This window comes from Lepeophtheirus salmonis, chromosome 5, assembly GCF_016086655.4.
Source record: "Lepeophtheirus salmonis chromosome 5, UVic_Lsal_1.4, whole genome shotgun sequence".
Lineage (NCBI taxonomy): Eukaryota > Metazoa > Arthropoda > Copepoda > Siphonostomatoida > Caligidae > Lepeophtheirus > Lepeophtheirus salmonis.
The window spans coordinates 24,123,866-24,182,850 of record NC_052135.2 but is presented as its reverse complement, the minus strand read 5'-3'; the positions used below and the strand labels follow the sequence as shown (position 1 = coordinate 24,182,850).

At 32.5% G+C, this 58,985-nt stretch overlaps 9 protein-coding genes across 15 annotated transcripts; 4 read left to right on the top strand and 5 right to left on the bottom strand.

The window, feature by feature from the left end:
* Nucleotides 1-8,365: 8,365 nt before the first annotated feature.
* Nucleotides 8,366-13,016, bottom strand: LOC121118727 (protein fantom). The gene is made up of 6 exons (XM_040713315.2): nucleotides 12,372-13,016; nucleotides 11,195-11,552; nucleotides 10,765-11,128; nucleotides 10,396-10,699; nucleotides 9,674-10,317; nucleotides 8,366-9,598 (listed from the first exon to the last, which is right to left on the bottom strand). Exons 1-6 carry the CDS (start codon nucleotides 12,971-12,973, stop codon nucleotides 8,562-8,564), a joined length of 3,309 nt encoding a protein of 1,102 aa, XP_040569249.1. The 5' UTR covers nucleotides 12,974-13,016; the 3' UTR covers nucleotides 8,366-8,561.
* Nucleotides 13,017-27,636: 14,620 nt separating this feature from the next.
* On the bottom strand, nucleotides 27,637-29,207 carry LOC121119132 (methyltransferase-like protein 25B). Of its 2 annotated transcripts, none has more exons than XM_040713767.2 (4): nucleotides 28,873-29,207; nucleotides 28,613-28,799; nucleotides 28,227-28,549; nucleotides 27,637-28,170 (listed from the first exon to the last, which is right to left on the bottom strand). In XM_040713767.2, exons 1-4 carry the CDS (start codon nucleotides 29,104-29,106, stop codon nucleotides 27,682-27,684), a joined length of 1,233 nt encoding a protein of 410 aa, XP_040569701.1. In that variant the 5' UTR covers nucleotides 29,107-29,207; the 3' UTR covers nucleotides 27,637-27,681. The 2 variants fall into 2 exon arrangements, with proteins under 2 accessions (XP_040569701.1, XP_040569702.1); XM_040713768.2 differs by having other exon boundaries at nucleotides 28,868-29,111.
* A 550-nt stretch (nucleotides 29,208-29,757) lies between these two features.
* On the top strand, nucleotides 29,758-30,951 carry LOC121119133 (transcriptional adapter 1). The gene has a single exon (XM_040713769.2). It carries the CDS (start codon nucleotides 29,758-29,760, stop codon nucleotides 30,754-30,756), a length of 999 nt encoding a protein of 332 aa, XP_040569703.1. The 3' UTR covers nucleotides 30,757-30,951.
* LOC121119129 (E3 SUMO-protein ligase ZBED1) lies at nucleotides 30,881-35,725 on the bottom strand. 2 transcript variants are annotated; one of them, XM_040713765.2, is made up of 3 exons: nucleotides 34,854-35,725; nucleotides 31,735-33,947; nucleotides 30,881-31,675 (listed from the first exon to the last, which is right to left on the bottom strand). In XM_040713765.2, the coding sequence occupies exons 2-3, from the start codon at nucleotides 33,544-33,546 to the stop codon at nucleotides 30,941-30,943; spliced, it is 2,547 nt and encodes an 848-aa protein (XP_040569699.1). In that variant the 5' UTR covers nucleotides 33,547-33,947; nucleotides 34,854-35,725; the 3' UTR covers nucleotides 30,881-30,940. The 2 variants fall into 2 exon arrangements, with proteins under 2 accessions (XP_040569699.1, XP_040569700.1); XM_040713766.2 differs by having other exon boundaries at nucleotides 31,735-33,937; nucleotides 34,854-35,685.
* A 4,162-nt stretch (nucleotides 35,726-39,887) lies between these two features.
* LOC121117933 (proton-coupled amino acid transporter 1) lies at nucleotides 39,888-42,785 on the top strand. Of its 2 annotated transcripts, none has more exons than XM_040712464.2 (7): nucleotides 39,888-40,061; nucleotides 40,317-40,522; nucleotides 40,572-40,932; nucleotides 41,010-41,227; nucleotides 41,298-41,534; nucleotides 41,600-41,769; nucleotides 41,825-42,785. In XM_040712464.2, exons 1-7 carry the CDS (start codon nucleotides 40,035-40,037, stop codon nucleotides 42,073-42,075), a joined length of 1,470 nt encoding a protein of 489 aa, XP_040568398.1. In that variant the 5' UTR covers nucleotides 39,888-40,034; the 3' UTR covers nucleotides 42,076-42,785. The 2 variants fall into 2 exon arrangements, with proteins under 2 accessions (XP_040568398.1, XP_040568397.1); XM_040712463.2 differs by having other exon boundaries at nucleotides 39,918-40,178.
* On the bottom strand, nucleotides 42,622-48,479 carry Patsas (palmitoyltransferase Patsas). 2 transcript variants are annotated; one of them, XM_040712460.2, is made up of 7 exons: nucleotides 47,936-48,479; nucleotides 47,321-47,561; nucleotides 46,956-47,255; nucleotides 46,703-46,848; nucleotides 46,219-46,647; nucleotides 45,921-46,165; nucleotides 42,622-43,891 (listed from the first exon to the last, which is right to left on the bottom strand). In XM_040712460.2, the coding sequence occupies exons 1-7, from the start codon at nucleotides 48,070-48,072 to the stop codon at nucleotides 43,821-43,823; spliced, it is 1,569 nt and encodes a 522-aa protein (XP_040568394.1). In that variant the 5' UTR covers nucleotides 48,073-48,479; the 3' UTR covers nucleotides 42,622-43,820. The 2 variants fall into 2 exon arrangements, with proteins under 2 accessions (XP_040568394.1, XP_071744543.1); XM_071888442.1 differs by lacking the exon at nucleotides 42,622-43,891 and having other exon boundaries at nucleotides 45,669-46,165; nucleotides 47,936-48,195.
* On the top strand, nucleotides 46,252-49,857 carry LOC121117934 (cyclin-dependent kinase 20). Its single transcript, XM_040712465.2, has 3 exons — nucleotides 46,252-46,388; nucleotides 48,544-49,281; nucleotides 49,360-49,857. The coding sequence occupies exons 2-3, from the start codon at nucleotides 48,558-48,560 to the stop codon at nucleotides 49,683-49,685; spliced, it is 1,050 nt and encodes a 349-aa protein (XP_040568399.1). The 5' UTR covers nucleotides 46,252-46,388; nucleotides 48,544-48,557; the 3' UTR covers nucleotides 49,686-49,857.
* Nucleotides 49,697-53,835, bottom strand: LOC121117930 (uncharacterized). 3 transcript variants are annotated; one of them, XM_040712457.2, is made up of 6 exons: nucleotides 53,729-53,835; nucleotides 53,567-53,615; nucleotides 52,625-52,863; nucleotides 50,782-52,558; nucleotides 50,583-50,721; nucleotides 49,697-50,511 (listed from the first exon to the last, which is right to left on the bottom strand). In XM_040712457.2, exons 4-6 carry the CDS (start codon nucleotides 52,441-52,443, stop codon nucleotides 49,889-49,891), a joined length of 2,424 nt encoding a protein of 807 aa, XP_040568391.1. In that variant the 5' UTR covers nucleotides 52,444-52,558; nucleotides 52,625-52,863; nucleotides 53,567-53,615; nucleotides 53,729-53,835; the 3' UTR covers nucleotides 49,697-49,888. The 3 variants fall into 3 exon arrangements, with proteins under 3 accessions (XP_040568391.1, XP_040568392.1, XP_071744542.1); XM_040712458.2 differs by lacking the exons at nucleotides 53,567-53,615; nucleotides 53,729-53,835 and having other exon boundaries at nucleotides 50,782-52,575; nucleotides 52,625-52,749; XM_071888441.1 differs by lacking the exons at nucleotides 53,567-53,615; nucleotides 53,729-53,835 and having other exon boundaries at nucleotides 50,782-52,753.
* Nucleotides 53,825-57,041, top strand: LOC121117931 (uncharacterized). The gene is made up of 8 exons (XM_040712459.2): nucleotides 53,825-54,169; nucleotides 54,243-54,667; nucleotides 54,794-55,036; nucleotides 55,098-55,609; nucleotides 55,670-55,764; nucleotides 55,826-56,013; nucleotides 56,077-56,314; nucleotides 56,383-57,041. Exons 1-8 carry the CDS (start codon nucleotides 54,119-54,121, stop codon nucleotides 56,416-56,418), a joined length of 1,788 nt encoding a protein of 595 aa, XP_040568393.1. The 5' UTR covers nucleotides 53,825-54,118; the 3' UTR covers nucleotides 56,419-57,041.
* The last annotated feature ends 1,944 nt before the right edge of the window (nucleotides 57,042-58,985 follow it).

Here is a 58,985-nt window from a genome sequence, read left to right as displayed (position 1 = left end):
TTTGGCTGAACAGATAATTGAAACGTCGTCAGCGTATTACAGAGCCTTAAGATTCTTGCCCAATCATTTTTAATGTCTCTTAACATTTTAATTTTTCTGGATCTGATCCTGTGGGGCGTTTATTTTTTCAAGATTAACAAGTTTGGTAAAATTATGTCACCTTGTTGACAACCTTTGGACAAATTCAATTATTCTTGTACACCCAGGTACGTTGAATTTTGTCTTTTAATTTCCTAATGTAACTGCTAATTTTTTTTAATAAGATCCCTATGAGTTTTGTGTCGTTAGAGTATACTTATAAGGAACTCGTGAAGAACGTAGTGAAATAATTTTTCCAATAAACGAATATCATAGCTACATGCTCTCCCTTTTGTTTAATGGTATCCATGGTGTCTTGGATAGAACGAGGAATGTCTTCCATTTCCAAAAAGATACTAACTTTCTTTGTCTTTTTGTGAAGTGTTTTTTTTTTTTTGGCGGGAGGTTGAGTACCCCAAAAGTTTCTGAACCCCCCAAAAAAAAAAAAAACACGTATATAATGATATATTTTAAGAAGACCTATTTTTATTACGGTGTTGATACTTTTATGAGTTTTGAAATGATCAAATATCATTTTATTTTTATTTTGAGTTGAATCAAGTTATTTCTAATGTTAGAATGCAGCAGACATTGAGACTTTAATAGAGTCTGAGTTTGCTCTAATCCTGCTGAAGTACGAGGCACAAGCTGAACATAGTACGCGATAGAACCGGATCTGTCAAGTTGAACATTCCTCTTTAAAACCTGGAGGCGTATCTCAGACCTTTTATAAGTTTGTACGAGGATCTGATTGGAACTGAGACAAAGACATCAGATCTCTCGTCAAACACAGATACAAATCTACTTTTTAACAAGATATAAAAGTTAATAAAAACTAAAAGAATACAGTATTAGTGGCAAACCACTATAAAAATAAATTAAAGTTGCCAATTGTCTCTGATGTCGATACATGTGAGTATCTTACCATGTCAAAGGAAAGACAAAATACGATGGAGAGTTAATATTAATCTTAAACCTCTAAATCGTTTTGTTGTCTACTCAAAGTTCAAAATTGAAGCACCTCAAAAATTAAAACTTTGAATAACGAGGGACTATTTTCTATATTCCGTTGACTTAACAGAAGCTTACCATTATTTCCTGATTCATAGCGATAATAGAAGGTTTCTTATTTTTAAATGGTGAGATAGATTTTTGAAATTTAACGTAATTTGTTTCGGCCTAAGTAGTAATCCCAGAATTTTCACTAAACTAATGAATAACGTAATTCAATACTTAATATCAAATTTAAATATATCGTGTATTTATTTAGATGACATTATCATACAAGACTTGTCTAGAGATAGATTCAGTAATCTAAGACACTTGTCGTACAATTGTACTTCTCACTTCACTTGGCTTTAATATTATTGTACAGAAAAGTAACTTAATCCCAACTAAAACTTTTGAACACTTAGGAACTGTTTGGGATACCGAAAACTATGAAGTCCGAGTAACAAAGGGAGAAGTAACAAAGACAAAATCTTGGTGCTCGTCTCTCAGAAAACTAGATAAATGGTTTCTGAAAGACGTCCAGAAAGTTATAAACCTTTTAGAAATCACTTAAGTAGCCGTTGGATTTGCCGCAGTATTGCTTCACTCTCAGGATATGGGGTATTTGCCTCCGATGGGAGATGCATCCAGGGAAATTGGGAATCAGTAGAACATTTATTAATATTCTGGAAATGAGAGCTGTTATTCAAAGCTTAGATATAATATCGCAAAATACTTCCATTGCTTTCTTTGTGGAGAATGCTACAGCTTTATATTATTTCAAGATAATGGGATAATGGCTGGAACCATCCCATACAGACCAAGTTGTTTTTTCAATCTTCAACAATATGTCAAGGACGTTCAGAACGTCAGAGGAAGTTGAAACAGAGGTTGGGTGGTACATAGAAATAGAAATTAAGAACCAAAAAGCGGGAATAGGAGTACCAAACACCTTTGTTGTTTGTTTGACCTTTCTCTATTGGGGGGGATATAAATGTATACCTACGTTTATTTATGAAATATTACTTAACTAATTAAAGTAGATAGATTATTATATTCCCTTCAAACCTTGGAGAGGAAAATACTTGAACTTCCCTGATGTTATCATTTAATGTGATACAAGATGCTAGTTGGATCAAGAACTTCTCATTACCGGACTGCTATATTTACTACACAGCTTTTAATAAAAATCTCTTAAATCCTAAAAGCCGGTTATTTTCAAGCATTTCATACAAATGCACTCGAGCTATACAAAATAATAGACACTAGGATATCAGACTACCGAGGTCTAATTGTATATCTGAAATCCAATTCAAAAGGACCATCATATAAATCATCTTGAAAACTCATCCCTACCTTAATTGACCATCCTGAGGGTAATAATAGGATTATTTCAATAATTGAAACTGCCAGATCTGAAGTAACAAATGGTGATGACTTTTTTTGATAGCGTAAAGAAGATGCTTAAGTTAGTCAAAGTGTTTGTCGTAAAGCTGGAGCAAAAAAAAAAAGGTGACATTTGACAAAAATGTCTTAATCAAATTCAAAATATCAATGAGGATGAAATATCTCCTCAAGAAAAATATTATAAACTAAATTTTACTAGGGAAGAATAGAATCTCACGCCAAACTTTTTTTTTTTTTTAATGTTCCTTCTAATTGGTTAGATGAAGTTGCACTGATTAAGTATAAGTAAACATTATAGAATTACAATTACTCCATCTAATATAGGAATAGTTTGGTGAAATCCATATATATGAAGTATATTTCTTTCTCTAGAAATCACCGGGGCGCGAACATATCAAGTTCAAGAGAATAACTCTCGAGCGTGCTGTCCATGAGTTATGGCGATTCCATAAGCCAATCTATTGTTTTATTTATCCGGATACATAGCCTCTTCCATCATTCAGTTTTTTTTTTTTCAAAATTAAAGATTTTGACCCTTTTTGATCTCATCGAAACTTATCGGGATAGTATTAATAGGGCTTCAGATTTATTTTTATATTTAAATACATTACATGCTAGTCAGCTTTACAATTTGATATTCTCAGCGAACAAACTCGATAAATTTTATTAACGTCGACAAATCCAAGACGATGCTTTACAAAACTATTTGTCAATTTATTAGAAATGGGAGATTCCTATCATTCTATTGGGGCGAAGTGTAAAACAACAAAATCATTTTGCTAATTATATTGCTCATGTTGGAGTTAAATATTTCAATATATCTAGCAAAAATCTTATAAATGAGGCTGATAGTAGCGCACACTCTGGTAAAAAAAAGAAGGAATAATCATGGTGCAAGTTCGATAAAAATGATCTTCTAAATTTTGAGCATTCATTTTGTTTCGTTAAATAAAGGATTTACTCTAAAAATTTTTTTGTTCAGATCTTAAAATAATAATACATTTTCATAATATAGGTATAAATCAAAGAAAAGCAGGATAAAATATAAATAGTTAGCTTTTAATTTTGAACGGCTGTATTAATGATTATTATATTATCTGTATTAATGTCACTAATTAGTATTTTTTAAATAAATAATAAGTAAATATAAGAACTGTTACGGTAAATATTGATTAATAATTTTTATTAGTGTGGAGATCCTAAATCTTCATGGGGGTAATAATCCAATATCCAATATATATAAGGAATTAAGTTTTTTTTGAAGATGATTAAGAATAACTAAGTTTCAAAATTGCAAGTCTACAGAAGTTAAGAGGTCACTTATAATTTTCTATCACATAATCACTTAGGACTCAACAATTCACAAAATCTATTTATACAGATAGTAGCAAAATACTATATGTATTGCAGACAGAAGTATCGAGAAAAAAGGGTGCATATTCATTGAGAGTCTTAGATTGACTTCAACTTTTTCCAAGGGATATCTGCATTATATACATCAAGGAAACAGAAGGATTCTTAACAATGAAATATTTTTCTCAGAATAAGAGACGAAAAAAAAAGTCGACTTTGTAAGGAACAGGATTCAAGAGTTTCAACGAAGGAACTGTGGATCAGAAATGAAACTCTTTGTTCCTCACTGGGTAATTCATTCGGGAACTATTTCTTATTGTGGAACTCTCCAGTTCTAAATAGCTATTTCTATGTAATATCAGATTACAATATGCTTTGTTGACCAAAATGTCGAGAAAAGAGAAGCACATTATATTTACGAGTCTAGAATTATATTGCACTTGTTTTCCAATGACAAAAGAGACTCAGTAGTAATAAAAAAGTATACGATGATTCCGTAAAGGATCTGGAGGAATTTATGTAACGAGAACCGAAGTCATTATCACAGACCTTGAAATGAAGAGGCACTTGCACAATCAACGATCCTTCCATTAAAGGATACAAAATCCACCAACCGAGTGAAGCCCTTGTTCAAGGGATCTCGACTCTTAAGGGTCGAGATCCCTTGAATAGAGTATCAGAAGACGTGTGAATAAATATTCATAGGAACGGTAAGGATAGATGGATGCAGATCCATATATCCGATTGCTCTGGAGGAGAGATCCATCCAAATGACCATGAATGAAATGTCTTTCCACGCAAATCCAACTCCCCACTTCTCTCCCCTCCCTCCTTCTGCTTTAAGTCCCCTTTATATAGTTTGATGGCAAACATGTTACATAAATTCATCTAGCATGCTAATATGAAAATGAGTTCGAACTAGTTGTTCTATTTAAATAATCTGCTGTCTCCATATAGTCTGAAAACAGACTATATGGAGACAGAAAAAAATATAGATACAAAACTGTCTCGATAAAGTCCGGGAACCCATTTGGCATAATCATCATGGTTCTATATTTTTATCCCTACGGATGCTCAAATAAGAATAATAAACCTGGTCTTCGTTTTCATAAATTTCTTAGAGATCCAGGTCCATCAAACTTCAGATTTAACATTAAATTAAATTTAATGTCTATGATTTCCTTCAAAAATAGATATGTGCCAGAAATGGATACGTGTTGTTCGACGAAAAGATTTGCCACCTTCTCCTATTTCCTTCCTATGTTCAGAACACTTTTTATCCAAGGAGTTCTTGGATGAACAGGAATATAGAATTCTAAAAAAGTTACAGTTTAATGTTGTACCTACGAAATTTGAAGTTATACCTTTGAATTTTCCATCGAAGGGGAGAAAACGTCGACTTTCTGAATCCCATCAAGAAGAAACTTGGATAATATTCAAATTATTGCTGTTGAAAATAAGATTGATCCTATTGAATCCATGAACATGGATCTTTCATTTGCTTTTCTATCTGATATTGTACTGGCAAAAGCCAAGTATGATCGTCTTCAATCTCTGATAGAAAAAGTACATTTTAAAGAGAAAAACAAGGACGGAAGCTCCATAATGTATGTCCTAAGAATTATAATTGAATAAAGTCATAAAAAATATTAAAGTAAAAGAGCTTTTACTACCCCAGAATATTTCAATTCTTGAAGGACGTTTCAATAATGTTCAATTTGAAAGCGTTAAAGGATTGCTGGAAAAGAAAACTAAAACAACTGGGGTTTCACCAGAAATGAGAGATTTTTCTAAAACTCTTTTAATTACAGTCCAAAGGCTTTTGACTTCGTTTCTCAACTTCTGACTTTACTAAACCAGTGCAGAATCCAAAGATATATAGGTAGCATTGGTTGCTATCCTGGATTTCTAATACAAGCATTTCAGGAGCTGGAACGCCGAAGCAATTATTGTTATTTTAAAGTGGATATCCTCTGTATAGATGGCATGCCAATTAAACAGATGTTTGAATATGATAATAAGCTAGGAACGTGTTTTGGTTATGTTGACTTTGATGGTCAATGCAACAGTGGCGAAGATATACCAGCAAATGAATGCCTTGTTGTGATGCTCGTTGGCCTGATAGCTTTTGGATTAATTGACTATCGCTTATTTCTTAATCAAGGGAATTCTAGCATGTGTTCCTGCAGGAATCATTCGTCAAGTTACGGTATTCGAATTTGAAGCCAGTATTATAGCTAGATCCAGTTGTATGGATGGAGCTAGCTACAACATCTCGGCATTAAATATTCTCGCCTGCAATCTTCAAACTAAGGTAAATAACTTCCATGAGTATGAAATTACTATTATATGTATGATTCTTTTCTTTAAATTCAGAATATTGAAGACATATGTACAACATTCCCTCATCCATTCAAAAATACAACCGTAGTTGCAATCTGCGATCCTACTCATATCCTAAAAAACGTCAGGAATCTGTTTGCGGATTAGAAAACCATTATATGGCCCAATAAAGGTGTAATCAGAGAAGAACTCCATCAAATTCAGTTCAAACATGATTTTAGCCTTGGTAATAAGCTAACGGGACGCCATATTTCATTTAAAAATTGCAAAATGAGAGTTAAATTAGCTGTTCTGTCAATGTCATACTCGGTCGCCGGATCATTGAAATGGGCCCATAAAAACAAAATTTCTGGGCTTGAAAGTGAAGATGTTCTTGTTACTGAAGAATTTTTGAAATTATGAATATTTGGTCCAAGTATAGCTATAAAAAAAGCAGCATTATTTCCAACTAAAATAGCTCAAGCGGAGGAAATATTCAAAAAAATCATTCATATGTATCAAGTTTTAATAAGAAGTGACGGGATTAAAATACATAATTGCTTCTGGGCGACGCACTGGGTCATTAGACTTAAGTACCTGCATATATTCTCTAAGGCATCTTGTGGAAATAATTAAGTCTGGTGAAATAAATATGCAAAATATTTGTTCTCATAAACTTTAGGAAGACCATTTGGAACATCTCTTTGCTGCAATCCGACAAAGGAATGGATGGTGTTTCAATCCAAGTCCGAAAAAATTTAAATTTGCCTTTAGGTAATGTTTGAAGTGTATAGTGCTTTAGTTTTGGTTGATTGTTATATTTTTAAGGTTAAATATTTAATTTCTATTATATATATATATATATATAATAGAAAAATTATCTGCGTTGCTGGTAGAGGAGTCATTCAAAATGTCAACGGTACCTTTATTCCACAAGATGAAATCAAGGCTTCAAGCACACCCAGGACTCGTGTTTAAAAGAAACTTTCTAATAACAGTTAGTACTTCAGAATCCATCATTAAACCAATAAATATTTTAAATAATCAAAAACCATCTATTTTAATAAAATGAAGCAAATTGCTTATTTGAGAACTTAATAAGTAAAAGTTTAACGTTTTTTATTATAGAGTTCTTTAAAGTAGTGATAATTATTCCGAATGACAAATTGACTTCTGATGAAAAAATTGAAAAATAAAAGAGAAAAAATTGAAAAATTATTCAGAAAATGACAAATATTTCAGTTAAACATCAATTTTTATTTGGCAAATTTATATGCAAATAAATTTCCAGACAGATTTCTACAAACTTGATTCCATTTACTAATCCCATATTTTATCGTAAGGTCATTTTTTTTGTACACATAATAAACTAAATTTTAATTTTCCCCAATTTCTTTTTTGATTTTGAATAAATCTAGAAAACTTAGTAATTCGTATAGTTTTTTTCGAAACGCCAATCACTTATTGATAAATAACTCATCCCCTTATTTAGTTTCCTTGAGCTGCAAAAGACGGTTTTTGGGTTTTGAGCATACCATAAGCGCCCCTTATATTACCTCCACAAAAATCGACACCCCCATCGTAGCCTGTCCCAGCTCAAAAGAGGGACCCATGCAAAATATCAGCCTCCTAGGTTCAATGTTGTGGGAATACATAAAGGACATCTACGCACAATCTCTGTTTTATATATATACAGAAGAAGATTCTTCCATTTTTCAATTCTCACCCCCCTTCATTTTACAACATAAAAATTGAAAGGTTGTGTTAAATGTACAAAACAATTGGTCAAGGAAAAATCATACATAACAAAAAGAGAAGAAGTTAAACTAGATTGTTGGATATATTAGTGGCTTAATAGAAATACTAGGTTATACCAGAACGCCTTTCCTACTTATGTTTGACTTCCACCACGTTTTTTAATAGTGATGTCAAAGAGTTTTTGCTATTACTACTAATCATATAATTTATAGTATTATATGGTGTTAATATACCGTTGCTATTCTCTATGACGTCAAAATCTGTCTATCTTGCCCAGCAGTCGGTACGGTACATCATATTAAATATCCTAGTAAGCCCGATTAGATGATGGTCTAATTATTTCTATTAACCTCGGGGTGAACTATGGAGAAAGTTCTCTCTTTGGTGAACAATTTATGAGTACATTCCGGATGACCTTTCACTTATCAGTATTAAATAAGCATGTGTACACATATAATTATATTTATGTGCTTTTTATTCTAATAAATTTGATTATATTTATATTAATCAAAAAATATAATTGTTTTTTTTTAAACTAAAAATCTTATCTTTAAATTACTCATTATGGATTGAAAGAAAATAATATATCATCGATGAACAACTATTTATCTTGTCTGCCTTTAATATACTCTTCAGAATCACTCTGGGAGTCTTCATCCTCCTCTTCTAGAGAATCTTCTTCCAGTTTCTTTATTTTCTTTTTTAGAATCATCTTCCTTTTTCTTTGTATCACTGTTGTTATCCTTTGAATTCTCATTTTTGGACTTTTTCCTTCCAAATAAGGTTGCAAAAATACCTTTCTTTTTCTTTTTATGCCCATCCCCATCTTCTACAACTTCAACTTCGGTGGCCTTCTCCTCCTTCTTTTGATCTTCCTTCCCTGCACTCTTGTCTGAATCATTGATGATTGTCTCTTGAGAAGATATAGTTACTTCTTTTTGAAGGATTTCTTTATTTGTTTCGTCATTAGATATTAATGATGAATCAATGGACTCGCTGTATTCACTCTCATAGGATGTACTTTCGTCTTCTATATCGTCATTTGACTCGTTCTCTTCTTCCTCCATCTCCTTAGACTCTTTTTGCTCGTGTAAGTCCACCATTTCGTCGTCTACCGAAAAAACATCTTTAGATTCCAACTCTGTATTCTCACTTATAAGCTGTATGGGCTCTTTTGGAGGTTCGTCTATGTTGGAACTCTGCTTCAGTTCAAATGAAGTGTCAGTTTCACTCTCGCCACTTGAGGAATCAGTAGAGGGGCTGGATTTAGGATTGGGTGGAGGACTTGAGGGGATGTTGTCAAGAAAGTTTGTTTCATCTTTCTTTGGAATCTCCTTTTGAGCTATTTTTGAACAATGCCTCGGTATGGGGCTAGGATTGGGTGTCTTTGGGGATTTAGGAATATTGTTTCTTCTTTTTCTTGGAGAAGGCTGATGAATTTGTTGATTCTCAGGAGCTTTTTGTATTGTTTTAGAGACTCGAGGAGCAGGCTTAGGTTCATCTGGAAGGGACATGGGTGGTCGTGCTCGAACATATATAGAACTATCTCCTATATCTGCGGATTCCCCACTATATAAATCTACTTCTTTCAATATATTTTCATTAGATTTTCTCATATTGGACTCCGAAATTCTCATGTTCCTTTCTATTTCGTTTTTGCATTCTAACCATTGCACAATTCGATTAGTTGCTTTTCAAATAATAAAATTATAAATTTAATATAATAATTAATTATTTTCTTTATTAATGTAATTAATTTCATTACCTGCAGTATGAAGTTTAAACCAAAAGTCCAAAGTCCCTAATATATTACTTGTCTCTCGTACCCCAGATGTTGAATATACCATTACGGAGCCATGGAGTTTGTTGGATGGATACTCTAACACTTGACTCAAATTAATTCTTGCAGAGGCAATAGTTCGACAAGAGTTTTCTTTATCACTTTCGTCATCAGTTGCTAAATGGATTTCAACCACCATGTAACCCTCTTTTAGGTACTCCAAAAATTCATCCTTTAACTTCACTTTGTAATAGGATGAACAGTCAAGCGAGGCTTCCGGACCTTGTATCACAGGACTATATTGCATTTCATTGTCGTAAAAGCACCAAGTTGCAAAAATATTTAAATGCTCATCATTTATGGCAGTAACCGCATTTGGAATCAAAGAAACCTTGCTGATATGGATTTCAAATAGAGATTGACCGCTAGGTGTATGAAGAGAGACCTCATTTGAAGACATAAATGAGCTACATTGCGCTCCTGACTTTTGACGATGGTTACTTCTTACTGACACGTAGGCATTTTCTCGAATTTGATTCTCGAGTTTCAAAATTCGATTTGCTCTCATATCCAACAGCTTTTTGAACTCTGAGATTTGACTCAAATATTCACTTTTAACGCCAGTTATTCTGTTTCGATTATACATAAGCACGTATTTATTATTTAAATTCTGAATTAATGACTCAATTAACGTCCTACTAAATTACCTTTTGTGCAAGGATTCAATTTCCTTTTTTTGCTCAGTATTAATATTGTTTTGTATTCTTAGGAGTTCACGAGTCTTATCTAATTCGTTTACAGTATCCACATACTGAACCTGAATTTCAGAGATTTCTTTCTTCAATTCAGCTATGTTGAAATCCTTCTTATTGTCTATTTCTGTCATAAATGACGGGTAACCCATTAATGTTTGGTCTTTTTTCTGTCTTAAGTAAAAGAGAGCCTCTTCTATTTCGCGAGGATCAAATGGACTTCCCTGGAAACTTGATTCTTTTGAACCTTCATCATTATCTGAACAGTAAAAAAACATTTTATTGAATTTCTGAAGTACTACTACAAAAACATATAAAAATTACCTTCATTGAGCTGTTTTAATTTGTAGAATTTACTTCTCACGTCTTCAAACTCTATTTCCAGCTTGGAATAAGCTTCTCTTTGTTTTTCAAGTGCATCACTCAAACCTTTTTTATCAGTCAAATCATTCTTCATTGTTGACTCTAATTGTGCAATTTTGAGTTTGAGAGAATTTTCTGTTGCCTGATATTGTCTTTCTCTCTCAAGATCGAATGCTGAATTAAGGAGTCTTTCATTATGTTCTCGGAGGATCAAGTTTTCCTTTTTCAAATCATTAATTTTTTCCTCTGACTCTTTGATAGTTTGTTTGAGTATAACTGAATTTGATTTTTCATTGTTAGAAGACAGAGCTTTCTTTTGTTCTTCCTAATGAAATATGTGTGTTTTATTTATTTTTTTTGAGTGCTAAAGTGCTTCAAAAATGACACCTACTTGTAATTGGGCAGACAAGTCCACTGCTTCACGACGGTTTTTTTCAGAAGAGGCTTTCATCTTATCTAATTCAACTTCCAGAGCTTGGATTTGTGTTTCATATCCTTTGATTTGTGTATTTCGTGTTTTTATTTCCCTTTGTATTTTCATTATCCCGACATTTTCGTTTACCTTGTCACGATGCCCCTCTGACATCTCCGACTTCAAATGATCAATTTCTTCCTCTAGATTTGATTCTTTGATTTTTGATTGCTCCTTAACTAAATCCACTTCCTGCTCAAATATTGAAATCCTTTCCTTTAGAGTCATAATGGTTTCTTCTAGCATTCGATTCTCATTTCGGGCTTCTTCCAATAATCTGAAAAATACATAATTAACATGGACTCAAAGTTATAGATTGGAAAAATTGATTCGATGCAAAGAAACGAGGTGTGCATAAAGTTGTTAAATAAGGTAGGGTGCGGTCAAATAGTTGTATTTTTGTATTTGGAGGCTTGTTTCTAGAAACTGAGTAAACTTTTTAAATGTTTTATGTTTGCTTATTATCATGACAGGTGGTCTTAGTCGTCAATTCCACCTAGGGAAAATTAATTTGGAAATAAATAAAATTCTGAAAAATTCTATTTAAGGAAAAAAGTGTGATACAACCATTTGAACCCAGGGTGGGGATAAATGTGCCCCTACACTATTTAATGTATTACCAAAAAAATTGATTTTTTTTTTTAAATTGATCTTGCTCATCTTAATTTGTTTTTTGTTTTTTTTAAATTAAGGAATTGCATTAAAGTTGAGTCACATCACTTTTATTTTTGATATGGGCAAAAAATAATTTCATTTTACTTATATTACACCGTTTGACCCCACGTTAGAAAAAAGGATTTCTTGGGTAACCTTATTTTAATAGGAAAAAATTCCTTATGGTTCCTGAAACTATATTATTTATTCTATAGAATGAACCTATATAATAAGCTCTACCTAATTTTGGTATTTTAGTTTCAAGAACTTTGATTTAGTTATGGAGCGGCGTAGCTCAGTGGACAACGCTCTCAAAGAAAATTATTATCTTGAACTCAATGTGTGTAGTTTCAAAAGTGAATAATTATGAGCCGAAAATTAAAATATCCCAATTTGACCATATTATGTCTTTGGTGTTATATTTATGTAAAAAGATAATCACCTATGAGCTTGTTGATTCAAATTATTGTTTCCATTGGCTGGTTGAGGATTTAACATATGTATTGGAGAAGTTGAGGGTAGATTATACATCATATAACTATTTGGCTTTTGAGAATGAAATCTTTTTGCTCGGTAGTTAGGGATGGAAGTGGGCGAGTAATTTGGTTGCAGTGAGAGTAATTGTGTCTTAGCAACATGAAATTTATCCCGTAAATGTGAATTCTCTTTCTCTAATTCCCGTATTCTTTGATTTTGATCCTCGATAAAGTTTTCTGTTTCAGGATCCTTGAGTCTTCCTGAGGAAGGAGATGTAACTAGACCCGTTCGACTACCCATTTCAATTCTTTTCTTATCAGACAAAACTCGAATTAACTTAGTGGCGAGTTTCTTGATCTTATCCTCTTGTTCCTTAGTGTTCTTTTTCAATTTGAAATTGTCTTCAAAAATAACTAAGTATCGATCTTCCAAATCCTCTCTACTCATTTTACCTATTATGAGACGGTCATGGTGAAAATTAGGGACATAGTCTCCCGGTATATAGTAGCCATCATCTTTCACTGGCACAAGGTCAGCATCGTTTTCCAGACTTTCATCCTCGTTCATGATTCCAAACCAACCGTGAGTAAATAGGGTAAACAAAAGTAATGTTTTCACTAAGAAGGTATAGCATACAGGTATAAAGCATCATTTGGCTTTCTAATCCGACATAAATGTTTATACAATGTGAAAGACCTGGGAAGGTAGGAATGGAATAAATGTTCAGAAGATTATTATCGATTATTTTTAAGGTCGATTTACTGACGATCAGTGTTGGATAGTAGGGCGTTAGTGATTGATGTATTACAGTAATAATCCCTCATAATATGACGATATTAATTTGCTAAAGAAGTAATATTACAAAATTACTTTTAAGTTATTCATATGGAATAACTTATTACATGTTACATCATTGAATCTGTCATTTTACTAATAATATGTCATAATCCAATCAGAAGACGAGTAACTCATCCGTTGATTGATTAAAAAATTATTCATGAAGGAAAAGTTATAACTTAACCGGTAGATGTGTTAAACTTATTTCATTCCCATTTCCAAAACATTGTTGGCACAAAAAGAGGCCATTTTCCGAAAAGAAATGTAATTTCCACTGTTCAAGGGAATTATATCTTCTCCAAAGATATTATATCTAACTTTATAGGGAAGTATTATAAAGACGATAAAGCCTGTGGTCCAGATGGAGTCTCGGATAAAGTCTATTAGAATTTTAGCGATGAAGTTGTTCTGTATCTTTTAAAAATTGGACGTTCTATGGAAAAGTTTGGACGACTACCCAAATCACAAACAAAAGGAAGAATTGCATTAATTCCGAAAAAGGAGATGGGACAAACTATAGCCATTAGAGAACAATTACGGTTCTCAATTAATCATATAGGACTCTCTCTGGAGTATCGGCTAAACAGATGCAACTAATTCTTAACAAAAAAATTAGGATTGAAAAAAAAGTATTTTTAAAGAATAGGAAAATTTCCAATGTTTCACGCAATATTCAAGCTCCAATTGATAGAGTGGAATGTAGGAAGAAGTTTGGAGCAATAATAGCAATAGCTTTCGACTCTATTTAACATAGGCAAATTGTTAGATAAGTAAAAAAGTTAATTCCGAAATGTTTTTTAAATAGCATCGATTTTAGGTGCCATTTGTCTTCTTCTAAAATAGCTTTTTCAGCTAGTTGCGGACTTGATGTAACATTATACAAAGTTAAAGGTATTACCAAATTGTTTCAACTCCTTTTTTTGAAAGTTGAATCTTTTCCAAAAAGAAATTCTTTTGTTGACGGAGGTCCGAATTTCGTTTCAGTTATCTTCATGAATACCACTGCTATTCCATTTGATACCCAAAATTTCCACCATTCTTTCTAACTTTGTAACTTCCGACTTTAAGATCCTCCTTAGGCTTCTAGGAGCCCAAAGGTAAAATAGAGGTCTTATTTTTATTCACAGCCAATCCTTTTTTTTTCTTGAAACTTCCTAAAATAATTAAGTAAGACTTTTATTCTGAGAATTAGATGAGACTCAGAATTCGCCTCTACGGTTAAAGTTACATCATCTGCATACAAATCAATAATATGCTGAGATCCCTCAAAGCTAATCCAAAACCCTCTGTACCTCTTTGTAACACCTAAAATCGATATTATTTAAAAAACATTTCGGAAGTAACTTTTTTACTTATCTAACAATTTGCCTATGTTAAATCGAGTCAAAAGCATTGCAGAAGTCTATTGCTATTATTGCTCCAAACTTCTTCCTACATTCCACTCTATCAATTGGAGCTTGAATATTGCGTGAAACATTGGAAATTTTCCTATTCTTTAAAAATACTTTTTTTTTTCAATCCTAATTTTTTTGTTGAGAATTAGTTGCATCTGTTTAGCCGATACTCCAGAGAGAGTCCTATATGATTAATTGAGAACCGTAATTGTTCTCTAATGACTATAGTTTGACCCATCTCCTTTTTCGGAATTAATACAATTCTTCCTTTTGTTTGTGATTTGGGTAGTCGTCTAAACTTTTCCATAGAACGTCCAATTTTTAAAAGATACGGAACGACTTCATCGCTAAAATTCTAATAGACTTTACCCGAAATATAATTCCGCAAAATGTAAATAAAAAGTTCTTTTTTATAAATTTAAAGGACCCCTCAATTTTAGGAGAACGCGCAATCACATGAGATATTTTAACGGTTCATAATTTAAATTCGGAAGAATTGCTCAACGATGGTAGAATAAGATTTTCACTTGTTAATTCTTTAAAATATTATTCAATGACGTGCCGTGGCAAGTTAAGATGGTCCCCCTAAACTTTGATGCAGCTGTGAATGGACTCTAAAGAGCTACATAGGAACCGTTTGGGCCTCCCTATGGTTTGGAAAAGAAAAATAATGTCCTTTCTGAGGGGAATAAATGATGATAAAAAGTTTACCGTGCAGTTACAATCTCCACAGATTGTATTAAATATACTAGACCCTACAAGGACTGTGGAGAACTATATAATAACACACTTCATGCGTTTGTGGACTGCCCTGTCATCTTTATCCTAAAATATTTTGTATCTATAAATCTAAAAGGGCTGACGAATGGGGAAGAAAAATATGTTAAAGGTCTTGTTCTTTTTGGAATCTCAAAGGAGAAGGGTGGAACTTCTGAGGAAACAAGGGCTCTGGACTTTGCAATTCTTAATTGTAAAGCCCTCATCGCCAGCCGACTAACTAACTATCAGCCTATTCGGGAGGATGAGTTGAGAGGTATCATCTTGGCAGCTTCAGTCCGCTATGTCTCTCTCACAATGAAAATTCCTAAATCAGGATGTGAGTCATGGAATTTTGCAGGGGAAGAAGTCTAGTACCTTCCATCAACTTTACGGAATCATCAAAGTATTTTAAAAAGAGTTTTAAGAAATTTTAACAAATAATTCTCATAATTGTTAATTTGCATGTTACAATTTTTTTTTTTTTTTAAAGATTGATATTTAGAATATTAGTTGAAATTCTACCCCGGAGCATTAAGTATAAACTATGATGTTTATTTATGTACTTTTTACGCAATTGCTCCGGTTTATTTATATATGTATGTTCTATATAATATTTAAACCAAATAAAAAATGTTGAAAAAAAAAAATCCCCCGATTAATTAAATTATAACTTTTTAAATACTATTTATTAATTTACATATTATACCAATATTATATCATAACATACAAAATAGCTGCTAGGAAATGTATTATTAGCTACTGACTCCTCTAAAGTATTTTTTTTCTTAGATCGTTTACTTTAAATGTCCTTGGATTCAATTAATATCACATAGTTTTAGATATTATGAATGACTCATTCTCATGTTTGTGTTTTATTTATAATCCTTTGTACCTCAATTAATAAAAGCTGCCAACCGTTAGCTACACAATCTACAATATGAATATATTTGTAATATATTCATGCATGTATGTATCTACATACTTACTTATTTATCTAGAAATATTTGCATAATGTAGCTTTAGACCTTTGCATTTTTTCAAATTAGGGTTAGAAAAATTATTCTGGAATAAGAAATTGAGGCAAGTGTAAAATCTTTCGAAAATATTAATATATTTTGCGCAAAAAATAGCTAAATATAAGAGAAAACAACATTGAGAGGCGGGAGGTTACAATTTTAGTTAAAATATTATAAAAAGGTAATAAAATATATAAAAAATATTATTCAAAATTGATTATATTTTAGTTTCATGTCTTTTTCTGGCATTCAATGGCGTGTTTTATCTATACTTTTTGTTCAAAAACTACGCAAAATTATCAAAAAAGGAATTTCGGAAAAACTTTAAGGTCGATGAGGCAGGGTATAGGATCTCTGAAAAATAATTTTCGAGCTTTTCACATCTTAAAGCATGAGAAAAAATGCAGAAACATATCAAAATTCAAAAAAGTATATTTTTGAATAGGTTTAATGTAGCCTGTCAACTCAAAAGTAAGCTAGAATGATTATTCTCAAAATTGAGTGTGGATTACATTTGTATTATTCTACAAATTATACTCAATTTCTATCGACGGATTATGCTTATTAACTCTTTGGATACTGGTGATACTCTTTGACATCACTTGATATAATTGAAGTTTTTAAAGTAATAAAAACCTTGGGAAAGTTCAATTTTTGGTACTGGCATGTTCTTAGATCCTGATGAACCACTCAACTATAACCCTCACCTAAGAACTATCGATCAATTTCATAATGAGCATATCCTAACATCAATAAGGAAAGCTGAAAAGTTTCACAGGAAACATTGCTGATTCAATTCTTCATGCAGGGGTACTTTATTGACTCGTGTTGGTAATTTTTTAAAACAAGGTACGCTAATCCCCTTCTTTATAGGTAAAGTTGATAATCCTGTATAGAAAAACGCGTGCAAGGAGAGGGGGGAGACAGACTTATGGTATCATTGTTTAAAATACTGATGTGATTATCAGCTGCCTGCTTTATTATGATATTTGAGGGTATCACGTAAGTATTTATTAGCAAAAGTTTTAATGAAGATATACTATGAATAATTGACTTAGTCGTTTTTTATCCGTTAAAGTAGATTTTAAAACGTCACACTCCATGAAATTGTAATTCATTATGAACCATATTCTCAGAACAATAACTAATGAAACTACAAAGTAGAGTATTCCGAAATATATTTGAAGTTCCAAGTTTAAAAAAGAAGGCTTATATTAAATATAATCTACATACTAAAAAATAAACCATCATACATTTATGTTAAATATACAAAATTAAACAATTAGAATCATATAACTAATAATAACAATAAATTATATATACAGAATATTGAAATAATAGATTGATCCAAATAATATTTCCTTGGTCTGACATCGGAATTCAGTTAGATATGTCATAAATTTAGGTTGCAAAACACAAGCCAGACGTGGAGTTTAATCAAAAAGATAATCAACCCATTTTCTTCATGTGGAAGTTGCTATATACAATTGTGCACATGATAGATATATCTCTACCGATGAGATCTAAATAATTATTAATAATAAAGTAAATGTCAAAATCATAAAATTAGACAAGAAATATACTAATAAAAAATTTTTTAGAATTAAATCCATCTTAAAAATTTAGAGCAAAAGCTAATTATGTAGTTATGTAGTTAAATAGGTGGTCAATTATATAAGGATAGGTACCACAGTTTAATAGATGAAAACTTTGAAGAAGAAAAAACCCTTTCTACAATCAATCAAATCAGTTTATAGATTTTTTTAATTTTATATATAATTTTAGATCTTTAAGATTTATTTACTCTTGTACCTTATTTCTCTTCATTTTTTTGGAATAAATAATACTCGTATACGAGTAATAAATTTCTGTAAATTAATTGCAATAATAAACTGTTGTCACATTCAAATACTCCTTCCTATCCGAGCGAAAAATAGCGCCACTCATTTTTAATTGAGCGGGAGCGCGCACATTCCTTTAAAAATAGAGCAATATTGGGAAAACGCTCATAAAATTAGTAACTGAGCGGAAGCACGCTCAGGAATTCTTGAGCGGACATATGGTCGGCAGTTATATCATTAATGAGGAAAATCCAGTGTATCTTTTAGCTGGCCCATTTTTTTGGAATGGGTGATCTGAAGAATAAATTTTATTTTCCTTACCAGTAGTCATTATTATTTCATACCTGAGTAGTGAACCTCCTTTGCAAAATAGATTCAATGATATTCAAAACCTAATTGAACATAAGTTTGTGCTCATAAAAGACGAACCGTAATCCTGAGGATTTTTTGTAGAATTATAATTGTAAGTTCTTGTTGGAATCGACATCTGAGTAATTCTAGCAAAGGTCCTTGTTTATATCCTTTTTTCCTTCCTCTCTTGTTGCAGCTGATTGTATCTTCAAATTGTTAGGGCTACCATGTTGATTTTTGGTTTCTTTTTTTAACATGCTCATTCTATACTAGATTTTCATCACTGTGTATCATATACAGTAGATATAAATGAGATGTAATTTTAATCATCTCTAATGTGTGACTTCATGGCCAACATCTTTCACCAAGGAGTTCTTTGTGCAACTTAAGGCTGGATGTAGTTGAAAAATCATACCAGTTTTCCATGGCTTCCAATAGCCTTTTCCCTACATGATATTGACGGACGACTTCGATACCCTTTTTTTAAGTCTGATTTTCAGTCATTGTTAGAATTTACATATAAAAGAACATAGAAAACTTTCAAAAGATGGCTGTGACTGGCTTAAAATATCTACTACGATAAGGACGACCATAAGCGTTATAAGCATATGGGGACAGTCTATAAGCCGGTTGGTAGTAAGGAGGTTTCACAACTGAGGGATAACGATGACTGACGTATGATGTAGGATCAGAATAATGAGGAGTGGATCTCTTGGTTCTTGATTCTGTATCTTTCCTCATTCTGTCTACGAAGTCCATGAAATCTCCAAATTCTATACCTTCTATTTTTTTATCAGAACTCAACAGCGAAATATCCTTCAAGTCAGAATAATTTAACTTTCTATGATGTAGCTTCGTGGTCGATTAAAAGAATTGGGAAATGCGAATATGGTCGTTGAAAATGATAGACACAAAACCAAACATTTAATATATTTCAATTCCATATTGCTAATTGAGTGAACGAACAGAATCAACTGATGTTCAATGCCTAACTATTCCGACCTTTTAAAGAATTTACAATGCGATAAAATAGCTCCAGCTATTTAAAAAAAAAAAAAAAAACTGTGTGACATTTGGGGAAATTATATTTGAGCTACTAACCAGATGAAAGAAGAATTATAGGAAAGTTCCGTAGGCAGAAACATTCTGACATTATGTCTGTCTGCGATACTAAAATGAAATTTTTTAAAATAGAAGACATTCTCACACTTACAAATATGTTATGCCCAGGGATCAATAGGAAGTATAACTGTCCTTGGATGAGATAACTTCTGGTTAAAACCTGTGCTTGAGTTAGTGAATGAGGATGTAATCATTTTTGCCATAACAGTTAATATATGGATTGGAAGAAGAGTTAGGATTTTGAGTGTATATGGCTAAAATAAGAAATATATATATCGGATATAATCTTTTAAGGGATGATAACTTGGATCAAACTAGCAATGTTCTCAAAAAGAGACCGAATATACATGTATAATGTAGAATCAAACGTGGAGAAAGAGTGGTTAGAAGTTCGAGGCTAGAATACTTTTTTATACCAACCCATTGGTAAAGGATTCTGTGAGACCCTGTCAGGAATCAATTCAGACCACAATCAAATCATCATATCAATCTTTAAAAAACGACCAAGAAAGCCCTGGAAACTTAATATTAAAAAATCAAAAGATAGATTGAAAAGTACAAGAAAAATAACGAATCATCAAGTCTAAACGGATTTCCTGAGGAAATTTATTAGAAATACCGTACTTTGCTATGTTCATTAATGAAAAAATATTTTTTGCGAAGCAACGTCAAAAGACACACTCCCGATTGCAGACTTTTATTAATTCCGAAAGTGGCCAAAGACCTCAGGCATATTGAAAATGATCGACCTCTAACGTTGCTAAAATTTATAGTAGCGTATAAGCTAAATGAATGCAGGAGGTTTCAACTTCCATATTTCATCTAACGCATGGGACTATAGTAAAGGAAACCCCATGGCGAAAAAAAAATGTTTTAGTGTTTTAAAGATGCGCCATCAATAGCAAAGGAAAGTATTTTGGAAGTTACTGTAATGAAAGTTGATTTTAAGCAAATATTTGACTATGTACCACACGAGTGGATATTAAGATGTTTAAAGTCTCATAGTTCTGTTGATTATTTTTTTTTATTTCGATGGTGCAGTATTTTTATATTCCATTTACACCCACTATTAACTTGAAATAGATAATTTTAAAATTCATTAAGTTATTCCTACAAGCCCTATCTCTCCATATTTATTTATCTTAGCATTGAATGCCTTGATCAAAGTAATAGACTCGGATGAAAATATTAAAGGCTTAAAAAGGAAAATGAAGTCTATGTTTACGAGATCGACATGACAACAATAAACTCTGAAACTGTGAAGGAAATTTAAAAAAAAAAAAAAAAAATAATCTTTGCGAAAAACTAAAGATGAAGATAATTTTAGCAGAATAAATTTATAATAAAAGAGACCTAGAAGCAATTACTTTTGTTTTATCAGTAGAATACAAAGTAGATGTTTCAAACGAGTTTTATTGAAAAAGTCTAGTAAGACGGTCTCCTGGGCCAGGTAGGTAAAACAATTGCGAGGGAAAACATGAAAATAATCTCTGCGCAATTATTAATAAGTCAGGGAGAGTAGTTTGATGGATTGATCTCTATACAGATTCTGATACAGGGTTATTATCATCTCTCTTTCTCTTCGAAGTACACTGTAAAACTTATGAAGAGAGAATTTGTTTTTTCTAGAAAAGGGAACTAAAGACAGTAAAATATCTTTTGTAAAGGTGCAGCGAAAAAGGCAAAATATGTGATCATTTTACCGAAGTAGTACATATGAAACTTAGTCGGTATGATACATCAAATTGAAAATTCTAGCATGCCTGATTACATGATGGTTTAATTCTGTATTTCTATTTACCTTGCTACATAGTATTAAAATAATTTATGTGTGTGCGAAGGACGTCCTGCTTTGAAAAACAATGATAATAACGCATTTATTTCAAAAACGGAGACAAATACAGACTTTAGACATAATATAAAAGTTGTTTAGAATTTTGAATTACGTACTTATGTGTGGCATATTCCATTTCTAATTGTAGAGTGCATTTTGATCTAAGTTTATAAGCTTTCGAAAAGACTATAGCACTTGATTTTGATGCGTTAAAGGTAAGACCATTTTCTTTTCCCCATTCAATAACAGTATTGATTGCCCTTTGCATGCATTGACAAGGGTGTGGGATGTTTTCCACTAATTAAAAGGAGGATGGGTACTTAGTAGATTTTTGTACAGGATCAGATACACTCTAGAATACCGAGTTTTTCCATTGCTGCCTCAGCTGAATGAAATTATATATAATCAAATGCCCCTGTGCAAATAAGACTGACAACAAGTGTGCATTGTTGTTGATAGATGAATTTTTCTATGGTATCGGTCACTTGTGAAAGGGCCGTCTCAGTTGATAAGCCCCTTATATAAGGATGTTGTGAGTGGATTGTTGGAATGACTTCTTCAACTTCCCAGTGTAACATCTGCTCAAGTCTGTTAAGCATATAGTTGGAAAGAGTTATTGAAGGAATTTTGCCAGGATGTAATATTTTTTACCTGGTTTTGGCAGAAAACTTACTTTCATTTCTCTCCAGCATCTTGGTGCATAACCAGGGATGAATTTTCAACAATTATTAAATATTAATGTCATAGTTGGGTAACTACTGCTAATTTTGGGGTTTTTTTCCTGTTTATTTTTGGAGAAAAGGTTACGTTACACAATGAAGGTAACAATATTCTAAAAAGTGACTGCCATCTTACACAAAATGATCATAAGTTCTGGAAAAAAACAATAGTACCAATCGTTTTTCATGTACCTTTGACTACATTTTATAGATGTATTTATTTTAGTCCTACATGAAATATCTCCTTTTGGTATGCTAAAAAAGAAACCAAAAATTAACGTGTTCAGCCTGACAATTTGAAGAATGTTTGGGAGGAGAACAGCTTAGCTGTCAGGGCATTTTATTAGATCAGTTACAAGAAATAAACATAAATCCTGATCAAGAACGGACAAAGGCAGGAATTACCTCGATGTCAATCATCAACTCTATTTTAAGTCGAACAAAGACTGGCAATTATAACTCCCGATGACCAACCCCTCATTGTTACTCTCCGGACTTAGTGAGCACACGTACTTGTGATTTTTTTATACATAGATGTTCTCCCTTCAATAATTATAGAATAATGAAAATAGCTTTGGAAATTAAAAACCCTGTTCAAATTGCTAACGAGAAAAAGCCGCTTACTCAATTCTGCTTCTAGTCTAGGGCATATTGACTCAGATATCCTATTTTAGAAAGAAGAGTAGTTTGTATGTGTACATTATAACATCCTACAAAAATGTATAAGTCGAACTAAGTTGTATAGCAACTAAGTCGGATAAAGACTTATACATATTTCCCATATTATTTCTATTATATTTTATATTAGTTAATTTAGTTTTTCTGTGAATAAGGAACAAACGAATTGAATGAAACAAATGAGGGATGAATACTTTATAGACAGTAAGGGTTAAGCTATTTTATTTGTTGGTCCCATTTTGACATCCAATAGTTCACTATTTTCCTTAATATTAATGAAAACTTAATAAACTTCATTGTTTAGGCTCCCAAAATGGCCTATATTAACAATGCTGACGTAATGTGAAAACGCTCTATAACAAATCATCAATCATTCAATCTCAATCTAACGTATTTTAAATCGTTTCAACCAGATATTATTTTCACGTAATCAACGTTAATATCTTTTAGTCACATTTTTTAATTGTTGTTGATTAATTTATTTGTTTTATGTTGTAATATGTTAAGAAATATATTTTTAAGAGGAAATATTTCAGTCTTAGTCATCAACATTGAAAATTCCCCGTTGAGCACTATTAATCCTAAATTCTTTTTAATTTCTAATTTATATTGATTTTTTTTTTGTCCATTTTTCTTTGAAGGTGGGGAGTGGAGCAGAAGGTGAAGCTCACCTAGGACGCCGTAACTGCTACTGCTGTCCCCCAAAACATAAACAGCTTCTATGCTGGATATAAGAATTTTAATTTATTACTACTATATGTTTAGTAAACTTGAAGCTTTAAAAGCCTAGTTCGGTCGTACCAGTATGACTCGTAGTTATTAGGCGTCGATGTACAGATAAACTTTATTAATATAGAAAATAACTCCCCCAAAAAATACTCAGCATTTCACTCCATTTTTCATGACTACACGTAGTTACAAAATACTGAGATTTTTTATTCTCAATGCTAGATCTTTGAGATAAATTAAAGTTTTTTAATTGAATTATAGCGTAATTAATATCAGAGGTGGGACTTGGACTCGAGATCTACAACTAGACTTTCACTTGAGTTCACATTTTGAAGACTTGCTCAATAAATCCTGAGTGCCCTCTTGCACAATTAAAAATGAGCGGCACTCATTTTTTCAACTATTAAATATTTGATTCATTGAAAAAAGTTTTGTTTTTTTAACTTATAATCTTTTAAAATCGGTATCTATCATTCAAAAATTGACCACCTTTAGAAAATACACTCTGACCGGTAGCTGAGAACATTAGTGTATAAATCAGTATAAATTTGGGCTTGATCTAAAGGCAATTCTACCAAATATTCAATTATCTTTGAATAAAAGTTATTAAGTTCATATAATTCACATTAGCACATGCAAAAAAGATAATATTAAGTGCTAATGGATAGTGGTTCCTAAACAATATGTCTAGAGGCAAGTTCAAGTGTGCCGTACGATTTGTGATAACTATATATTATATTTGCAATATTTGGACGCTCTTGCTCATTAATCAAAACAATGAGCCCACTCCGGCTCTCGCTCAAGAATTTTGAGCGTCGCTCACTAATGCCCTGAAGACTAGCGATTCGACTTGATTTCATAATACAATTTATTGTTAGATATCTAAGAATGGCATGATCCCGCGTCTCGAAAGTTATTTAATTTTTTCACTGAGTATAAGATACGCTTTGAATTATCCTTTATTTTTCTGAGGACTTGAACTAGACTCGATCAAAATATTCAAGTGTTTATACTTGTTAGTAAAGAATTGAGACCAGACTAGGGCTTGAACTTTAACATGACTTTTTAACCTATGATTAATATCGGTACAGTAACTATTTGCTTGAATATGTATACTATAAAATATACCTACATTTTCGACGTATATTAAAGAATATAATATTATGTGCAAAATAGTTGAAATGATTAATAAAAGCAATTAATTTATTAGTTCATTAGTGCAAAGACTTATGTGATTTCCATTTTATATTTTAAACTTTTACAGTTGTGGCAGTTACTCTTGACTGGAGCTGCGCGTGACAAGAAATTATATGTTTGAGTTCAGTAAATAAATACTAATTAATTAATTATTATAAGTTGAAGTATTTGTTGTCTGTATCACAGCATTGGTAACACCGTTGTCTCTAAGAAATGAAGGAAAGAGTTGAAGATAAATAAATATCTATATATATTTATTTTTGAGTGTTTTTTTTACTCGTCGTAAGTTGATCTTTCTTTACATCCTAATTATAATTAACGAGGGGTAGATGTATAAACTTGAAATCAATGCATTTAAATTAGAAAATAACTTATTAACATTCAAAAAAGATTTACAAAGCCCATATCCATGGAGAATCTTCTTTTCTGACTCCAGAGCCATAACCAGTGGCGAAATAGCAGGGGTTACGGGGTCTATAGATAAAGATAAAATGTGATAAAGAGGCTTTAGAGGGCGTCAAAAGTTAGAAGAGGTTTAAAAAAAAAACACCAAGAATCGAAATTTCTTTCCTACAAAAAAAATTTGCAAATTGTTTGTCAAAAAAAAAATCAGTCGCCATGGATCACCAAAAAATATAATGAAGATGTGCCTAATCGAAAGACGATCTGAAACTCTTTTAACAAAGTGCTAATTTAAAAAAACACTTATGCAATTCTCTATTGAAGGGGTGCTACTAGTGGTCAGTCGCAACAAATGTTGCAATTAACCTCGTATCCTTTATTCTTCTTTGATAATTTATATATTTACGATATACAGTAAGCATGTTTGTTAGCAAGGGTGTAAATTGTAAGCATCTTCGTGATGTAAAATATAAAAAATGGTAGCTTAGATATTGAAGAATTTTGATTTAAAAATCGGTGTTAATTACATGAGGATTTTTGAAAATATTTTAGTTCAATAGGAAATTGATTTGCTCTCGCTCATTAGCTGAAATTGACTTGGATACATATTGTCAGGGGCGTCCGCTAGATTATATTTTGGGAAAAAATTATTTTTTGTGTTTTCTGCTCCTAATTTTTGGTTTTTATATCCATAATTTTTCAAAATTCTTTGACTTGAGGGGAAGCTATAGCCTTTCCGCCATGCGGATGCCTCTGGGAGAATGTTTTGCATTCCCTTCAAGCACAAAAAAACACTTTTTAATTCTTCATTTCTGTGTCCCGTGCTATAAACATGAATTGAAATTTAATTATTCAACAACTTGAAGTTTTTAATTATTTATTTCTTTAAAAAATATTTTTTTAATCGTAATTTCTAACTCAAACTCTATTTTTATCCGTTCTTGGCTACGGTGGTATTTGCATTATTTGAGAGATCGTACTCAATTCCAATTAGTCGGAAAACTACTGACTGGTATAATCGTTAGATAAATTCAAATAATAGCAAACATATGTTGTGTTAAATTTTGCCGTGTCTTAGTATAGGGATTTTTTTTTTTTTTGCAACTGTCCCTAGTAATATATTCTTATATTATATTTGGTATCTCATCATATAATGAATTATTGATCCCACCACATTCTCTACCAATAGTTATGGAAATGTCAGCATAAAAATAAATAGTCGTCCTATCTGAATAGACAGCATAATATTTTTGGTAATAGATCATACATTAAGTCTTTGAGTTATGAGGCATTTTTATTGGTTATTTGTGTAAAATTAAGTAGTTATATGATAAAAAGTAGCTTTATTCGAAGAAAATGTAAGATAAAATTTGTTAAAAAGTTATTATTAGTCATGTTATTACTCTGTACCAAAAAATATGTGCTTTTAATTGTCAGAATATCCCATAGGGAATATGAAACTTACATTTAAAAAAAGAAATATTTAAAAACATTCAGTGTCCTGAGATAGTAATTTGAATTTTTTTTTAATATAAAGATTATTGATACTATTCAGGTAATATAATAGACATTACATCACAAATAATTAATATAACTCAATAGTTATTTATTACGTATATAATAATATATCTTAAATATTCCGTACGTATACCAAATTGAAATGACGGAATAAATAGACATTCAAGAATTTTCAATATTTTCTTCCACGTCCGTATCTACATCATAATCATCTTCCATATCCTTATAGGACTCTCCATGAATCTTTTTGAGAATTTTTTTATTTTCATCTTGCTTGGAATGTAATGTGGACAATAAGCACCCTTGGAGTGACTCCTCGTACTCTTCCATTCCGTTAGTCATCTGGGTATTAAGAGATTTACATAAAATAACCTCTTTTTCCCTCATTTGAACCAATTTAGAGAGACTAGAGGACTCTTTTTGAAGATGATTGAGGGAATCAATTCCTTGAGAAAAGAATTTATTTTGTTCAGATAGGATATCTCGTTTATTCAGAGGAATCTTGGCTATGAGTAATTTAACCTTTCTATTCCCCAGCACTTTTTTCCAAATAAAGGTAGAATCCTTCAAACTATATACAAAACTTTCCCCCTGGTCACATTTTGATTTAAATACAACATCAATATATTCACGAATCACATCACTATCTTTTTTTAAATTTTTGCCCATGACTGCGCGGAGTTCTGAAGTTATGGAACCCTCATAGCAAGTTACAGTTTCACCTTCTTTGAGAATAATTAAATTAATGTCATAGTCTTCAATATCACGATAAGATGCCTTAACAAAAAGACGAATTCCATCTTCTCCATTTAATTCCACAAAGTTATACATGCCTAAAAATGAATCAAGTTTTTGTTAAGAATTTTGTTTAAAATATCTCATGCAGGGCAAAAGATAAGTTTATTTCTAGGAGATATTTTTTCATTAAAGATTTCATATACAATGACTTTATCATAATCATTTTCTTGGAGATATATGACACGATCAAGGAGTACAGAATATTCTATCAGTTTTTGAACATAGTCCTGAAGTATGATGACATATTTTAAAAGTGAGAAATTAGGTTCATGTTCTTTAAAAATTTCTCTTAGTCTATTAGATATATATCCTTGCTCAAATTTTGGATCGAAGTCAAATCTATCAAACACGTTTTGGATGTAGTCTTCAAAAGTCTTAATCCCATTCTTACGAACGGCCTTTCTCTTGGACTTATTGATGCTCATTTCACCAGAAAGAACTTCAAGAACGGAGCGATAAGTAAAAAAACGATGGCGTTCATCTAAAAGTTGGGATTTGTCATCTGATGCTACTTCTTGTGAAGCAAGTCTCAGTCCATATGGAGTGAATATTGAGGAAAAATCAATTTCCTGTAAAACAAAATGTCGACATTAGCTCAAATAGAAAAACAAAGATAAATAGTTACTTCTCTGAAGAATTTTGACATTGGAGTAAATGGCATTGACATTTTATGATAGCAGCATGAGACTACAGCAAGTGATGTAAATCGATCCCCATAAACAAACGCCTTTAACATGGTAGGGGTTAAGTCACCACAAGCATGAAGCCCAATCATACATGCTGAGCCATCCAAACGATCATCAATTAATTTATTCAAAAAGCCCTCTTCGTTATCTTTTAAATCAATAGCAACTACAGAGCGATTAGTGGGACTTTTACCAAAGCGGGATTTTTCAATTCCTAAAGTTTTATACCCATAAACAGTCTCCAAAATGTGATCTACATAACCTGCATAGAATAAGATGGGTTTATATCATTGTTTATATAGTTTTGTTTCTTGTATAAATGTACCTAATCCTGACCCAATATCCAATATCGACTTTCCACATTTTAATTTAGACAATATATCTGCGAATCTTACACATTCGTGAATTTTTTTAGGACTCATTCCTTTAAAGAGATCTTTTTCAGTAGACGGAGTATTATCGGAAAAATCATAGGAATGAATGACCTTGGTTTTTATAAGATGAAGGAGTTTCTAGATTTTGGAAAATGAGAAAAATATGAATTAAGGGTTAGAGTTGATGATGTTAAATCATGTTTTACATTACATTGCGCTTCTCATGGAATTTTATAAGAGCTTCTTGTGAAAAGTGATGGATAAAGGGATGATCATCCTTGTCTAATAATATTCTAATATTGGAAAAGTTGTAAATCCAGGAATAATCTTGGAGGAAAGTGACTAGTTCCTTGGCAATCTCCCTCATCGTTACTCGGATGATTTTGATCCTCCTCCAATATTCAAGAATGAAGAATACCTGTGTTGTCGGTATTGACAGCCACATATTCTATTATTATATAAAAGCCTTTTAAAACCTCGCAACCTCTACTCTACGTCTATATTTTTTCGTATTTATTTAATTATGAACCCTTATCTTTAGTTGTGTTATGAATATTTTCTTGAAGATTAGATGGGGTTGCTCATAATCTAATGTAAATAGAACATAAAATCAATTCTCAAAATATTTGCATTAAATAATGATATTTAATCAAATAGCAATTTAGATTCAATACCTAGCATGTGTTGATCTAATTTGTAAGTATTTATGGTTTACTTTAAAAAAGGAGGAGGGGATTTGTTGCATATATATATATTACATACTCAATTACATAGTAACATAATATATAAGTATTTTGTTAGATATTATTTGAATTTTAAAAAAGGTTGCTGAGATAATTTAGTTGTGGGGTTAGAAAAAGGGTTTTATGTGAATTGTTTATTTTGACGTCACTCCAAAAACATCAACATTCAACACACGGAAATTAAATGTAAAAAAAGAAGAATCTAAATCTGAATAGATAGTAACTATAAGTAATAAGTAATAACTCATAATTTTAAATTTATAAAATAACTTTGGAGAATCGACTTGTGTGCTCCAACTTGGAAGGCGAATATTAAAAATATAAAATCCGACTGGGTATTAACTATTGTTGACATGACGGCTACCATTGAGCTCACATCAGCTCGGAGAAAGCTCCAATCCGCCCTTGGTGTTAGTACACGTGATTATTTTTCCTTGATGAAGTCATGGTTTCGTAAACTTATAAGCAAAGAGGACTTTGACTCTGAGGCTCGCCGCCTACTCTCTTCAGACAAAATCCATCTCCATAATGAATTCCTCCTTGCCATCCTCAACAAATGTCAAACTCTGGCAAATTTCAATCAGAACAAGTTGCTCCTCTCGGATTCATCTCATCATCAGCAAAATGGACGCTTTCATAGCAATGACTCCAGGCTCAAGAAAGGAAAAGTCAAGAGAACCAAACCCAATCGTTTTGAGCATCGATTTCAAACTGTTGATATATCCCATGTTCTCTCTGATGCTGATTCCATCAGTGAAATCCACGAAGAAGAAAAAAATCTACGCTTTTGCGACCGAGAGGCAATATTACCCGATACAGGCCTTGTTCATGGGCGTATGCTAGTATCCGCATGGGAAGAGGGCCTTGAAGGTGTAGAGGATGCTGCTGTGGAATTAACACTGTCTGCAGTGGAGCATCAACTTAGGACTATCATAACACAGCTTGTGATGCTACGAAATGGTTATAAATTGAGAGACGGTATTCCTTTTTGTGCTGGAGCTATAGTGCCAGACCCCTGGCTCCTCAATTCTCAAAGACGTTTAAGACCTTATATTGGTCAAACGTCAATTGGAGAAGTTATTGAGCCCTTTGAGGAAGGAGAAAAGGAGGATCCTTTAGTTCCTACTAGTAGACTTCTCTTTGCTCAGAGTCAGCAAAGAGCAATGTTAGAAGTTGCATGTGGATCATCATCCTTAGGTCAAAGAAATATTCGTGGTCGTGAGCCTATTTCTCTTTTTGAACTCCTTGAACTCTTAAAAAAGTCCAAGCAACTCATTCCTTCCCACGTTGTTCATGCTCTCAACACTGAGCGTTGCATTGCTAAATTATATCATAAAGGACCCAATGAATGAAAGGCTCTGATAACAACACATACATTGGTCCAATTACAGTTTACAATATTTATAGCTTCACTCAATTAATGAATGATATAGTAGTAGCAAAGTTAATGAAAAAATAAATAGCAATATCCATGTATAAACATAAAATATTTGATTAAATTAGTTCATATATAAATCAACAAAATAAATCAGAACCCTAGCCTTCAAGTCCTTTCACAATATCGTCTATCGATAAATTTAAATATGTACTGTTTTTCATAATCATCAATTGATCTTTAGTTGCATTGGTTCGGTGCTTATGATATTTAATGTCTGTTTCGAATTTTTCGAAGGGTATGGAAATCGCTGAGGCAGATAACCATTTCATAGCTAGAACGGCAATTTGAGGAAATTGAAAACGGTGTTGTTTCCACCACTCAAAAGGATCTTTCTTAAAGCTAACAAGCATATCATCGTGCAAATAGTTGTTGACTTCTCTTTCTGCAGCAGAAAAATCGCTAGAAGAAGGCCTTCCTTCGTCATCAGGATCCTTCCACACTGAAGTAGTTGCTGAATCGAATATATCACAAGGATTAAATAAATCTGAATCCTCCAAATCATCCATATTTTCTTCTTTAAGATTAGATATGCACGCATTATTCTCCATTTTTAATTCGGCTACCTCTTTAATGAGGATGCTTCTTGTTTCATTCCTTTCCTCCACACTCAAATATTTCATTTTCCTTAGTCGGGGATCTAATACGGTGATCCATATAATACTTGAATCGAATGCAGAAAAATGACTCTCAAATAGATCAGACAAAGTGGAACGTATATAATCTAACTTTTGAATAGCTTGAGGGTAAAAATCGTTCTTTCCATATGTTTCTTTTAATTCCACAACTCTTTTTTGTAGAGGGCCTGTATACAAGTCACAAAATATTGTAGGATCCTGTAAAATACGAATATTGAAGCAAGTAATTAAAACCCAATCATTCTAAATGTACTTACCTTCAAAATTCTTTCGACTCTTCTTAAAATTGAGAGTGCATAAACAACTGTAGGGTTTTTTTCGTGATTTAAGAGAGAATGGACTTGATAAAAACACCCTAATAGAATATGTATTCCCTCAAGTAGATACCATTTTTCTTCACTCAGAGTAGGTAAGTCTTTCCAGTCAAATTCAGCTAATCCGGCAGGTGTTTTTAAATGTTCAAGAAAAATATTTATAAGATTCTTCAACTTAATAAGCTTGGAAATCACATCGTAGGAAGAGTTCCATTGAGGACGAACATCAAAGTATAAAAGCACAACTTCCATTTTAAGAGCTTGCCCCAACTCTGTAATTTTTTCTTGTGCCATTTTTGAAAACTTGATATATCTTGCAATAGTCCTCACCTCCTGAATTAGTTTACGAATTTCTATGACTAGTTGGGAATGCAAAAGTTCAGAGATATTTATTTCTTCATGGCTCAAGATATCTTCTTCATTTAGATCATCTCCATCAAAAAATGAATCATCACAAAGAAATACACTTGCAATACGCCTTAAACCTCTCCCAATACAGCCTAGATGTTTAATATCCATAGCTTTACAAGCAAAAATAACACTTTTATCGTGATCGCCCGTAAGAGCAGCCATAGTCGCACGAGGGAGACCCCATTTATGTAGAGAGGCTTCAAGCCATGCTTGAATGGACTCTCTCGTAAAATTCCCATGCGTTAACTCAACTTCAAGAGTTAAGCGTTTAAGATCGAAGTCCGATGTGAAATACCTCATTATAAGTTCTAAAACAACCATATCTCCTTTTCCCAGATTCCATGAGTTCATACACAAACAAAAATAGCGAACATCTCTAGAAATTGTTTCCAACATTTTCTCAGATACACTTTTTGCGAGTTTTCTCACCCTTTTTTCAACCGTTTTCCCATCAGGCAATGTGAATTCACCTTTGAAGTTACATAAAAATTGAACTAAATCCTGAAAAGAACTATTTTCAACGATGTTGAAAGGCTGTAAACTCTCCGAGATCCATTTTATTAGAACTGCATCGCCAATCTTTTGATGGTCTTTATTAAGTGATTTTAAAAAGTCTTTGGCTTCTCTGAGATCCTCTTGAGAGGATGAAGAGGGATCAGGAGGAGATTCAAAAGGAAAAGGAGAATCTTCTTTTTTTAACTCTAGAAGATCTCTATGATGTGACATCATGTGACGCTTAACTCCTTGAATATTTCCCAGAGTCCAGGTTACTTCTTCATCACAAAGTGTACACCATGAGCCCAGTGCATCAGAGGCCTTCCAAGTCTTTCGCTCGTCTGAAGGGGCAATTAACTTGATACATTGCCAATATTCTGGTCGGCGAAGACGAACTTGATTGAATAACGGGGGTGTGGAACGTCTCTTATGCTTCCGATAGAAGCTTGACCCTTTTTTCTGCAGAGAAATTCCTTCTTCCAGCTTTGTTCCTAAGCTGGAAAGGACTGGGAGTCGAAATCCTTGGAGCAAATCCTGATGGTATGTCTCCATATGACGATGAATCCCAGTAGATTTCCCAAGTCGCCATCGCACTTTTTTTCGACATACCATGCACCAGGCGCCCAGGGCATCTGCCGCCTTCCAATTACGACTCTCATCCTCGGAAGGGGAAATAAGCTTGATGCATTGCCAATATTCAGGCTTGCGTAAACGGGTTTGCTCAAAAAGTGGGGGAGTCAGGGGTCTTAAGCGGGAATTATTTGGATGAACTGTCTCACCTTCCAATTCACCCCCTCCCCCGCCATCCATTTCAAACTCCGCTATCACTTCGTATGTTTGCATAGCCATACTAATCTCAACAATCAACCTGCTTTAACACCCAACAACGTCCTACTTCGGAGTTCAGGCTCTGTTTTACGTCAAAGCACTAATGACGTCATTTACTCTAAATTAGTAGGGGGGACTGCTCACGGTTCACTGGTTCCCATATTCTGCGTTTTCATGTGACGTCACCATTGGTAACAACCAAGTTTAATAACAATGAAAAGACTTTAATCTTACATTCTATCAAAAATATATTTCTCCATTGCCTAGTTTTATTATATATGTGACCCTAAAATGTATTAAAAATAGGCTATTTCATCGTTATACAATCTTATTTCCATATTGTAGATAAAAATTAACCATTGGAATGGAACCAATAAGATATTTTTCTCTTACCATCGTACATTTTTCGTCCCTATTCGATCCTCAAAAAAATAATTGGACAAATTTAGACATTTTATTGAGATTATTAGTGTATATTACTTTGATGATATTCAAATATCAGTGTTTATCATTGGCATGAAGTACTATTCAATGCAAGTGTTATGGCTTTTTATTTATAAAGCCACTTGATTAAGTTTAATCAAGATTTATTGGAAATCTTCCAATTTTATGTAGAAAAAATATTGACTACGACCCCCAAGATGGGGTGCAAATATGATGCAATTTATGACGTCAATAAAAACACTCTATATAATACAATATACTCCAGATTATTCTTTCAAAGTTATGGGTCCAGTGACTTCATTTTACTTTTATATTTTTTCGACTTTTTAAATTGTTCTAAGTATAACATGCATATTTTATGTTTGATTGACCTATATCAATTTGAAGGATATTCTTTAGTTTAAAATGATAAACAGATTCAATAATAATGACCAATGAATTGATAAATTTCTATTAATTAATCAAATAAATAAAAAATGAAACTATAATTGATTAAGATGCCCAAAAATTTATATGCATATTTTTAGGTAAGACATCCAAGTTTCACTGGGTTAAATTTATAAAGCCAACAAAATTTAAGTAAACAATTAATTATATAAAAAGTTCTATTTACTATTATTTAAAAAAAAGTGACAACCTGCTCTGGTCTCCCCTAACACAAGAACTTATATAATATGTTCGATGTATTTTTCAAAGAAAATATGTATGTATGTTCTTTGGTAATTTGAGTAACGATGAGTTTCCTTCTTCCGTCCACTCCTCGGAGGAACCTTTGAACTTGGGTAACAATTTATACAATGAGGCCAACAATCCCACCCCCCCCAGGTTGGGAACAAATCTTCTATAATAATTAACCATCCAAATTAAGTTATGCAAGTCTTTACCTTTTCTGAGTCGATCAAGCATTCTCATCTGATCGAGTTTTTCTTGGATGGGACGAATACCGTTTTCGCTAATGACATGTCCCAAAAATTCAATCCTTGCTTTGCAAAACTCACTTTTCTCTACACTATAAGCAAGATCCTTATCCTTCAGAACTTGAGGAACCTGCTTGATCTGATTGTGATGCTCTCTTTCTGACAGCGAAGGCACCATTATATCGTTGATGTAAGCAAATACAAAATCTATCTGTCCAAATAACGAATCCATCAACCATTGGAATGTATTAGAGGCATTACAGAGTCCAAAGGGCATCCTCGTAAACTCATACAATCCGGCGCATGTAGTAATAGCAGTTTTCTTGGCCTACACTCGACATAGGAAACTTATAGTAGGCGCGCTTGAGGCTCAATTTGGTGAAGTATTTGCAACTTCCAATATTTCGAATGAAAAAAGTCTCTTAATTTTATCTTGTGTTGAAACGGAAATTTTATATTTATTCATGATTTTCGCCTTTATATCAGAATAAGGCGTTCTGCTTGGGGTTTCATCATCAAAGAAATCCAGGACTCCTTCGTCAATCGCCGATAGTAGGTGATTATAACTTTCCGATTCCTCCATTACATAATACAAACTGAATTGTGCTTAAAGACGCTGGAACCATGATTTGGGCTTGCTCGGCCAGAAGGGACAAATCTTTAATTGGGCTACTACGTGAGAGACTTCAGGACTTGGCTTAGACATACTCATGTCAGGGTCACCAGTTTAGTGTTTCCAGAATTAAACGCAGTAATTTAAGGCTTGCACTTCTTTATTTCAGTATCCGAATAAAACTGCGAGGTACAATCAAATGTCTCAAAAGATATCAACTCGTGTAGCTATAAGTAGATATTGACCATCCAACGAGCTATTTTTTTTTTTTTATCATTGTCTCCACCTAAAAATACAATAATAATATTATCCTATATAATAAATAATAATATATGAGCTCCATGTAGTCATTTTTCATAACTTTACATAGCTCAATGTGATAATATTCTAATAAATCTTCTATTTCTGAAACTTGTAGGTTCCCTTTTACTAATGACTATAAGGAGTCTATTTTGAAGGAATCTATATTTTTCCAATGATCTTTTAATTTTTGAAAGAGAGGAATATTTGGATTTCTTGTTACAAGTTTGATTTTCACTTCAATCATACTTTTTAAAATCAATTCATAAAGATGATGACGACAAGGAAATAAAAGCATTTTTTTTTTTTTCAAATTTTTGCTCCAGTAGCATAACGGTACGATTAATACGACCAGTATTTGAAGCTGTGGTATCACAGCAGAGAACTTGCACATTTTCTTTGAGTTCCTAGTATAGGATTGTTTTCCTTATGTAAAGACAATCGGCAAACTTTCTTCTTTCATCTTCCAGTTATTCAAAGCAGGCAGTAATTTCCCATCCAAAGTAAGCTACAACATCAGGTACTTGGTCTTTAAAATCAATTTTTATGGCGTTCGCCCGATCTTTTCTTCGATCAATACGTATCCTTTCGATAGAAGATTTATTAATAGGAAATTCATGAATATCCAACCCTTATGAATCAATAGTTGCTTCAAGAATAAAGACTGTATCTCTCATACTTAATTGACACCTATCTAACGCAGCTACTAACTTTGGAGTAATAAAATCTTTCTTAATCATTTTTGGGTATTTATTTCATGTGAAATTAGATTGAACTTGTTTAGATATAAATCAGAAAAAAATTCAAATAGATTGTATATTATTTTGGAGATCCTAGTTTGTAATTGCCTTTGAAGTTGAAATCAAACAAGGTAATTACATTTCTCTAATATAAATTTTAAAATGTAATATATAAAACCTAACTGTCTTCAAAATATACTAAAACTTATTGGAATACTATTATGGTGTATTAAAAAAGGTATTATTTATCAATTCTGAAAGATAAACTCAAAGTCATTACTTTATATAGAGTAGGGTAGACCGAAGAAAGTTGAAATACGTTTTACTGAATTACTTGGAGATACTTCAAATTAGAAAAACCAAAGTTTTACACTAGAGAAATACATCTATTTACGAGTTAAAATATATTTATGATAAGTACTTTTGGTGTACATCTTGGTAAACATCTTTTAACGCTTTAGTGGAATCTTTATTTTGAGTGTAAATATCCCAGTTCACCCTGCGATCAAGTCATCGAATAGACTTTACGCTGTCGTCGGCACCTGTTATTGACTTGGTCTTTAAGAATTTTTTTTCTCTCCATATTTGAGTAGCTGAGATCAAATATAACAAATTTTTTTCTTAAAAATTTGAAATGCCCCATTTTTTTCTATGTCTTGGGACACCGTTATGTTCACTACTCAGGAATTAAATAATTATGGCAACTGCTATGGAAAAGAAAATTCATTCTTCAGGTTACCAATTCCAAAAAAACGGGCCAGCTATAAAATTCCCCAGATTTACTTACATCACTGAATAGGATGGGACCGGACTGTACTGCGGTCCTAAATAAGGACCGACACAATATTAGTTATAAATATTTATACAATCAGCGATTTTAAGAAAAAATTGCAAGATAAAAAAAAGAAAAGTGTCTAAATAGAAGAAATGGCAAGATTCTTTTAATCTGATTAAAAATCACCAATATAATATTATATATTATTAATATATAATAAGAGAAAAGAAAAATAAACAAACACGACAGCAGTTCCAATGAAAGGACTGCAAATCACTTAATTCTCCGTTATTAATTACGATATCATTAGACATGATGGAGTATTCATATTGGACAAGACTCTTGGATTGACGGACAAGTATTTGCAAAAAACTATACAGGAGCAGCGATTTCCAATTAGTTATGATCCAGGATGTGTCAGAAGAAGAGTTTGGGGGCTGTGGAGTGACAAACCACTGAGAGGATTCGGGCAGGTAGTCAAAGGTCGAGTCGTTGGAGAGTGCGAGGTAAACTGTAAAGCTCAGTACAGTTGGAGCAATCTGAAATTGCAATACAACGATGGTCTTCGTCTCTTCATAAACCTTCTTTCTTACCCAAAGAGAACGAAAAAGGCTGCATTACGTAGTTAACTAAAGGACTCGAATTCTCGAAGTTGTTTATCTAGGACTGTAAATTCATACTTCCAATATATCAAGCCAAGTATGAGAACCATAAAAAGTGACTTATGTGCTCTTTCAACGAATTTTTAAGTGTATTTTTCTAGTATGATACAATGACATTTGAATATGTAACTACGTTTGTAATAAATAATAATGGTCTTCAGTGATATTTATCAAACAATATGAATATTATAACTCTATATATTCATTCATTTTAATTTAGAATGAGAATCCAGCTCCAACTTCATTAACTTGTAAAACAAATATTAATGTAAATTCCTTTGTCAAAGTTGTTACCATCAATTAATTTATTTATTGAATAGATGTAAATGCATATTTTATGACGATGAATAGGCTCTAAAAAAAAATTTATTCGATACTCATGTAATTATCTAATTTGGTTAATTTAGGTACGTAAAGTAAGAGCCAACTCTATGGGAAGGTTTCAGGTGCCTTATATTTCTCTTAACTATATTGTATTTTAAAAGTTTGGCATTTGTGAAACTGTTGCGTCTATTTAACTCAAGTTTACCTTTCAATTACAGAGAAATACAATCTTTTTTATTTCTTTTGATCATGGTGGGTATTAGTCCACTTCTGGTGATCATAAATACACTAATATTTTTTCAAAGGCCCATAAAAAGTTCGTTTTATGAATAAAATATGGAACATCAAATTAGTCATTTCAATCGTTATTTTCGGCTTACGGATGTTTAAAAAATGCGTAACTTTCAAGTAATTTAGATCTTATTCCATGGGGGAAAAATCATAAAAGTTACATTTATCAATTTGCGTAACCCTGAGGATTTGTTGCGGAGTTATAATTGTAAGTCCTTGTTGGACTTAGAGTAGAATTAGGGATTAAAATCGGAGTAATTCTTGCAAATGTCCCATTTTATATTGTTTTTTTCCTTTCTTTCTTGTCACAGCTGATTGTAACTGATATAATGAAACGTCATGAGCATTTTTCTTTCTCTCCTCCAAAACATTCATCAAATTGTTAGGGTTACCATGTTGATTTTTTTAACATGCCCATTCCACACCGGATTAACACCTTTGTAATATAAGTTATCACTAACTTGGTATTGACCAGTAACTATTAATTACTATTAAATATAGATTTGTCAAATAGCTAGGAAGATTGTCATTCCTCCAACCGATTTTTTTAAATTTCTTTCTCTTTTTGAAGTAAAGGTTGAGAGATGTTTGTTAATATTGTTAATTATTGTATAAGATAAAAATAATATAATATTTTTTACGAATTATCTATAAATTCATGATTTAGTAATATATCATTTCTCTGAAATTCCTGCGTACAATTCCATAAACGATAATTAATATAAGAAAGGATTTATGAAATGTTTTTACGAATAACAGGAGAAAACTAATTTTAGTTAACTTGATTTACAACTTTAAAATGAAGATTTTCATCCTTAAACTAATGAATCAATTTGCATTAAAATACATTGAGATAAAAAATATAGCGTTCACTTGTGTGAAGATATTTGTATGACAATGATGATTGCCCCCCTAGCAAGATTTGAAGAAATATCGAGGTATACTGTCTTAAAAAAGCATATTCTATTTCTAGTTGCTAGGTCTATGATTTGAGATAATAGAATAATAATTTGGAGTCGTTTTTGAAAGAACAGAAAAAAGGGAAATGGAACAATCTGTTAAAGCCCAGAGGTTAAAAAGTCTATATAAAAAATGTATGTATAATATGAGGACTTTGATAATAGCTAGTCAATAATTCATTAATTATAGTATTGGAAGAAAGAGGCGAGAGTTTCTGTATTGGAGGTTGCGATGTGCCAAAGAAGTGCATGTCCTTTATTTTGAATTTATTGATAAGATAGTTTATGAGGGTGGACTGTGGACTGAGTGCCCTGTTGTTCTCTTCAATAATTATGCGTGAGCGAGTTGAGTTCGCTCTCTTTTTTTGACTTCCCTACAAGAAGTAGATGAATTATGATTTATGAAGTGACTCGTCTGTTCTTCTCTGCTCTGCTCTGTAGTTCTGATTAGTATTCAATTCGAGTTGGATAAATTCCTGTCTGAATGCTGTCCTATGATCAGAAAGAAGAGGTAATTGATTATCTACTTTCTAGTACTTCCTTTTATTCCTTTCCTTGGGTTTGGTTCTGTTCTATTTAATGTACGACCGTAATTATGACGGACTACGGGTCTTTATCTTCAGTTAATGTAAGGCTTTTATTCATTCTTTGAATTTGTCATTTCTCAAACTAAGAGGAATGATGAATCAAGACGTTTCCATCCTGATAGGGATTATTTTCACCTATTATTTACAATTGTCATTTCTATGCTCTTTTCCTCTTATAGAACAATTCTATATTAAATGAAGGAAATGGCAGCAGTGGAACTAAGGGGGAAGAGGATGAGTCCAGACCACTTTTGTGTCCCCCTCCTTTGGAAAATCCCCCCGAAGCAGCGAGAGAAGACGAGGAAACCTATCAAGATATGGAAGAAGGAAGGCATCCTCATGCCGTTGTTATGACTGTTCGGCAGCAGGACGTTCATGCCTTATCGTAATAATATCCTTTCCAACTCAAGACAGTTACTTATTCTATTTTGCAGGAATTGTGATACGATGATTCATCTCTTAAAAGGCAATATAGGAACGGGGATACTCGCCATTCCTAATGCACTCCAGAATTCAGGTCTTATTTTCGGTGTGAGTGGCCTAGTTTGCATGTCTTCTGTCTGCATTTATTGCATGCATAAGCTTGTTCATTCTTCACATGAACTTTGTCGTCGTCTAGGACAACACTCCATGACCTATCCTGAGGTAGCTGGCAACGCTTTCAAAACTTCCAATTCATCCAAGTTACACATATTGAGCCCACTCGCTAAAAACATAGTTAAACTGTTTTTATGTATTGCTCAGTTAGGTTTTTGTTGTGTTTACCTCCTATTTATCGCTCAACATTTGGAAAAAGTAATCGCTCGAAAAAAAAAGAAGATAATTAATTAATTTTAAGTGGAAATCCCTCTTTTTTTTTTTTTTTTGTATAGTTGTTCAAACATCGATTAGGGGATATTAGAATCCTCTGGTACTTAGCCACTCTTCTCATACCAACATGTGCCTTGTGCTCAGTTAGAAATCTGAAGTATTTATCGCCGATATCAATGTTTGCAAATTTTCTTCAATTTGTTGGTCTTGCTCTCTCTTTTTTTTATCTACTTCAAGACTTACCTGACGATTGGGATGGAGATTACTATTTTTCCTCTTGGTATGGTTTTATTTAATAAATTGTACCTCATTTTATTTTATTCTAAACTGATATTGTTCATGTACTATAGGAAACAAATTCCTTTGTATTTTGGCACTGCTATCTATGCATTTGAAGGAATTGGTGTTGTTCTTCCTTTGGAGAATCAAATGAGAACTCCACAGGAGCTTCGTGGATGGAATGGTGTGTTGAATACGAGTATGACCATTGTTAGTTGTCTATATATTGCCGTTGGTTTCTTTGGCTATTTGCGGTATGGTAACCATTTGGATGGTAGCATCACTCTGAAATTCCCAGAAGGAGAATGGTAACGTTCATTTCTTTTTTATCTTTACATGAACATTAATTAATCAGATGTTTTTATTCATATAGGTTAGCTCAGATAATATTTTTTTCCATGTGTTTGGCAATATTCTTCTCTTACGCTCTCCAATTTTATGTGCCTCTCAAAACAATACTTCCATTTGTTCATAAATGCGTGCCTGAAGAACGCCATTTGTTAGCTGAGTACGTACTTCGATATACATTGGTATTATTCACCTGTAAGTTGATACTCAATAAAAAAATGTGTTTGAATGCTATGATTTTTCTTTTTAGTTTGTTGTGCGGCTGCAATTCCACAATTAGATCTACTTATATCTCTGGTGGGTGCTGTCAGTTCATCCACTCTAGCCCTTATGGCTCCAGCAATCATTGACACTATTACCTTTTGGCCTAATATGGGACCATATAAAATACGTTTCCTTGCAAATTTGTTAATTTTCTCTCTGGGTTTTATAGGTTTCATAACCGGTACATATGTTAGCATAGAACAGATAATCAATGGAAAATCACAAAGTCATCATTAATTCAGTGGAGACATATTTTTTAAAAGAAAATACAGTGCCTTTTCTTTCCGTTTTTAAATGCTTTCACTCTGGTTTTAGAATTACTCGTAATACTATCAAGTGAAAGAAAAAAGAAATGATCCAAAATATTATTCTATTATTTAAAAAAATATTTATATCTAATTCATTTTCTTTTCTTTTTTACAAGAAAAGAACATCTGGATTGAATTTACTAATATGGTTTGGGGTATGATACATAACCCAGTATTTTGATTAATTACTCTTGACCATTTAGTATATACATATATACTAAATATAGTTCGACTTAAGTGTATCAAAAATACTTATTTGTTAGAAAATGGAATGCTTTTTATATATATTTATTATCAACTTATTTTTTTTTTTCTATCACCCCATTAAAAACATAATCATTTTCTTAAATAAGGAAATTATATCAAATACTTATTATGTGATATGTTTGATTTTAAAGAAATCATCTTTAATTATTGCCAATTGTGATTTAAAAAATATATAAAGAATAGTAAATTATTTGTGAACATTTATATATCATATACAGGTTTTTTTTCATTTATTTTTTTAAATTTGTTATAGACGAGTTATATAATAATGACCAATATCTAATATTTTTTACATGATACAATATATTTATAGGTAAGGAGATACATGTATAAATATATAACTGATAATAAAGCACTTGAATTTATAATGAACTTGGAAAATTAGTTTACATTTTTTTAATAATGGGAGGATCTATGTAAAGTTAAAAAAAAAAGATTTAGTAACGGCTTCAGATAAAGAGGAGAGGAAGTTGTTTAAATGATAATATAACTGTGATAGATATGTCTAACTATGTGTTTCAACAAAGCTAATAATTATTTAAAGAGCTCCGTAGTCATTGTCTCTGCATCGATGTTGATTCCTTTCTCTGTCAAATGATAACATTTGAGGCCTGAAGTTAGCTTGAGATACGAGCTGGATTCTCAGCAAAAATTTACAATGAGACACGAATTTATTTTTTATAGATAAGAGCTGATCTAGAATTAGCGGCGTGATACAAGAGCCGCTTCAAGCGCTATTTTTTAAAGTTATTTCTTATAGGATAAAAAGCTTTGACTAATTACGAGCTCTGTCCAGGAACATATTAAACCCGTATGCCAAGATTGCTCTCTCTCTCTATATATATATCTATCAAGTTCGGCCAGTTCTTGTATGCATAGTCTAAAGCTTTAAAATGGAAGTAGTAAATGTGCAGTTATAAATTGTTTTTGGCATGGTGAATTTATTGACAATATATGATATTTATGCATATATTATTTTTTGTTAAATTATGAATCGGTTATATTGTCGTGTATATAAGGCACGTATAGCTTTAAAATAAAGTGTCAGAGTAAAAAATAATTTACAAAAATCATGCAACTTCTCTATTTAGTTAATAAAATAGCAAAAAAATCTACATTATTTTATATGCACTCAAATAAACCTTTCCAATTTGGACCTTGAATACATATTTGACAACTTTTTTTTATGTTTTCCTCTTTTAAAAGTAAGAATGTGTATTAAGAAAATCTAATTTCACTATCCAAGAAGTGAGAAGTTTGACAATAAATACACGTTCTATTTTTAGAATATTTGATAAATAAAATTATTCCAGTTAGATAGATGCCCATGGAATGAAATAATTGTTATCTAAAAATTATTGAAAATTATAATTATAGCTAATCTTCCAATTTTAAAAATAATAAAAATTAAACACGAAGATAATCTATTAATTGCTCAGATTCACTCATGTTATCTGGAGAATGATGGTCCTGTTTTTCTGAAAAGGAAATTGTTTTAAAGTTATGTTATTTAGAAATGTATATATATGTACGTCAATGTTAAACTAAACAGCAATATCTCATCTAATTAAGATTTTTAATCTTTTTTGATTAACAACCATCTTTTTTTGTTTAATTCATTAATCATTATTTAAATTAATCGGATTTTTTACACATCATTGTAAGCTACACATGCTAATTAAATAATTATTTTGTTGCTGTTTTGATTTAAATTCCAAAATTCACAGAAAAAAATATTTATTTATTTTTTAATTCACTAGTAAACAAATTTTTGCCCTTGGATTGAGCTAGGGTTTCCTGATTGTAATGTTTTTACATTGAAAAAAATAAAAATAACCTTTATAACCCAAAATAATTGATTTTGCGATCTACAGAAAGCAAAATTTCATATTCATCCTATGAATAAACCTTGATTGCTTAATGAATATATGTACGCAAATATTTTTCAAACAATAAATGTTAAATAACTTTTAAGATATTATTTTTTATTACGAAGTTGTATGTCTTCACTTAACAACAATTACAAATGTATAGCTACGCTTTTAATCAAATATGACATTAATACAGTAGGCTTAGTTAATATCTACTATTTTTATCATTGTGATCAAAAATAAGGAATTTAATAGGCTTTCAAAAAAAATGAAAATGTCTATTTTTCGTCATTTTTTTATACTTTTTTTTGCAAAAAATAACATTAAAGCAGGTAAGTGTAAAAAAATATTTATCAAAAAAGCGATGTAGGGTACAAAAGCAAAATTTTCGGATTATAAAGGTCCTTTTAATGTTTCTCTGGGTAAAAGCCATTAGGGGCACACCATCTCAATACAAGGGCAAAAAGTTGAAATTTTGTTGACTGGTATTATATTGCGTGCAAAATCGTGATATTTAGATAAAATATCAAACAATCAAATGCAAATTATTTATTTTCAGAGCTTTAGAAACGTAAACATATGATAAATCAAAGTAAGGATTAGTTTTCACTATTGACATAAATCTAGCTGAAAAAGCAATTTGGCCAAAGTCATACATTCCAAATGTATCCATCTAGTTTGGTACACGTTATCTCCTTAATAATAAGATATCAAATTAGCTGTACTACTACATATTATATTAATAGATCTTATTATTTAGTCAACAATATGAATAAGTATCTATTTCATTTTTTCTTCTCTAAAATTAAGAGGCAACAATGAAGAAAAAAACCTTAACTCCGATACGTCGTTCATTTGTTTGAGTCTTTCTAGATCTAATTCTTCTTTTTTAAACATGTATCAATTCAATTAATATATAGTTTTTAAAGCAACACCAATTTTCCAACAATGATCCTTTCAGAGCTATGATTCAATCTCTCGTTAAATCTTAGATAAAAAGGGATACCTATATCAATTATATAGACCTATTTGATTATATCATGATCTAATACATTTCTTATTCTATTCAAATGTCAATTATAGCTATCATCCAATTGCAATAGGTAAAAAATCATTTTGTTATTATAATTAGACCATGTATATGGGACAGAAGGGTTAAGCAAATTAATATGAAAGGAACACACACTGATGTCCATCTTCCTTCATCAAAAACTAACTATATAATTAAAGCCATTCTTTTATTAGTTTTAGTCTCAAGGATTTGTATGAAAAGATTCATTTTGTTATGTTATTTCTTTTAATTTATGGAGATATTTGATTAACTAAAGCTCTCGATATTTAGTTTGTTATTCCTTTACTTACCTGCTTTTAACAAAATAATAAATTGTTAAAAAAAATACATCTAAAACATTTTTTTATAGCAGACTCAATATAGCCATGGAGAAATGTTACTACACAGATAATGGCTATAAGTAAAAATTCATTTAAACCAGAATAAGACTAATAAGCGTCTCCATCATCCCCTTTCTCTAGCTTGATAGCAATATACTTTCTTCGAACTCGATGGGTTGTACACAGAGGAAAAATTCTGCTAAATTATAGAATAACCCTCTAGAAAAAGGGTTATGATATTTACCTCTAGAGTTTTTCAAATAATTATAACGCTTATAATTGAACATTTCATTAGTAGTGAGATTCATAGCGGCATAGAGAAGTGTAAAACCTGATAAAAGCCACCCCAGTCCACAAAATACGAGTGCTTCTATGAGTCCAATAATGTAAAGGAGTTTCCAACCTTCAATACTGATGCAGTAACAAGCGAAAAATATTGTAATTGAGCAATTTATAGCCACACTCAATGTGAATATCAAGAACCATCCCCTGAAATACAATTTAATCAAATAGAGGCACAATGGAAGCAAAAAAATATATACCTGTTGCGTAGTCCAACGCAGTTATAAATATATGGGCAATGGTGGTCAAATTGTGCGACACAGCGATCACAGATGCGACAATGTTTGGCTCTTAAAGGCCTAACAACTCGACAGGAATGGCACAGACGTAGTATATCAGGACCTCCACGGGGATTTTTCCATTCATCAAAGTAAGCTATTTGTTTGATGGCACGATGATATTCATCCGTGTTTTTAGAAAGAAATCCAGGGTCTTTTTGATTGGCTACTATAAGACTGAACCACATTATTACGTTGATGACAAGGAATGTATAATGAGTTTGAGGAAGAGCTTCCCAAGTAACGGGTATACACCTTAGAAAATACATTGGATAGGCCCATAGTAATACAGAACCTAAGAAAAATAAAATTGGACCCTTAGTTCGCCCCGACTGCCCAAAGACAAGTGTCCTGAAAAAATCATTAATGAAATTAAATTTTTCAAACAATAGCGTAACTGCATCACCAGATATCTAAAAATACTGGGAGAAAAGTGTTTCTTCGGCGTTTCTCACTTTCTAAAAATTTTATAATATCTTCATGTCCATGCTTAGCTGCTAAATCCAATGGTGTTTTACGATTACGGTCTCGTGGTTCCAAGTCAACAGAACTCTTAAAATAAATTAAAATATCTAAAAAACTGAATGAAGGGGAATTCCTATCATGGAAACTGAATGAGACTAACGTTGTTGTTTAAAAAATGATGATAAATATTTTACCTTAGCACAAAGTAATTTAACTGCCATAAGATTCCCAGATATGCATGCCAAATGTAAAGGAGAAGAACCAAAATTATCTGGCTTTTGGGGATCAAAACCAGAATAAATGAGCATTTGCATAAGAGCTGGGAAACCTTTATAAGCAGCCCAATGAAGAGCAGAATCCCCATTCATATCTGTTAAATGGGGTTGTGCTCCTCTGCCAAGCAAATAGGCTGCCATCATTGAGCGACCGAACATACATGCCATCATCAGTGGTGTTAGTCCCTTGTGATCTGTTGCATCAACGTGTACACCAGCCTTGTCGTAAATGAACTTTATCATTAAACCTGCTAATAATTAGATACTCCTCCATCTTTACTCACAGTGAGAAAAAGATCTACAATTGCTACATGTCCGTTTCGACTTGCCCAATGAATTGGTCGAGGCCCTTGTGAATTATCTGAATGTAAATCTAAGACGCCATATTTAGAAATCATATGTCTTGCAATAGCTATATGTCCATTGAGTGCCATCCAATGTGCTGGAGTATGACCATACTCATCCCTCTCCTTATATATTTCTGATCCATAACGGTTGACAAGATCCTCTGCTTGAGATAGAGACCTTGAAATGGATAATTTATAATCATAAAAAGTACCTATCATCTAGAAAGTACATTCATGCAATAAATATTTTAAAATAAAATAGTTATTATTAGTAATATATCAAAATGCAATAAGGAGAATGACAGTACTAATGAATCAAAATGGGTGGGTGAAAGTTGACTTCTTCCTCCTCTCAGCTTACTCTTTCCCATTAATTTAGAGCTATTCAAGTACAATATAATATCAAATAATATGTAATACATACATTACTCCATAAAATATAAAAAATATACAGTATGTTCAGGTAGAATAATGCTAATTTCTTAAAGTAATTGTGTGGTGCTTACATTAGTTAATGATAAGAAATTAAGGAGTAAGCAGTATTTTAATTACCCAGATCTCATAGCCTCGAACAGCATTTCTATTACTTCAGAAGACATTCTTCCTGAAAAATAGAGACTCTCATCCCACTCAAAAGCGTCTCTAGCACTTCCATAAGTCTTTATTTTATCCATTGCAACTACAGCCATACTTTATGTTTATGAGTATTTATCGAATATTAAAACATTTTCAGTCACTGTATAAAAGGATCAATATTTTCACAGTGTGTAGTCGTTGTTGTATATATTATAAAAGGGAGCTTTCGAGAGCGTAAGAAAAAAAAATAGGGTAACCCTTGGAATTTATGCTGAATAAAGAAAAAAAAAAGCCCGAAAGCATAAAGCGTTTCCCCCATAAAGCGTATCCAAAACTACTATAACTAAGTAATTTTGTTTTCACTTTTTAAGACTTTCTATGCATAGGAAGGTGAAATGAATGGGTGGTTATAATTTGTAGAGAAGATTATCCCAATTTCATCTGAATTCAGTAAAATTATCAGAAATATACCCATGCATTAACTTTTAAATCCCCATTGTTCAAAAATATTACTATTATTAATTATTATTATTAACTTTTCCTGGCTCAAAAAATGATTAGAGGCTTTTGTTGGCATTTGACAGGTATAAAGGAATAAATGCTTTCTAAAACTGATCAATCATCAGCTATGGATAATTTTACTGTCTTGGGTCGTATTGGAGCTGGAGCCCATGGAATTGTAATGAAGGCTCGACATAAAAAGTCTTGCAAGTTAGTTGCCTTAAAAAAACTCCTCATCAAAAGGCCCAACGAAGGTATTCCGAGCGCGACAGTTAGAGAAATCAAGATATTACAAACAGTTGAAAGTCCATATATCGTAAAACTCTATTATGTTTTCCCTCAAGGCCTAGGATTAGTTCTTGTTTTCGAGTTTTTGGGCTTGAATCTATCTCAAATAATTAATAACTCAAAAATTGATTTAAATGAATCAAGTATAAAGACCTATATGGTTATGCTCCTGAAAGGTCTTATTTATTTACACTCGCATTCACTGATGCACAGGGACCTTAAACCAGATAATCTTTTAATATCTTGTGATGGGAGGTTAAAAATTGCTGATCTGGGTCTCAGTCGCATATTTTCAGCAGAAGGAGAAAGGCCGTATTCGCATGAAGTTGCTACTAGATGGTACAGAGCACCAGAACTTTTATATGGATCTAGAAGTTATACACAAAGTATGGATCTGTGGTCTACAGGCTGTATATTCGGTGAAATGCTTAATCGTTCCCCAATTTTCCGTGGGGAAAATGATATTGACCAACTCGGTATTGTAATTAAGGTCTTGGGAACTTTCAATGAAGAAACTTGGCCAGGAGCTAAGGGTAAGAATAGTGCTTGTATTCGATCTATAATTAAATAGTTATCTATCGTAAATAATCATTATTCATGTTTTATTTTAGAACTCCCAGATTACTCTAAGATCACATTTCCATCAATGCAGCCAATTCCTCTGGAAGAAATAGTTCCAGACGCTTCAAAAGAAGCTCAAAGTTTACTAAAGGCATTTTTAGTATATGATGGTAAGATCCGAGTTGAAGCTGATACCGCACTACGCCATAGATTTTTCAACTCCCACCCAATAGCAACACCTTTGAAATATATGCCTAAATCTGAGGAACTATTTGGCAAAACTAGCCCAGACACAAGTCAAAGTTTTGAAAACAACATACAAGAAGAATTTGACAAACTAAAAGACTTGCCCTCTTCATTAGTAATACCTAAATAAACCCATGTATGTATGTGCAATTAGTTAAAAATTTATTTATCTATTATATTTTTGAGATTAAAAAATCTATGTTATATATAAAAGAAACGTATATAAGACAAGAACAGCCTTCTTGCACCACAGGACAATTACAAATACACTGTCTTCAAATGATTATGATTAAAAATTCCAATGAATAGCTTATACTCAATACTACTTAACAATCAATCTTTAGATGTTTCCACATCACGATTCTGGATTATTTTTATATCTTCTGACTGAGAACATTTTTGCTGCTGATCCCCATTAGAAGCATCAGAATTAACACTATTTGTAGGTTTCGGATTTGCAACGATAGGCCTAATTGAACCATCTTGATTGACATGTCCAACGATATGAGATTCTCTGTTGTTTACAGCCGTGGAAGATGATTTTAAAGCATTGTCTACTTTAGATGGGACAGAATGGACTCTTTTTACATGGACAGCTAAATTGTCTTTTCGGCGGCACTTATAGGAACAAAATTTACAGTGAAAAGGCTTTTCTCCAGAATGGCCCAATATATGCTCAAGCAAACGTTTTTTATCCGCGTAAGATGCACCACATAGCTTGCACGAATGGGGTTTAGTTTGAAGATGACCTCGTTTATGTCTAGCCATGGATGATAAAGTATGAGTGCTAAAACCACAAATACCACACATAAAAGGCCTTTCTTTAGTGTGTATATAACGAATGTGCTTTTCAAGCGCAGCTCTTTCAACCGTCGCATAAGTACATGATGCACATTTATGTTTCATTTCCTCTTTTGCAGTATGTTTTCGCAAGAGATGGGATTTCAATAGGTGCTCTATATAGAATGAATAGGGAAAAAAATTAAGGGATAATTGGATATGGGCTATGTTAATTTTTTTTACAAACCAGCAACACATTCAAAGGAGCACAGCTTGCATTTAAAATCCGAGGATAAATCTTTTCCATCTATACCTTTTTTGTGCTTTGATGCCATATGCTTTATCAAATTTATTCTTTGAGGAGTTTTAAAGTCGCAAACTGAGCACTAAAAAAAAAAAAAAGAATATATAAAATAGAAGTATTATACAAGCAAGGTAATTCTCACCACATAAGTGTCATTAAAGTGTTTTTTTAAATGAAGCTGGAGTCCAACTTTACTACGAAACTCTTTAAGACATTTCATGCATTTCAATTTGGTTTTTTTGAGGGGTTCAGAGATACTTGCATGCTCCGCCATATGCCCAACATAAGTAGATTTAATGGAGGTTTCATAAGAGCATTCTTCACATCGGAATAGCTCCCCCATTCCATGTTCCTTGTAAACATGGATGTCAACGGCTTCTTTTCCACAGAGTCCTGTGATCTTACAAACAGGACAGGGCAAAAATGATTCATTCTGATGAACAAGTTTCAAGTGTTTCTGTAGTTGAGTAGAATTTGAGAAGGGCAAGGCACAGTTCAGACATTCCATTATTTTATTACTAGATGGATCCTTAAGAGCTTCATTAATCAAGTCTACTTCGAGGTCACCATCATCTAGATTAACAACGGGATAATTATTGACAGCTGGATCTTCTTCTTGAAAGACATTATCTCCACCGTCTGAGGGGGCTGAAGGCAAAGTTAAGTCCTTTCTCACTTCCAAATCCCCCTTGCGATTTCCATCTATATTCTTTTGACTAGGAGGTTTACTGAGATTTGTTTTCTTCTTTCGAAGTGATAAAGGCTCCCCAGTAGGAATGGAGGTCCTGCCTGATGTTAGCAAAGAAGAACAATTATTATTTACACTACTATTACTGTGAACACCAGTGGTATTTGATTTAGGATTCCACATCACAACAGGTTCCTCGGAATTAGGGCGTTGATCTGTCCATGATGAAGTTGAAGCCTCTTTGGTTGGCATGAGACTCAATGAAGGTTCGGCTGGAGTAGTCCAGGCTCCTTCAGTTTGTTTACAATCATTTCTATCTGTATGTAAATCCCATTCCGTATCAGGAGCGGACCATGTAGGATTGGGGTCCGACCATTCCGTAGGTTGAGGGGTAGAAACGGAAATGGAAGAAGAGGGATCCCCAGTATTTTGCTGAGAAGAAGGAGTATGGGTTTTAGGTTGATCCGATTCCGCTTTATTGTCACTTTGGGACATGCAATTATCTGAGAGAACACGGAGCTTACTGTGAGATGTCTCTTCGGATGAGAAATTCCCTCTGGCAAGAAGTGACAACGCATCATCTAAAACGGGGTCAACGGAGGAGTAAGAGGGATGCGTCTCTGCCAGGGCCTCCACATAATTGGAGGGATCCAAGGACCCTGAGAAAGCAGGATTGCAAGATACAGGATTCGTATGAAGTTGGAGTTCCTTTGCGTGTGGAGCTGCATTGGGAAGGAATTCAACGAGTCCATAGATTCCCAAAGTATGAGCAGCAACGCAGACATCCGACAAACACTCTCCTGGGATCAACACCTCTCCTCGGTAAATGAACTCCACAATGTATCCCACAGCCTCTCTCTTGAGTTCCAGTCCAAAGTCTTCCAGGCGCAGAATCACGGGCACCAACACATTCGCCTTCGTTAACTGGTCTTTAAAAAACTTGGAAGTGGCCGCCAGCACCACTTTATGCACGCGCAGACGTTGCTCCTCCACCACGATGTCCAGATCCACGAGTCCAGTGCTCAGCCGAAGCTGTTGCAGTCGCTCGCAGACATGCCGACCATGGTCCTTAATACATATGCACATAGGCCCGATGTTTCCGCCAGAGTCCTCCATCGGGCATTGCGGATTACCGATTCACTGATTTCACAACTAAGACTCTACGCTCAACAGAAACTCACAAAACCTCCAGGAAATTACACATTTTCTACTTTTCTACCCAGGCAGATTCCTTTTAAATTTATCATTCTTCATTATTTCATAGTTGATATGGGAAGCAAAGAAGTCTTTTACTCACCTATTCCACAATTTCTCCCTCTCTTTCTCCATCTAGCTGCTAGAAGCTCAAGCAGTTCCAAAACAAAATTTCACATTGCTTCTCCTCCTTTTTATTCCTCTTCTTCTCTTCCTCCTCTGAAATCACTCCTCTATTCATCAGATCAATGTGAAAAACACGCCTGAGATAGTGGCATACATAATATGGTAGTTGGTAATAATGAGAGACAACATATCCACTGATGAGTGATGACATTTAAACTAGGGAATAATGGAAACCTCTTTTTTGTGCTTGACGGGAGTGCAAAATCATTTTACCATTTTAACAAATTAAATGTTGTACATTGAAACTTTATTAACTCATACCCATTTCAAAAAAATAATTAAATTTCTCTTTATAGAAAGTTTAAAAATTAAGCATTTATCATTTCAATCACATAGAATTTAACTCCATTTTTATAATGTAACACATATATTGTGTGTCTACAATATACACTATGTATCCAAGCCAATTTCAGGTAATGAGCGTCAGCAAATCCATTTCATATCGAACTAACAGGGTGTTAAAAATCGTTATGTTGTAATAGCTACCTACTCAACACTTTTTTAATCAAAATTCTTCAATATCTAAGCTAATTTTTTTGTTTTTGAAGTGAACAGTCAATGTCATGCAAATAAATAAAAAAAGGAAAAGAGTTTCAAAAATTCTTCAACTTCTGATTTAAAAAAAAATCAAGATTGATTGAATTTTTCATTAATTTCATTTTATCTTATTTATTAAAGAGTATATTTAGAATAAGTTCGATGTCAACAGGAATTGAAATAATAGTTGTTTAATGTTTAAACTTTGTTTAAAAATAAATTAAATTAATTGTGTAAGATATGAAGTGTTAAAGTTTCAAATTCTTGCATTTACTTTATTCATATGATTTTTTTTTTTGCACTACAGTCAAAATAAGCTAACGTCAAAAAAGATATGGTTCGATTTTCATTTCAGTGTTTCCTCTTTAAACCTTTGAAATAGTAGATATTAACTAAGTCTATTGTATTAATGTCATATTTTATTAAAAAAGCATTTGTATATTTGGAATGAATAATTAAAAAACGCAAATATTATAATTTATACCTGTTGCCAACTGAAATACTTATCCCGAAATTCCCGCTGGCCTACAATCCCTCTTTTTTGACATATTATTAAGATTCAAGAATCAAGATCTCACTAGCACACAAACACACACTGTACACACTCTCTTTCTTCTTCTTTTCTTCTTTCTTTTCAAGTCCTGCCGGCCAGCCTCTTATTTTTGACTCTCATTCACTTGACTTGACTTGACTTCACTTCGCCGTAGAAGAAATAAGTAAAAACCCTAAAAAAATTAGAAGTTGATAGGCGATTGTAGCGCAACTTTCTGACTCCCTTGAGAAGGTGATCCAAATCCAATCCCATCAGATATGAGCTCTTCTGCACTGGCTACTTCCACTTCATAGGAAGGAAGTCCCTCTTCAATTTTTCCTAATGAGAAGGTCTAGAATTAAGAACTGTGGAGACAACGATCGATACGAACAGGTTTTTCTTGAGTCCTTTTAAGTGTATTGGGCATTAAATTGAGGATTTTACTCTCTTCTCTTATTTGTTGTAGTGTGATTCTCCTTCAGACGACCCAGACTATTTGGAGACGATGCCTGAACCCCCAGAGGGTGTCTCAAGTAGTGGAACGCAGGTTTCGGCCTTGACTTCTTCACTAAAAGATATGATGAAGTTGGATCCCAAGGGAGGAGTTCCTAAAGGAGGACAACGTGTCATGGTGGAGGTTGCACCGGGTAAAACGAAACCCACAGGGGGATCCTCTGGCAAAAAAACGATTCGTCCTAGCATGACCTCCAATTTAGATCTGAACAGGGAACTGAGTAAATGTAAGGAGGAAGAGCGCACCCGTTTAGACCTTTCCAAATGGAATGTCACTCTTTTACCTCCATCTCTTAAGGAATTGACGCAACTCACTGAGCTATATTTGTATTCCAATCGACTTGCGACATTACCTCCTGAAATTGGATATCTGACTGGGTATAATCATCATTCTCTAAATGATCCAATTTTCACTTAAAACTAGTATACATTATATTACTTCCAATTAGACACTTTATGTGTTTATATCTCACTCCTGGTATAAATTGTCTATTCTTTTTTCAGCTTAACAATGTTGTCACTCTCAGAAAATGTTATTACATCATTACCAGACTCACTTGCCAATCTTCAAAATTTGCAAGTTCTAGATATTAGGCATAATCGATTAACGGAAATTCCAAGCGTTGTTTATAAACTCACAAGTCTCACCACACTTTACTTGCGTTTTAATCGTATTAGGGAGGTTGGAACAGATATTGGACGGCTGACAAAGTTGACAAATCTTAGTATACGGGAAAATAATATTAGGTATTTTCATAATATATTAACACTAACATTATGTTCAATTTACATTAAATTTAACCATTAGCTCTCTTCCACCGACCATTGGAAAATTAAGTCGTTTGGCTACTTTTGATATGTCGTATAATCAGTTAGAACATCTCCCGGCCGAGATCGGAAATTTTAAAATGCTTATATCTTTACACCTCCAACACAATAAATTGGTGGATCTCCCCGAATCGATTGGACAGCTAACAAATCTTAACCGATTAGGTCTTCGCTATAATCGATTAGTGTCTAGTTCTATACCCCGATCCCTTGCAAATTGCATTCAGTTAGAAGAATTTAATATTGAGGGTTGTTCCGTGTCTTCACTGCCCGAAGGGTTACTGAGTTCTCTGGAGCAATTGACGCACATCACATTATCTAGAAATCAGTTTACATCTTTTCCAGCTGGAGGGCCAGCACAATTCATTAACACTCAGACGCTTAATATGGAGCATAATCTCTGTGACAGAATCCCTTATGGTATCTTCTCAAGAGCTAACCATATGACAAAGCTCAATATGAAAGAAAATCAATTAACTTCTTTACCTATCGGTAAGAAAAATATAATCACTTAGTAGACCTTAGTATATCTGTTTTATCACTTTTGCTTAGATATAGGAACGTGGACTACTATGGTTGAGCTCAATCTGGGGACAAATCAAATTAGTAAATTACCTGATGACATAGCTAGTCTGGTTTCGTTAGAGGTAGCTACTTTTTCATTAATAATCTTTGATCTCCCATCATTATTGTTTTGTAAATTTTTAGGTATTAATTTTGTCAAATAATAGTTTGCGCAAATTACCTTCAAGTATTGGTCAGTTGCAAAAACTTCGTCTCTTAGAGTTGGAAGAAAATAAGCTTGAATCTGTACCAAATGAAATTGGTCGCTTACGAGAGCTCCAAAAGCTGTTATTGCAGTCCAATAACTTGACTCAGCTTCCCAGGGCTATAGGGTAGGTAGATAATATATTTTTATTTTTCAATCCTCTTCATTAATGTCTTCTTTTTTTCTTCAGTCAATTGTCGCAGTTATCGTACTTGTCTGTAGGTGAAAATCATTTAACATTTTTACCTGAAGAGATTGGGAGTTTGGAGAATTTGGAGTGCTTGTATATTAACGATAATACCCATTTACAAGCTCTACCATTTGAATTAGCACTTTGTTCCAAACTTGAAATAATGTCAATTGATGGGTGCCCACTCACACAAATTCCTTCTGAAATTGTCCAAGGAGGACCATCTCTCGTCATTCAGGTATTATTTAATACTTTATTTTTATCAGTATAAATTCATTATTACTTTTTACATATTTTTTATTTTAGTTTTTGAAAATGCAAGGACCCTACAGGACGATGTAAAATAATTTTACAAAAAAAAAACAAAAAAAACAAAAAAAAACGCGATACTTCTTGGCAAAATTTAATCAAATCATGATTTACATTCCTAGTAAACATTAAAAAAAAAAGGGACGGAAAATATCCTAGTCATATCATACGTCATTATTATAATTAATCATTCGTTTTGTTTCTCTTAATGATGAACGAAGTATCTCCGGTTTGTTTTCTTACTGCATAAATATAAATCTGGATGCTGGTCATTTTTATCTGTAAAAGTTTGGAGTCCTGATATTTATAACTCTATAATGATACTTTACAAATTAATTTCCTACGTCATAATTTAAATTTTCCCCTATAAAAAAAACTTGCTTAAAAAATTAACGTTAATATAATTTTATTGTGAATAACATGCATTTTTAAAACACAAAAACATAATTTTCAGTGTTAAAAGCAGTAATTATTTGATGTATTTTACATACATGTATCTGCATGGAGAGTGTATGGATTTATACACTATCTAGTTTAATATTTTTTTTTTTCTATTCAAATTGTCTAATTTTTACAATTATCTTCTGGAAAAAAAACCAAAAGGCTTATGCATATATAATTAGTGTTATCTCTGAAATAAAAAAATTGGGTTATTATTTTTTTATCAACTCATTGTTTAAGCGTTAACAAACTATTCACTACTTAATAATTCGTCATTTTTTTATATTGAACACGTCTGTAGAATTATAGACAAAAAATCTTTTAATATAATAATAAAATTTATTAACGAGAAGAACACTACTGTATTTGTATTAATCTTTGCGTGATTAAAAAAAACAACAACTAAATACATATAATAAATAATAATACGTATTTTGTAAGAATTAGTGTTGAGACCGATTTTTCACCGGGTCGGGTTTAAGCAATTATTTACGGATTGTAGGCCGAATTTTTCTCTGAGATGGGTCCAGATCAAATTTCTTTAAGGTATCTAGCTAGTTCGGTCTATTAAACATCATAAGAGTCTAAGACGAACAGGTCTAGGATTTTCAGACCGAAATCCCAAGTAAGAATATCATATTGGAAAATTGCAGCAACTTCAACTATCTTACACCTCTGTTTTCGTCTTTGAATTCATAGATTACAAGGATCTTGTAATTCCCAAGTGTAGGCCTTTCATTGTAGAGCCAATAACAATTAGATTTGTGTTTCACTAACGTGGTGTTTTTAGCCAAGTTTCCTGTTCGGTAGTTGGGATTATATATTTTTAAAGAATATGTATAATATTGCACAATAATGCCAGTTGATTGGTTAAGCAAAGGTAAGTATGTATTATGGAATGACATAAAAAGCACTTGGATTATTATTTAGGGAGTGTAAGATAAAAAGTGAGTCGAGGTCACTCTTCTTAGATTGCGACATTAAATTAGATTTCATTCTAATGAGACATTATTACTCAATTGGTATGAACACATGGTGGTATTTGTAGTCAACTTTATAGTAGCTTATGCAATACAGGTTTAATGTCCTTTGAGAAAATATCTTAATTTAGGTAGTACTTGACTTTAGTGAGTAACAAAAATAATATTAATCAATAAAAAACAAATGTATTATTTTCTTTACATAGTTAGTGTACATAATTACTAGAAATTATGTCAAAATAACACAAAAAAAAAACAAAAAAAACTATCAATTATGCCGATTCATTAATAGCACATTGTATATATATTGTTCCATTTTTGCGGGATGGTACATCATTAGTTTCTGAGTTATTATTTATTAACGAACTCTATAATAAATTATTGAGGTTTGAAAGAACTTTTTATACGTCCTTATTATTTATCTATCTGAACGATTGATAATACGAAAAAAGAAATGAAAAGTGGAATGGGAAATATCACTGGTGTCAGATATCTTATTAGTTATTACATATGAGTCATTCTATATAGACAGCAGGGTCGTAATCATCGAGGGGTCTGGGAATATTTTTTTCAATAGTAGAATTTATTGACCTATTATTGGCGAGTTATTAATAGTCACTCCAATCAGGCAATCCCCCCCCCCTAACAAAACTATGATTATGGCACTGATAGAATATGTCTTGTTTGATTATTATTAACTCATAAATTTTCTATTCCCTACAGTCTAGAAAATAAAATATTATTTTTTGCAACTACTATTTTAGATTATGAATTCACAGGTATAGTTTATTAAAAATTATTTAATTTGTTCCCTGATAAATATACCATTTATCATAAGTAACAACTACTAATGATGAATAAAGTTTTATATTGCTAAAATATCCATTTTAAGAATGGGATGGTGTTAAACCCCAGGGAAGTACTTGTCTTAGGATTCAAAAGGAAGTAATTGCGGATGGAGGATTATCTTCTTCTGAATCTTCGAACCAAATGAAGACATTTTTTATCTAATACATAAAAATGCAGTCATATTAAGGCGTTTTGCATGTAGCATTGAGCGTGCACTGTATAATGTGCTGCTCTATAACACCTACTAGTGGTAGTACTCGGCATTGCCCAGATTAATTAGGCATCGATTAAAAAACAAATTTTGCTCTAATGATATAGAATATAACTCCC

Coding starts and splice junctions, on each gene's coding strand:
- LOC121118727 (XM_040713315.2), bottom strand. CDS start 12,973: ATGAACGAGGATGAAAGTCTGGAAAACGATGCTGACCTTGTGCCAGTG. Junction 11,129..11,194: donor ACTTGTCTGCCCAATTACAA/GTAGGTGTCATT, acceptor ATATTTCATTAG/GAAGAACAAAAGAAAGCTCT. Junction 10,700..10,764: donor ATTAAAACAGCTCAATGAAG/GTAATTTTTATA, acceptor TTTACTGTTCAG/ATAATGATGAAGGTTCAAAA.
- LOC121119132 (XM_040713767.2), bottom strand. CDS start 29,106: ATGTGGCTGTCAATACCGACAACACAGGTATTCTTCATTCTTGAATAT. Junction 28,550..28,612: donor GGATATTGGGTCAGGATTAG/GTACATTTATAC, acceptor TATTCTATGCAG/GTTATGTAGATCACATTTTG. Junction 28,171..28,226: donor TGTCAAAATTCTTCAGAGAA/GTAACTATTTAT, acceptor TTTGTTTTACAG/GAAATTGATTTTTCCTCAAT.
- LOC121119133 (XM_040713769.2), top strand. CDS start 29,758: ATGACGGCTACCATTGAGCTCACATCAGCTCGGAGAAAGCTCCAATCC.
- LOC121119129 (XM_040713765.2), bottom strand. CDS start 33,546: ATGGCTATGCAAACATACGAAGTGATAGCGGAGTTTGAAATGGATGGC. Junction 31,676..31,734: donor GAGTCGAAAGAATTTTGAAG/GTAAGTACATTT, acceptor CGTATTTTACAG/GATCCTACAATATTTTGTGA.
- LOC121117933 (XM_040712463.2), top strand. CDS start 40,146: ATGACGGACTACGGGTCTTTATCTTCAGTTAAT. Junction 40,933..41,009: donor TCGCTCAACATTTGGAAAAA/GTAATCGCTCGA, acceptor TTTTTTGTATAG/TTGTTCAAACATCGATTAGG. Junction 41,535..41,599: donor AAATTCCCAGAAGGAGAATG/GTAACGTTCATT, acceptor TTATTCATATAG/GTTAGCTCAGATAATATTTT.
- Patsas (XM_071888442.1), bottom strand. CDS start 48,072: ATGGCTGTAGTTGCAATGGATAAAATAAAGACTTATGGAAGTGCTAGA. Junction 47,562..47,935: donor TTCGAGGCTATGAGATCTGG/GTAATTAAAATA, acceptor ATCCATTTCAAG/GTCTCTATCTCAAGCAGAGG. Junction 46,849..46,955: donor TTAAATTACTTTGTGCTAAG/GTAAAATATTTA, acceptor ATTTATTTTAAG/AGTTCTGTTGACTTGGAACC.
- LOC121117934 (XM_040712465.2), top strand. CDS start 48,558: ATGCTTTCTAAAACTGATCAATCATCAGCTATGGATAATTTTACTGTC. Junction 49,282..49,359: donor AACTTGGCCAGGAGCTAAGG/GTAAGAATAGTG, acceptor GTTTTATTTTAG/AACTCCCAGATTACTCTAAG.
- LOC121117930 (XM_040712457.2), bottom strand. CDS start 52,443: ATGGAGGACTCTGGCGGAAACATCGGGCCTATGTGCATATGTATTAAG. Junction 50,722..50,781: donor ACTTTAATGACACTTATGTG/GTGAGAATTACC, acceptor TTTTTTTTTTAG/TGCTCAGTTTGCGACTTTAA. Junction 50,512..50,582: donor CTCCTTTGAATGTGTTGCTG/GTTTGTAAAAAA, acceptor CATTCTATATAG/AGCACCTATTGAAATCCCAT.
- LOC121117931 (XM_040712459.2), top strand. CDS start 54,119: ATGAGAAGGTCTAGAATTAAGAACTGTGGAGACAACGATCGATACGAA. Junction 55,037..55,097: donor ATACGGGAAAATAATATTAG/GTATTTTCATAA, acceptor TTTAACCATTAG/CTCTCTTCCACCGACCATTG. Junction 56,014..56,076: donor CAGCTTCCCAGGGCTATAGG/GTAGGTAGATAA, acceptor TTTTTTCTTCAG/TCAATTGTCGCAGTTATCGT.